The sequence below is a fragment of the Anguilla rostrata genome, chromosome 17 (assembly GCF_018555375.3).
Source record: "Anguilla rostrata isolate EN2019 chromosome 17, ASM1855537v3, whole genome shotgun sequence".
In the NCBI taxonomy this organism is placed as follows: Eukaryota; Metazoa; Chordata; class Actinopteri; order Anguilliformes; family Anguillidae; genus Anguilla; species Anguilla rostrata.
In genome coordinates, this window is record NC_057949.1 from 7,388,932 (window position 1) to 7,459,882 (window position 70,951).

At 45.7% G+C, this 70,951-nt stretch overlaps 3 protein-coding genes and 1 pseudogene across 6 annotated transcripts in view; all 4 read left to right on the plus strand.

Annotated features, from left to right (window-relative positions):
- The window catches only part of cpt1a2b (carnitine palmitoyltransferase 1A2b), a 26,636-nt gene extending 20,787 nt beyond the window's left edge, over positions 1–5,849 (plus strand). For all 3 annotated transcript variants that reach the window (XM_064314933.1, XM_064314932.1, XM_064314934.1), the window contains 4 exons: positions 491–646; positions 1,150–1,263; positions 3,055–3,147; positions 4,194–5,849. In XM_064314933.1, coding sequence (XP_064171003.1) covers positions 491–646; positions 1,150–1,263; positions 3,055–3,147; positions 4,194–4,319 — 489 coding nt within the window. In that variant the 3' untranslated portion in view covers positions 4,320–5,849. The remainder of the gene's footprint in view (positions 1–490; positions 647–1,149; positions 1,264–3,054; positions 3,148–4,193) is intronic.
- Positions 5,850–6,926: 1,077 nt separating this feature from the next.
- jmjd8 (jumonji domain containing 8) lies at positions 6,927–14,408 on the plus strand. The gene is made up of 10 exons (XM_064315508.1): positions 6,927–7,136; positions 8,373–8,420; positions 10,107–10,199; positions 10,299–10,347; positions 11,108–11,204; positions 11,892–11,960; positions 12,206–12,325; positions 12,637–12,704; positions 13,266–13,400; positions 13,986–14,408. Exons 1-10 carry the CDS (start codon positions 7,033–7,035, stop codon positions 14,064–14,066), a joined length of 864 nt encoding a protein of 287 aa, XP_064171578.1. The 5' UTR covers positions 6,927–7,032; the 3' UTR covers positions 14,067–14,408.
- A 1,282-nt stretch (positions 14,409–15,690) lies between these two features.
- LOC135243365 (DCN1-like protein 3) lies at positions 15,691–29,312 on the plus strand (annotated as a pseudogene).
- A 10,608-nt stretch (positions 29,313–39,920) lies between these two features.
- amdhd2 (amidohydrolase domain containing 2) lies at positions 39,921–51,855 on the plus strand. Of its 2 annotated transcripts, none has more exons than XM_064315001.1 (12): positions 39,921–40,048; positions 43,773–43,878; positions 44,597–44,733; positions 44,910–45,049; positions 46,028–46,082; positions 46,791–47,003; positions 47,099–47,187; positions 47,642–47,786; positions 47,886–47,993; positions 48,167–48,235; positions 48,874–48,975; positions 50,158–51,855. In XM_064315001.1, the coding sequence occupies exons 2-12, from the start codon at positions 43,796–43,798 to the stop codon at positions 50,229–50,231; spliced, it is 1,215 nt and encodes a 404-aa protein (XP_064171071.1). In that variant the 5' UTR covers positions 39,921–40,048; positions 43,773–43,795; the 3' UTR covers positions 50,232–51,855. The 2 variants fall into 2 exon arrangements, with proteins under 2 accessions (XP_064171071.1, XP_064171069.1); XM_064314999.1 differs by having other exon boundaries at positions 39,932–40,261.
- The last annotated feature ends 19,096 nt before the right edge of the window (positions 51,856–70,951 follow it).

A 70,951-nucleotide genomic window follows, 5' to 3' on the forward strand; every position in this document is an offset into this window, starting at 1 on the left:
GAAGGCTGGGCGGTACAAGACACTGCTCATGGCACCTGCACTAAAGATTGTACCGCAATAAAATTAATTTCTGCCTTATTCCAGGTTTTGTCCGTTTTTGCCGTGAATGTCGTAGGGAACAAATAAAGAGGGAACAAAAACAAAAACACGTGGCTAGCTGTACACTGAGATCTCATAAGCAGTTGTTGACAATTCCACAAACACACTTGGTACATTTTCCACCTTCCCCTCTCATGTTTATTGGTGTCTCTAAGGACATAATTCAGTAGAGATTATGCAATTCTGAAATAAGCAGCCGGTGGTGCCATGTGACCATTAAAAGCAAGAATGTGTCTAATGGGATTTCCACACCACGTCTTTCACACAATTCTAGATGGCTGTAGATGTGCTCCTCAGATACTTCAGGGTTTTTCCCCCCCTCTGTCTTTAATGACTCATAAGTATGCTTCGCCTTTAACTGCTCTTACATGCTCTGTCCTCTGTCTCCCAGGACACGGAAGTATGTAAGCGGCTACTCCGATTGGCCGCTGAGAAGCACCAGAACCTCTACCGATTGGCCATGACAGGATCTGGCGTTGACAGGCACCTCTTCTGCCTCTATGTGGTCTCCAAATACCTGGGAGTGGACTCTCCTTTCCTTAAAGAGGTGAGAAGGATTTTCTGAACCGCTTAACTTCACAAAGCGAATGCGTCTCTGTTCGTTTGCACAGTCCACAACATTGATATCGCAAAGCAGTTGAGGGAGGTCACAGTTTTGTCTTGTGATAAGAGTTGATAAGTGAGTGCACGTGCCTGCACGTGCATTGTCAAATAAAAAAAAATTAAAAAGTTGCCATTGTTTCCCAAGATAACCTTTTTACAGAGTTGAGCAATAAAGTAAGACTAATCGCAACAATAAGACTGTAGTCTGTAGGGTAAATATAAAAATAGATGAGGAAGATTTTAACGTACAGTCATAGTACACAGGCAGCTCAGAAAAACAATTCCATATTGCCTAAAACAGGCTTTGACAAAATCAAGTTGTGGGAGCAACATTTTTTATTTTCCTGAGGGAGCATTACAGTATTTATGTATGTATATGTTTATGGGTTTACTGTAATAGCCTGTAGAGATTGCTCCACATGTCTGACTCCTTGCTCTGATTGGCAGGTGCTGGCAGAACCGTGGAGGCTGTCCACCAGTCAGACCCCCGTCCAGCAGGTGGAGCTGTTTGACCTGGTCAACCATCCGGAGTACATCTCCTGCGGAGGAGGCTTCGGCCCCGTCAGTACCTGAGCCTCCCTTCCTCCGTCTCTCTTTCCCACTCTTCCTGTATTCTTTGGCTTGCGTTATGGCCGTTAAAAATGTTTTCAAACTGTACGTATCCAGGTAGTGTCTTTATTGGTTTCAGATTCTCATAACAACCAAAACACATTCCTTTAAAAGCCAAAAAGTCATCAAGGAAAATCACGTGTGAAAATTGTGAACAAAATTATAGACAAAATTTCAACATGATGGAAAACCCCATTCTTGATTTAGAACCAGTTCTCTATTACAGGGATGGGGAAATCTAAGTGGGGAAATCTAAGTGGGTCAGGAATGCAAGGGATTGTTCAGCCAATCAGATACAGGGAGGAATGATAAGGAGATGAAATGAAGAAAGAGATTTTATTTGCAGAATGTGGTCAGGACTCTGGAGTTAACACCTGTATTTTTTCAAGAAATACAAGGGCATCTTCTCTGATCTCAGGCCTCCTATCAAGATACTAACTAAGCGCACACCTACATAGCTTCAGCAGTTAGCCATGAGAAGGGTACAGGGTGGCATGGCTGCTTAGCTTCAGCAGTTAGCCATGAGAAGGGTACAGGGTGGCATGGCTGCTTAGCTTCAGCAGTTAGCCATGAGAAGGCTACAGGGTGGCATGGCTGCTTAGCTTCAGCAGTTAGACATGAGAAGGGTACAGGGTGCTATGGCTGCTTAGCTTCAGCAGTTAGACATGAGAAGGGTACAGGGTGCTATGGCTGCTTAGCTTCAGCAGTTAGCCATGAGAAGGGTACAGGGTGGTATGGCTGCTTAGCTTCAGCAGTTAGACATGAGAAGGGTACAGGGTGGCATGGCTGCTTAGCTTCAGCAGTTAGACATGAGAAGGGTACAGGGTGCTATGGCTGCTTAGCTTCAGCAGTTAGACATGAGAAGGGTACAGGGTGGCATGGCTGCTTAGCTTCAGCAGTTAGACATGAGAAGGGTACAGGGTGCTATGGCTGCTTAGCTTCAGCAGTTAGACATGAGAAGGGTACAGGGTGCTATGGCTGCTTAGCTTCAGCAGTTAGACATGAGAAGGGTACAGGGTGCTATGGCTGCTTAGCTTCAGCAGTTAGACATGAGAAGGGTACAGGGTGGCATGGCTGCTTAGCTTCAGCAGTTAGACATGAGAAGGGTACAGGGTGGCATGGCTGCTTAGCTTCAGCAGTTAGCCATGAGAAGGGTACAGGGTGGCATGGCTGCTTAGCTTCAGCAGTTAGACATGAGAAGGGTACAGGGTGGCATGGCTGCTTAGCTTCAGCAGTTAGACATGAGAAGGGTACAGGGTGGTATGGCTGCTTAGCTTCAGCAGTTAGACATGAGAAGGGTACAGGGAGGCATGGCTGCTTAGCTTCAGCAGTTACCCATGAGAAGCGTACAGGGAGGCATGGCTGCTTAGCTTCAGCAGTTAGCCATGAGAAGCGTACAGGGTGGTGTGGCTGCTTAGCTTCAGCAGTTAGCCATGAGAAGGGTACAGGGTGGCATGGCTGCTTAGCTTCAGCAGTTAGACATGAGAAGGGTACAGGGTGGTGTGGCTGCTTAGCTTCAGCAGTTAGCCATGAGAAGGGTACAGGGTGGCATGGCTGCTTAGCTTCAGCAGTTAGACATGAGAAGGGTACAGGGTGGTATGGCTGCTTAGCTTCAGCAGTTAGTCATTTTGGAAATCTCAGTATCGTCATTTTTAAGATTTCAACATCGCCTTAAATCGCGTCTTTAAACCATCGATGTCGTCTCTGAAGCGTCACTGTCGTCTGTCTGTGCGTCCGTCTCAGGTGGCGGACGATGGGTATGGAGTGTCCTACATCATCGTGGCAGAGGACATGCTCAACTTCCACGTCTCCTGCAAGCACTCCTGCGCGCAGACCGTGAGTGAGCCGCCGATCTCTCGCAGACACCGGAGCACTGACGCAGCGAAGAAGCACGCGATAGCACGATAGCACGCGCGCGCGCGCGCTGGCACGGGAAATCTCATTCAGTCTGAGATTAACAAAGTACACTGTATGACCAAAAGTAACTGGACACCCCTTGGTCTGGGGCTGCTGTTCATGGTTTGGGCTAGGCCCCTTAGTTTCCCCTAGTGAAGGCAAATCTTAATGCTACAGCATGCCGTCACATTCTAGACGATTCTGTGCTTCTCCAACGGTTTGGGGAAGGCCCTTTCCTGTTTCAGCATGACACTGCACCCGAGCACACAGCGAGGTCCATATAGAGATGGTTTTGTCAAGAACGGTGTGGAAGAACTTGACTGCAAGGAGCCCTGACCTAAAGCCCATCCTACACCTTTAGGATCAGTTGGAAAGCCAACTGCGAGCCAGGCCTAATCGTCCAATCAGTCCCCAAATTCACTAATGCTCATCTGGCTGAATGGAGGAAAACCCCCGTAGCAATGCTCCAACATCTAGTATAAAGCCTTCCCAGAAGAGTGGAGGCTGTTATAGCAGCAAAGGGTCGACCAACTCCATGTTAATGCCCATAATTTTGGATGAGATGTTGAATGTCAGGTGTCCACGTACTTTTGTCCGTGCAGTGCATGCGTATCTAGTTCAGAAAGTGTGCGGTATGCTTTCTTCCTCTTTGAAGTAGTACGATGAATATCTAGAGTAAAATTGTGTAAACATCCAATGTCTTTGCACTGGATTATCTAGTGCCGGTTCGCTCAGAACAGGCAAAACCAGGTGTTTTTAAGTAAAAATGCTCAGTTACTAACGCTTAACGATTTCTATATTTTTAAAACATCTGACGGTGCCCGATAAATAATTAGTCAAATGTCATTACAGAGGCGTCGTGTTTTTCTGTGGTTGAACTGGCCATGTAGCCGTATAGCTTTAGCCCCGGCTCGTAGGTTTCTTACACTAGGCCCGTGTGTGAGAGAGCCTGTACCCCGAGCCCTGACTCTGCCCTGTATCTTCAGGACGCTCGCCGCTTTGGAGCCCATATCAGACAAGCTCTGCAGGATCTCCTCTCTCTGCTGAACACCGACAGGAAGGAGCAGGTCGGAGCAGCCAAAGCCCCAGAGACCGACAAAAAGACACACTGAGCGACCTTTGGGAAACGGGGTGCCGAGTCATCGAGGCAGATATTATACTCAGATATTATTATATTAATGCCAGACCAATGCAATGACGTGACTTACTCTCATTATCACATTGTTAACTCTGCAAATTGTGAAGATTGCTATTTATTTGTCGGATTTGCATCCTATAATCGTTTTGTTTTTGATGTTCAGGAGCTTGTGCTTGCGGAGAATGTGGGTGGAATGACGTCAGAGGGTGAAGAGGTATTAACAAGACTGTAATATGGTACAGATGTGGTGAGCAGTGGCGTAGTGTTTGTGTTTAAGGGGGATTTGGGTTTTGAGTGTTTCTCCACCTTCGTCTGTGTCTCTGGCAGTAATGTTACACTGTTGAGTTGCACTTGCCAGAACTTCCCCCAGTGTAAAGATTGTTGTGGAGAAACAAAAGAAACGAACAAGATTTCTGAGTTTAAGTGCTGTCAGAACTGTAAATTGTAACTGAAATTGTTATTCTTAACTTTTTATGTTTAATTATTGATTCTTGTTTCATCTTGCACTGATAAAATACCGATCATGTACCAATCAAAATATATGGTATTGACGTAGTAATCTACTTGATTGTATGGCTGTGGAATTGTAGAATTTGGGGACCGCGTGGACAAAGGTGTGTAGTTGTTGCTGACAAATCACCTTTCGTTGTGCTTTCGTTTAAAAAAAAATGATATGCTGTTTACAAATACAAGGGCATTGCTCTGTTCTAGTATACACGCTACTTGTTGATTGAAAAGGCTTCTCTATTTTGGTCTTATTGGTTGAAAAATGGCACAGTAGCTCTTGGGTCCAGTCCGTGGAACCTCATACAAGCTCCCCGTACAGATGACCGGTCGTAATATTAGGCCACAGAGACGTTGTATTTAAGTGTGTCCTCATTCTGCATGGGTCATTAGAGCTACATCAGTGTGCGGCAGTGCAGTATACCAGCATTTTATAGCACACAGGCCAGCTAAGATGTGTCTTGACTGAGTTGGTTATCAAGTGCACTGGAATGGCATCTCTGTAGCTGGACATTGTTTCCATGACTCAGGACTTCTGTACCAATTTGAACAGGCCAAGTACCTGCACTGTGTCGTGTGAGCGTTCTTGTATAACCAGGAACAGTTATTTCAGGGAAAACTTGTCTTTTTTTTCCTATATCATGCAACTGAAACAAAACAATGCAAGATTTTTATTGGAAGGGTTTTTATTTTTAAGTTTGGGGTTTTAATCTGTTTATTTGTGCATACAGCCGTCTGGAGATAAGTATCACAAAAATAACTAATAACACGATGCCTGTAACTGATCACGTACATTCTTTTCATGTATTTCTGTTTGTCTCTCCTTTTCCCGATTCCAATTCAACCTTTGTACTGTTGATTTTTAGCGGGTGCTACAACACATTCTATTAAAAACCTCTAACTTTATAATGCTGCTTTTATTTATTTTTACAGTAATACCGGAATTGGAAAAACTATTAAATACGTATATATGTTTGTACAAATAAACTGGATCCACTGACTCCTGGCTTTCTGTGTATGTGCTTCTCACAGTCATATAAAAACTGCAAAAAACAGAACTAAATGGAATAATTATTGTCCAGCATTACACAACAAAGGACAAGTTATGAAGAAAAATAAATTTATATCACAGGCGTTTAGCAGACACTCTTATCCAGGGTGACTTACACAACTATTTACATTGTATCCAATTATACAGCTGGATATATACTGAAGCAACGCGGGTTAAATATCTTGCTCACGGGTACAACGGTAGTGTACCTTCCTACCCAGGAATCAAATCTATGACCTTAAGGTTACAAGACCCACTCCTTACCAATTATACTACATAACATCAAATGCATTAGAAAAGCAAACATTTCATATTTAAAACAGTACATGTGCCGGGTTAAATTTCACAAATGAAACGGGAGCCCTTTTGGACTAAAAGATCAGTTTTTTCCAGTGGTCTACCCCCCTTGTTGAAAAGGTGCAGGAATCGTAGGTTTACTAATCATGTGCTTCTAAAGTGGATATAGTCATATGTGAACACAATTCCACTGAAAGTTTCATCAAAGGTATTTGTATTTCCCCCGTGGCAAACGATTCGCACAGTGCCTTTTATGCCCCGCAGTGGTTAGGTATTTCTCAGTAAGAACTGCACGGATAAGATATGAAAATAATTTGAAATAATCAGCTTCCTTTGGCTGATAATTATTTGCAGAATTATCATTGTACAGCACACAACACAAAACTGTAAATAAACATTTTTATCAGCAACATTGGCTGGCCAATATTTAAAAGTCCCTTGAATAGTCAGGGAAACAATAAACTCATTCATATATTGCAGTTAATTTGTAGTTGACATTCAGCAATAGATGTCATGATGTGGGAAGCTATAGTACTTTTACACCAGGGCTGGCCAACCTTGTTCCTGGAGATCTACCACCCTGTAGGTTTTTACTCCAACCCTAACAAAGTGCACCCCATCAAACAGCTAAAGATCTTGTGGAGCTACTAATTAGTAGAATAAGGTGTGTCCAATTAGGCTTGAAATTAAACAGATAGTTTAAAAATCGAACAGAATTTGGCCGGGTCAGGAGCTTTGTGCTGGGTAAGGGAGCACACAGCCTTGGTGAGGTCCTTGGTGCTCAACTGAGGTTCCACATGCTGATTCCCCAGATGTTTGTCCCGGTAGCCCAGGAATGAGGGCCCTGTTTGTGGGGCTTATGTGGTACAGGCTCTCAAAAAACTCTTTGGCCACCTCTCGGACCTTAGCCTCTTCAGACACCACCACCCCTCTGCTGTGGTAAGAACAGATGTTATTATTTTTTGACCGTGCCCTGCAGAAGAAGTATCTAGTACATTTCTCATCCTGCTCGAGGCCCTGGGTTCACAGGATCTCACACTGTGATTACAAACATGTTTTTCAGCTTTGACACAAAACCACCAGCTAGAACTTGTGGATCGTTCGTAAAGAGGTAACAGAGTAACAGGTAACAGTCTTAATAGCATTTTAATTTAAGAGCAACATTTATTTGTCAGCATTTGTCACCATAAGCAATGGACACAAGAATGTTATGGCAGGTAACATTATTATTAATAATAGTAATAGTAATAATATCAAATTAACAATATGATCAAAACAATTATGACGGTGTATTGATTTAATCCTAGGTCAAGGTTTAATACTCGTATGCCTACTCTGATACCGGTTCTGTACCGTCCAGGCAACTCCCCCAGTTCAAGCTTTTTCGGTTTAGTCAACGGATGCGTCTATCACAGCCTATCACAGACGGATGCGTCTATCACAACCCGTTCATGCGCGGGTGTGCCCGTGTGAACAGGTGCGCGCTCTGTGACGTAAAACCATGAATCAGAATCAAAATTATTTATTCGCCAAGTACGATGTGGCAAGGAATTTGCCTTAGTGCAAGGTGTCAACATACAATCCCATACAATAACAATAACAATTCGGACCCATTTGGAATTAAATAAATCTCATATTTTCTTCTGTGGGGCTCAGAAAAAATCGGTGCCTGGATAGTAATTAATTCAGCGTGAAGACATTTTAGAATTTAAAAGTACTGTCCAAAATAATTTTATTTAACCAGGGTAAATTCGCAGTTTTGAATGGGGAAATGTGCTTTTTGGCACCCGGAGGCTTGTTAAACTGCAATTCCTCGAGTAACCACTGGACGTTTGCGAGTTTCTCGGAGAATGGCAATCCCTGGTCTTCTGATGTTTGCCCAATCCGTTGAATAAAAAAAGAAAAAAAAGATACAGGCACTAGAATACCACGCCCATTGTTCTGCGTGGCTGTCTCTGAGTGGCTGCCGATGGCAGGAAGAATTGGATCTAAAGGGAATTGAAAGAACTGTACAATCGCATACGGTTCGGATTACTGAAGTTGTGGGGAAAGTGAACCTATTGCACATTGAAACTGACCCGAAGAAGCTTGTATTTTTTTAAATTGAAAGCAGATGGAATGTAATCCCGCGATTCAAGCGATTTCTATCCTTTTGCTTTGGCTACCGGTTGCAAGGCTGTGTCCAGATGGTCAGGACGGCGTGCCCGGCAGCGATGGAGGGTGGTAAGAGCATCAAAGCCGGTAACGTTTTGAGCTGCCGACGTTGAGCGACTTTGAATAGTTTTATGTGATAATTAAGGGTAACTAGCGTTCGTCGAGCAATTGTCAGTGAGGCACATATAGTTGGCTTCACCTACATACTGTAGTAAGCTAAACAGTCCAAATGCGAATACGGTAGTCAGAAGCTGGTATGCTGATACCTGACTGCGGTCAAACTATCCGCTCGTCAAATTCGTGTGCGCAGCTGCCGTGTGTATAGCGGTAGTCAGGTAAACACAACGTCAGAAAATACGAAAAGAGCGATTTCTCGCTAAGGCGGCTGATAAAATATGCAGTGGTATCTTTTCACCTAGTATTTTAAAATAAAATAATCTACTGGGACAGGGAATTAATATATTGTTCTATTCTGCTGCAATCTATGAATGAAATTGCAGGATTTACTCCACAAATAGGCTATGCTAAATTAGTTTGAGTCTGGTTTAATACAATGTGCACATCCAACATGAAGCAGTTTTTACGCAGCAATTTGGAGATCTTGGGAATTAACCGATTGATGTCAATGCAATTGTTTATGGGATCTATGACAAAAACGAAGTTTGAGAGTATATTACATACGATTTAGCCATTAGTAAAAACTTACTTGATTTGTGATTAGCAAGACCCAGACTATATGTATACCAAACAGGAATAGGTTTTACTGTGGAAATTTGGAGATATGATTACTGGGTATGATCGTATGTGGCGAAAACCTCTTCCTAATTGGAATGCATATAGACTGAGCCTTGTCAAACACCAATCAGCTGAAACTGTGAACTAATTATGAAAAAAATCCTGTGCAGTGTACTCCTGATCTTAAATGAGCATATCTCAAAATTCTTACAGTCAATCAACTACATACTTGGCACGAATATGGTCTGCGCCTTGCTTATCACCAGTCAGGTGGAAGTGTGTATTAATTATGGAAAAAAAAATCAGGGTAATTGACTCCCAAAATACTATTGTTATATATTCATATAGTTATAATGAACTTTAGTCGCCATATCTCCAAAACGGTACTGTAAAACATATTGATTACGATATATACACTATGGACATTTGTCATCTGAAGTACAGAGAGATTTTGGACTAATTATGGCAAAATCTTATGTAATATGCTCCCAAACGTTTAGTCATTTAAATCCCATATATTATATTAATTGGTTATTTTCCCAGGTCTCCAAATTACCTGCGGTAAAACATTTTAATGTTGGGTGTGCACATAGTTTGAGAATGATTTCATTCAAATTGTGTGGAGTGATTGTGGTAACTATTGCAATCTCAATTGTAAGTTGTAAAAGTTCATTAAAATATAGTAATTGACTGTCCTATTAGATTATGTAATCTACGAAATGCTAGGTGAAACGAGAACACCGTACATTTTATAAGTCGTCTCTGCAAGAAATCGCTCTTTTTGCGCTGACCGGACTACCAGTGTACACAGTGTAGTTGCGAACACGAATTTGACGAGTGGATAGGTTGACCGCGGTCATATATGTCCATCTCTGCTATCCGTCTTCAGTTTAAGGTGGTAATTTGCTGCCATTACCATGGAATGGCCGAACTAAAGTTATTTTGTTAGGATTAATGCTGAATTGTCGTCTGTACTGCTGACATAAATGCTAATTTTGCCTGTTGATATTTCATAAATAGGAACGCAGATCAAGACCATAATTTGACTGATGAGGGACCGTGCGATGTTGACATCTGGGACAAGTCACTGACTTATTCACAGTTCATCCAACAGTGGGTTCCTTCTAATGTGTACAGTGTGACATTTTAAGTTTAAAAATGATAAGTTTTTTGTTTCCATTTGTTTTTATACCTTTATTTTTTTATTGTCAGATATGCCTACTCCAAGCCAGTTGTCCTGAGAGGGTTTTCTGATAACACGGTAAGAACTGGTTGTTTATCACAAATTGCCTTCAGTCAGAACAACAAAAAAACGTGCTGGCTTACTAAGCCTATGTTTCTAAAGCCCCTTTTTGTTCTTTTTTTTTTACCACTCCCAAAAACACTCATCAGACCTCAGTCACAAAAATGTTCTTCTATATATAGCCGCCTCTAGGAAATTATAGTGTATGATGTTCTCGTCTTAATAGAAAATATATCAACACAGCCTAGTGTGAATTACTACATAAATCAGGCAATGTCAAATTAATAGCCTGTCATATTTGTCAGTGTTGAGTAGGCCGAAGTAAACTCTTGGTTATAACTATGCTTTTATTTTACAAGTTTAGTTTGCAACGGTTGGCTAACTAGTTAGCTGCCGCGCCTTATATACACTACATGACCAATAGCATCTTGGCACCCCTTGGTCTAGGGCTGTTTTTCATGGGTTTGGGCTAGGCCCCTTCATTCCAGTGAAGGCAAATCTTAATGCAGTGAAATTCTAGACGATTCTGTGCTTCCAACTTTGTGGCAGCAGTTTGGGGAAGGCCCTTTCCTGTTTCAGCATGACGATGCTCCTGGGACAGTGCATAAAAAGTGCGCCAATTTCTACGTAGTAAAACCAAAATGTGTAAAAATACTCTTTGATTAAACCAGAGAATATGCACTTTAACCCCATGTGAATTGTTTGATTACAAATCATAAAGTTAGTACTTTGTGTTAACACTGTGTGAAGTTGCCGTCCTGTTCATGTGGCTTTTCAGAAGTTCCAGCTCCTGTGCTCCAGGGATAACCTGTTGCGGGATTATGGGGAGAAGCTGGTGAGGCTCAGCACCGCCAACACCTACTCTTACAGGAAAGGTCAGTTTCAAAATTCAGACTGTTCAGGATTAGCACTGTGTCTCGTACCCTCTGTTAGCATTCAGACTACTGTAGCCACTCACAGGCTCATACAGACTACTGTAGCCACTCACAGGTTCATACAGACTACTGTAGCCACTCACAGGCTCATACAGACTACTGTAGCCACTCACAGGCTCATACAGACTACTGTAGCCACTCACAGGTTCATACAGACTACTGTAGCACTCACAGTCCAGACACTGTAGCCTCAGGCTCATACAGACTACTGTAGCCACTCACAAGTTCATACAGACTACTGTAGCCACTCACAGGTTCATACAGACTACTGTAGCCACTCACAGGTTCATACAGACTACTGTAGCCACTCACAGGTTCATACAGACTACTGTAGCCACTCACAGGTTCATACAGACTACTGTAGCCACTCACAGGCTCATACAGACTACTGTAGCCACTCACAGGTTAAGTATCGTGCTCAAGGGTACAACGGCAGTGTCCCACCTGGGAATCGATCCTGTAACCTTTTGGTTACAAGACCTGCTCCTTTCCCATTATGCTACACTGCCGCCCGATTTCACCCCACATTCTCCTTCGACCCTCTGACCGAATCTGCAGACGTTTCCATCTGGTTCGGTCGGTGTGTTGCTTACTGTAATGGAACCCCGTCTGTGCCCCCCCCCACAGTGGACGTCCCATTCCAAGAGTTTGTGGAACATCTGCTGAGACCCCAGTCGCTGGACACCTTGGGCAGCGGTCAGTTTTGGCCATCGGTTGTTCCTCTTTTTAAAATTTTCGCCGCAACTTTGTTTTTTGTCATGAAGTCGAAAGGGGTTTTAGTGCTCCATCTCTTACGCTGTCACTGAGTGCTAACTGTGTGCAAACACAATTTTAAAATCAAAAGTAAGGGAGGCCGTATTAACTGCTTGCGTGGCTCTTAGCCCGGTAAAATACGAGGCGCGCCCAAGACTGAATTGCAGGTCTGGTTTCCTTCCTGGCAGACACCCTGTATTTCTTCGGAGACAACAACTTCACGGAATGGCGCTCGCTGTTTGACCACTACCAGCCTCCTCGCTACTCCCTCCCGAACACCAGTGGGGCGTACAGCTTTGGCGTTGCAGGTGAAGTCGCAGTAACTCTACTGGACAGCCCTTTGTTGCTTTTAAAGGGATTTAAAGAGTTATTTTAGATACTTCCTAATTAAGACTGTTTTGGGTCTAAAGCAAGTAAATACTCTTCAAGTAGCTCTACTGAGTAACTGGATACTACCTTCTGTGTAGGCTGTGGGGGCTGGGAGTGGAGAGAGGGATCCATTCTGATCACTCTCCCTCTCTCTCTCGCTCTATCTTTCATCTCTCTTTCTCTCTCTTTCTCTGTCTCTCTCTGTCTCCCTGTCTCTCTCCCTGTCTCTCTCTCCGTCTCTCCCTCTCAGGCGCTGGAACTGGGGTACCCTTTCATTGGCACGGACCCGGATATTCTGAAGTCATCTACGGCAGAAAGGTAATTTCCCCACGAGACAAGAAACAGCCCTGGGGGTTTGTGTCAGATCTGAAGGAAAATACATTTGCTTATTAGATTCAACAAAGCAAAAAAAAAAAAAAAAAAAAAACACATGAAGTCAGAGCAGGTGCCAGATTCACCCGAGGCACTATAACACAGGTAATGGAGGGACCCATTCACAAAGGTAAAATAATTATATTACGGAAAGATCTATATAATACACAGAGGCTGTTTGGATACCAAGCATTTCATCACTCCACTGAACCTCTGATTCTCTCTGATATAATCCCTAGAAAAGAAATTATATAAGACAGCACATACGGTGCCTTAGGAAAGTATTCAGACCCCTTAAATTTTTACACATTTTGTTACATTACAGCCTTATTCTAAAATTGATTGAATTCAATCAATCTACACACAATACGCCATAATGACGAAATGAAAACAGGTTTTTAGAAAAAATTTTCTCAAATGTATTAAAAATAAAAAACTGAATGTTTGTTTGGTTGTTTGTATTAAATCTGTGTTTTTGTACTGATCGAACACCTGTGCTCTTCCCAGCGCTGGTTTCTGTACCCTCCTGAGAAAGAGCCTCACTTTCACCCCAACCACACCACCCTGTCCTGGGTCAGAGACACCTACCCCACCCTCCCCCCGGAGGAGAGGCCCATCGAGGTCACCATTCGGCCCGGGGAGGTCAGTCAGTCAGTCAGTCAGTGAGAGAACCGCGCGTCTCTCTGACCAGAGTGGAACGTCTGTGATATTCAGCATCGTGGGCCCTCAGTCCACAAGGGCTGTTTATCCGTAAGACGCGAAGTTACCCAACGGCTCAGGCGCGTCAAAACCCACGACAAAAAAACATACCGCTTCGCCAGTGCGACGACTCGCGGCACGTCACGCGCTGTCTGGTAAATAGAGCCCTCAGTATGAGCCAAATCCGTGCAGCTTCCTTGGCAGTTCACTGGCTGAATGTTCCTTACTACTGAGGTCTGCAATATCATTGCGCTGCTAGTGCTAACTAGTTGGACATCTCACTGGTTTGCACATTAATGTCCTGTGAAAAGCCATTGGTCACTGGAAAGTGACGTGTGTGCCAAAATATTCTGCCCACCTGGTTAAAGTAGCCAAATATATAGCCCAGTATATATGAAAAATCATACAGGTATCCTGAAGATTACACGGAAAATATAACCTTGCTTTTAGAAGCAGCTTGTTTATCCCTGGTGAAATGTAAATACCCTCAAAGGGTCTTGGCCTGACCTCTGACCCCTTGTTTGGTAGGTGCTGTACTTCCCAGACCACTGGTGGCACGCCACCCTCAACCTGGACACCAGCGTCTTCATCTCCACCTTCCTGGGGTGACTACCTGGGAGGAAATGACCTCTCCCGTCCCCCCGGAAACCAGACGGGGAAGTCCCGAGGACGTACACTCCGAGTTCTGAAAGCACGTGTAGTATCGGCACTCCAAACAGTTACCTGCTACCAAGTGACTAAATCGCTACTCAATTGACAAGCACAAATATTTTGAGTGTTTATAAACTGCTTCTGGGAGTAAAAATGTTTATTTGCATCCAGCACAAACTGCCTACCCGTAAATTTTGCGATATCAACTCAAACGATGCAATCAATTTTATGGGCAGATCATGAACCATAACATGAACTTGTAAATTGCACTGCAAAGAAAATAAAATATTTATGAAGATAGGTCCTTTGCTGTTATTCCTAGATGACCAGTGCAACTGTCACATCAATCACAAATAAGACCAGACGCTTTCTCGTTCGTAACTAGTTGTCTTTATTGGTCACTATATTTAATACTGGATTCCAGAACAGCAGTGCACTCAAAGCTATCGGGGTTACAGCTCGCCGTATTCAAAGTAACCCCGAAGAGAACGCTTCCTGGAAGAACACACAAATCACCGAATGCAGGCTGGTCGCGGTTCGTCATTGAAGTCAATTTTGGAGAGGGAGAAGAAAGACATGGAGCTGGAACATCTACAAAACAGTTTGATCTGGAATTTTTTTCATGGTAGCCTTTTATCTTTTAAGTGAATTTGAGATCAAATGTAAATATGATAAGAAATATCCATAACAAAATTGGTTCTTTTTGAAAATAATTTAATGAAAAAATATGTCTTATTTGTGTCTGAAGCAACATACATATGCATAACAAATATAGCCTATTGAGAAATCCACTTTTGTGATAAAAAAAACAAAATTTTCTGAATAAGAAAGATCAATCACAGCTTATTTTAGAATGTATGGATGTGACTGATGCCTTATTTATGACTGAAGCAATGCATGCTTTAAATAATGTTGTTTTCTGGAGACCCCACTGGGGACTGCGAAGCAAACGATGCCACTGTACGGATGCTATGTTCTGCATCCACAGTGGTGCTGGTGCAGCTTTGCACTTCAAAAAAAAGTTAATGTTAAAAAAATGATTAACACCAACTGCTACGATCGTTGTTTTATTCAGGCCAGAGCAGTGTGGTCATGACATCTTGTCTTCTGCATCATGTGTTAACCAGTTCTAAATGTTTTTTTGTTCCTATGTTAAGTGGTTCTTCTCTGAAAATCTTTTTTTTATGATGAGAGAAGAACCACTTAACACAGAAAATGAATTTGAATTTAATCAATTGTGAATTTTAACATCAATACAAGCACTTGATAAAATGTAAATTTTATTGTTAATAGAATTTAACTTAATTTTAGGTTATTTATTATTATTATTATTTAAATTATATTAATAATCACAACAACAACAATAATAATCATTTAAAACAATAGTAATAATAATCATCATCATCATCATCATCATCATCATCATCATAAATAGGCTTGGCCATGTTATTGCACATTGTCCTTTCTAAGATTTATGTTTGCTACCTTATACCAAACTACCTGATATGTTTTAAATATATACTGACAAGCTATTTAGATTTTAACTTGTCGCTTTGTTAATGACGACGCTGCTGATGACGTTACGCGCAGGTAGCTGGTCGAAGCGCTACCGGAAATGACGCAGGGCAAATTCCCAGTAATGTCCACTCAATGGAAAGGTACAGAAAGAGAGAGAAAGCATAAAGAAACTCATTATTGACGTCCAGTTTAGTCCAACTTATTATCCTGACAACACGCATCAAGGTAAGGTTTAGGCCCTATAATCGAAGTGGTACGCGACTGACATTTAAGAAAGACAGGTCTAGTTCGTAGCTTAAGCTAGCAATTTGCGACAGCTAGCTGGCTAGGTATTTTCTGTCTGTTGTGGCTGTTTTTGTTTCCCAACCTGCCTGCCTTGGCTTTACGCTTAGGACGCAATGACCGTCTATTCTGCAACAATATCTCCATCCATTTAAAAGGTAAGGATGTTGGAACATAATGTCGATGGCTTTGTTTCACATTTGTCTACTTTTTTAGGTCCCACGACTATTCTCCAGTATTTACCAGCAGGAGAAGCTGACTGGCTTTTTAACGAGTTTGTTTATGCCAGCGATATGCTTTGAAACAGTGTTATTGATTTTTCTCGTGGGGATTTTATTTTCTATATAAAGTGTCTCGCCAGTTGACTGATATATAAGCGATCTTCTGCCCTGCTATTCTTACTGGGTAGGTAGGCTAGCTTTCTAAGAAGCTGTTTGTCAGCTTCAAACATAAAATCTACTAGCTGTCTGTGCTGTTTGTTCTGTATTTTCGGCGCTTACATCAGTGAAAAGGCAGTTGGTTATTACTCGAAACAAACTAAATTAATCATATGCGGAAATCGAGATTGTCACATTGATGAATAGAATTGAGATGTCATGGTTCAAAGTTATACTTAAACATTGTTGGAACATCTGTGTATGCCAAATGTTTATTCTAATCAATTTTCACACCATCCCACGGTGACATTTTAACAAGTGAACGTTATTCTCCGTTGAAGTGAAAAGATCATTGCTGTGGAAAGCTTATGCGAAATGCCTTGTCGCATAGCTAACTGACTGTGTCGGTGAGCCAACTCCTAAAACTTTATAAGGCCTTTAGTGAGCAGATTCTTTATCTAGTTTATGTGGGTGATTGTGTCGTGCTGGTGCTGTTGGTATACAAGAAGAAGTTATGGGTTAAACATTGTTTCCGTCATATCAAATTAAGTTTAAATAAACAACTCTCTGGTGCCTGTTCATTCAATGTCCTACCGAAACCAGATTCCCAGATTAAATCAATCGGTAGATGGGACAATCGTGGTCTAAGAACGTAGCTAACTTGGATAAAGTAAAGCCACTCGCCAACATCACGGTAAGTCAACATGACAATGCTACATACATTCACTGTTGTGAGATGTTTTATTGTAATATTTTTTGGTTGAACAACGTTAAAGATTTCATTCGAAGATGGATTTGGGATGACTGGCTGGCCCCCTGTGGTGTTGCCGCTTAGCTACCCTCCCTAGCGAATCTTGCCCTAACATGTTCCCGGGGAACTACAACGGCACTGTCGCGCTGTTGAAGTGTGCCTGCCTAATTAATTGCCACCCCACGTTTTTTGTTTAACTTCCACTATAATGGGTTCAGGAGAATTAAATCCTAATCACAGTTTTATCGCAGTAATATTGACACTGCATACTGTCCCGCAAGTGAACACGCAGAAGAACCTAAAGTTTTTAATTTTTTTATTTAAGGGGGCTTTCAGCTTAACTGTTAATACCGTTTTCTTTTCATTCCTTCCATTTCAAAATGTTAGAAACATTTTTGTTTTTTTTAAATGAATGATATGAGTACTGAAAATGATATAAAAATGTTGTGAAAAAATGTAAGACTTAAGAACTAAGAGAAACCATCCTAGTAATAGTCTAATTGAATGCCTCCATTTAAACCTATACCCTTCCCGTACTGGCAGGCATGTTGAGTGGTCGTTGTTAGTGTGCTGCTGCTGGGCTTCTGAGACATGAATCCCATGTGAGATTCCCCCCCTCAGGCTCACGACCACAGAACTTCACCATCGTTTTGCCTGGAGAGCTCAGTAGAATATTGCCTTTTGGGTGAGCCCTGTTCCCTGCTGATCCCTGTCCCCCGCTGAGCCCTGCCCCCCACTGATCCCTGTCCCCGCTGATCCCTGTCCCCCTGGCCCTGATCCCTGTCCCTGCTGATCCCTGTCCCCTGCTGATCCCTTCCCCGCTGCGTCCCCACCCCCCGCTGATCCTGTCCCCCTGATCCCAGCCCCCGCTGATCTCTGTCCCCCGCTGATCCCTGTCCCCCGCTGGGCCCTGTCCCCTGCTGATCCCTGTCCCTGTACTTTTTGGTAGCCATTGGCTTGCGGTGCTTTAAACCGTCTGGGTCCCGTAGCCACGGCGCTTTAGGAAACCTGCCCAGAGCACTAACCATGCACAGCACCCTGGCTGTTGGAAAGGGAGGGGCCTGGGCCATCGTCTGTGCTTTCGCCTGGTTTACCCAGCCGTGGAGGGAGAGTTCCCACAGAGGGACGGGGGCCAGGGAGAGAGCGAGGGATTGGGCGGAGCTCTCTGTCCCAGGATTATCAGGTTAAGGCCTTGGCCTCGTCGGGCGCCCCCTCGTCCCTGGGTCCCACCCCAGGGGCCCACCTCAGGGGCCCATGCCTCTATGACAGCCCTGTCAGCAGAGAGAGCGGAGCCATGCCAGTACCCCCATTTCCTCTCCTGTGGCTGATTTTCTTTACCCCATTTGAAAGCATTTGTGTTTCGGTTTTTACATAGCCATGTACTTCACACACAAGCCATTTCCGCACATGTGGCTGTCCTTTTCTTGTTTTTGTTTAATTTTGCATGGATATGATTCTGGGTACTAAGCCCAATCCAGTTCCTGAGAGCGGACTGGGGGAGGGGGGGGCACTCTGGAGGGTTTCCACGTGCAGCCTGTGGATAATGAGTGAGGGGGTGGGGGGTAGGTGATACAGGTAGAATCGAGTCGTGTTCTCTCGGCTATTTAGCCCAGCAGTGCAACTGGCTGGAGCATTTGCTTGCCATTCATTTCTTGTGGTCTTGTGCCAGAGATGGTCCCCCCCCAGTGGAACATACCATTGAGACTTTGGAGGGGGGGGGAGGGGGGCTTCATGTATGGAGCTCTGTGTGGGACATCTGGACACTTTATGCTTGTCTCAGTGACAGTATCATTCAGTGGCCTACATTGCTCAATATATTCAATTATATCATTTGAGCGACTTTGCTGTGTATCATTGATTTTACGTGCATTCTAATCAAGCAGCGGACTGCGTCGGTGCTTTGGAAAGCACTATATTGTGTGGAACTGTGTTAAGCAGAAATGAGGTGAAATTTAAGCCGTTTCGTCTGTTTTCCAGTGTCGTGGACGTCCAGCTCGTCGGTTTTGGAGATGACTCCTCCTGGCCTCTGGACCCTCCTATTCTGACACTCCTCTGTAAGTACCTTCAGCCGGAGTCGCACCTGTTCCCAGTTCCTGTCTGAGATGAACAGAATTTGTAACCGCTATGAAGTAGCGAACAGTCTGAAACGTATCTCTTATGTTGTTACATTGAAGTTGTACTAGTAAGATGTGAGAGACATTATTAGGAATTGCGTAGTTATTTGTTGTACTTGCGGGTCTTTTCACGCTTACGAACTCCGTTGATTTGGATGCACCTCGGAGAGGGGGGCTGAGTCCTCTTCCCGTACCATGTGGTCTTCGTTCCAGCTTCAGCCCGTTGCCGTGACTGCGCGTAGTCAGAGTCGCGGCGTTGACGAACGCGTGTTTTCAGACGACGGTGACGCGCTGTTGTTTTTCTGCTCCGAGTCGGTAGGAAGAGGAAGGAGAGAGCCTCAGGGGGGGGGGGGTTGCCTGTGGTCCCCGTGAGTCGTTGGCGGTTTTGGGAAGCGGGCCTTGAATCACACGGCTTGAACTTCCTCTTCCATAAACAGCCGTCCGACGCACTTGAGCTCAGACGAGCGTTCCTTCCTGTTCTCTTAACTGCAGTTTTAAATCTGATAACTGATTGTAGCGCCACCACATCATTTGCTTTATAGCAGTATGCATATATATATATGTGTGTGTGTGTGTGTGTGTGTAAACGCAAATGGTCCTCACTACGCTAGTGAGTAAACTGACGGGAATGTGTGAGGGGGAGAGGAGAGTGAGTCGTGCTGTGATTATAATGGTGTGGGTGGATTTTGGGCCCAGGGAGTCACACTCGAAGTGAAGCAATCTTTGTTAGTCACCGCGATGTCGAAACGGAGCCTTCCTGGCTAGCCGGGCTCAGTGTGACAAGGCACACATCACTCACAGCGAATTTGCCTCAAGCTGCAAGAGCAGACGCTAACTTTATATTAGCATTTGACGGAGTGTAGCACAGTGGGTAAGGAGCTGGGCTTGTAACCGAAAGGTCGCAGGTTCGATTCCCGGGTAAGGACACTGCCGTTGTACCCTTGAGCAAGGTACTTAACCGGAATTGCTTCAGTATATATCCAGCTGTATAAATGGATACAATGTAAAATGCTATGTAAAAGTTGTGTAAGTCGCTCTGGATAAGAGCGTCTGCTAAATGCCTATAATGTAATGTAATGTCATGTAATTTGAAAGTAACTGAAAAGTCTGCTGTCTGGCAGTGAATGTTTGAGAACGTGGTGTAATTCTTCCAGTGCGGCGGCGACCGTGGGCCTTTCTCTGATAGGCCGACATTTGAATAGCTCCATCTTGTTGAGGGTTGCCAGTTTGAGTGTAAAATATCCCCATCCTGCTCAGGGTTGCCAGTTTGAGCATGGAATAGCACCTTCCTCCTGGGGGTTGCCAGTTTGAGTGTAAAATATCCCCATCCTGCTCAGAGTTGTCAGTTTGAGTGTAAAATATCCCCATCCTGCTCAGGGTTGCCAGTTTGAGTGTAGCAGAGTGGTACTCAGACGCGGTCCTGAGGGTCCACTGTGTATGCTGGTTTTTGTTCCATCCAAAATTGCAATTCCAGAATTTTAACAAGCTGTTAATTTTTCTTAATTAGGTGCTTTCATGTTTTAGAGCAGGGGTCCCCAATCTTGTCCAGAAAGGGCTAGTGTGGGTGTCGGCTTTTGTTTCAACCAAGCAGTAACACACCTGATTCTAGGTGCTTAGCAAGACTCTAGTGGTTGATTAGTAGAATCAGGTGTGTTACTGCTTGGTTGAAACAAAAGCCGACTCCCACACTGGAAAATAATACATCATGGTCAAGTGAAAAGCATTGTGGGAGCTTTAATGACCACAATAAGTCAGGACATCAGTCTCATCTGAAGGACACCATCTACAGCAGTCCCCCCCATCACTGTGCTGGGTCATTGGAGCTCTCTTTAGTTTGGGGTGTAGTGCCCCCTACTGGACAACAAACACCTCCTCCAGCTGCAACTTAAGTTTGTGCAGGAGATCTCCCATGCAAGCACCTGCTTAGCTTCACTTGTTTGGCCTGAGAAGGGTGCAGGGTACAGTTGCGTGTCCAACCCTCTTAGGTCTTGGATATTGGTGCCTTGTCCCTAGTGTTGAATACTGGCCTCTCTGTTAACGTAGGTGAAATCTGAAGTTCAATGCAAGGGAATTTATTTATTGTTCCCCAATGCAGAGGAAAGTACTGTGTTCTGTAAATGGTGATTAGACCTCAGAAAATGAGGAACGGACTTGGTTGATCCCAGGTGGAGCTTGTGGACGAGGACAGAAATCGGTAAGACCTTCAGCGTAATGTAGAATCGTGATGAGCTGCGTGTCTGGTGAATGGATAATGGATGGATGATGTTGAATGATTGACCAGGTGTGTGTGCTGGTGTGGCGGGTGTGTGGAAGACGATGGAGCTCTTCCCAGCCAATCGTACCCTTCTTCCCCCTGTTGCCACGGCGCTCCGTGCTGACTGTTCTCCCCCGTCTCCCGGCAGCACCCGATGGAATGTTGAGGCGCGCGGCGGGAGCGGGGCAGCAGCGTCGGCAGCGGGGCGGGGCCGGCTGGACCTGAGGCTCGCGGGTTTGGCGGGGAGGAGGAGGAGGAGGAGGCGGAGGGCGAGGTGGCGACAGAGAGAGACTGAGAGAGACATGGGCCAGTGCGTCACCAAGTGCAAGAACCCGTCATCCTCGCTGGGCAGCAAGAGCGGAGACAAGGACCCCGCCGGCAAGGCCCACTGCAAGAAGGGCGGAGTGATAGGAGGAGGAGGAGGGGCCGGGGGCGGAGTCTACAAGGAGGAGGCGGGGCCGGTGTGCGCCCGGTCGGCCGCGGACCTGCTGGCCAACGGCACCAAGAAGATGGAGGCGGAGGGGAGGACTGGCCCGGCGCCTTCGGGGGAGCCGCCCGGGGGGGAGGAGCGGCGGCGGCGGGCGGGGAGGAGTTCTCCGTGCCGCGCATCGAGGAGCTCTTCGGCTGCTACAAGGACGAGGTGGACGACGCCATCCTGGAGGAGGGCATGGAGCGCTTCTGCAGCGACCTCTGCGTGGACCCCGCCGAGTTCCGCGTGCTCGTCCTGGCCTGGAAGTTCCAGGCGGCCACCATGTGCAAGTTTACGAGGTGAGTGAGCTGCGGGGCTGCGGGGGTGGGGGGGTGGGGGTGGTCGGCGAATCTGCGGAAATGACTCTTCCGCGCAAGAGACTGCCGTCGATTCCTTTCTGAGACGTGACTAGAGTTGTCGAGAGCTCCCGTTGCACCTGAGAGGACCTGAACGTTCTGAAGGAACGTTTTGGGGCGAGGCGAGTCCGTAAGCGGTCTGCCGCAAATCAGAGCAGCCGTCGCACGTCGCCGGGTTGCTGAATTGGCCGGATCGCGTCATGTGATCTGCACGCGAAGCTCCGAGTTTGATGTGCGGTTTCGCAGTGTTGCCACGGCGGCGGCCTGTGTGCCAATGCCAGCAGGAATGCCAGTGCCTTGACCGGGCACAGAGCAGGGTTCCCTGGCTGCTCCGCAAGTCTGCTCTGGTGGAAACAGCCAAGAGGGAAATAGTTATTTGTCTTTGTTATGTTTTTTGGGGCGACCATTTTGACCTTTCTTTTGGGCGAGGGCAAAGTTGGGGGGGGGGTCGGGTCGGGTCGGGGGAGGTTTGAGGGTTAGGGGGAGGGGGTCTGGTTCGGGAGAGGTTTGAGGGTTAGTGGGAGGTCTTGGTTCTATAAAACTAGACAGCCAAGCATCAGTCAGGTTATGAGACACTACAGAGCAGAAACTTGAGGGGCAATTGGATTTCCATTTTGGAATTGGAAGCTGTGAAGTAAAAAAAACGAAGGATAAACTTTAGTTGATTTACTTCCGGGATACGTTTGAAAACGTCAAATTAGAGAGAGAGCAAACACACTGAAGTAGCAATGTTGCAAGGTTTTTTACGAAAAAAAAAAATTAGCAGCAAGTTTAGGGGCTCTAGGCTTCTGTTGCTGACAGCTTCAGAGCGTGCTAGCTAAGCGTGCCCTGGTTGTGCAGGACATATAGAGAAAGCACGTAGCGCTGCCCAACAGGTTGGTTTTAATCAGCCATCATCTCAGATGTGAGTTAAGTTAGAGGCGGCTGTCGCTTAAAGGAATCGTGTTTCTTCTCACGCTTCTTTCATATCCATGTTACTGCAGGTGAGTGTGACACCTGATCAGGTTTACCCTATGGGGGGAGGGGAAGAAAATATTCTAAAGAAGTTGTATTCTGGGCCCGGTTGCACCAGCTGGACGTTTAAAAAAAAAAAAAAAAAGGTTGGTGGTAGCTGTCGGTTGTCGCTACATCCGACGTTGTGCTCGGTGTTTACACCCTGTTGCACCATCTAAAAATATGGCTAGGCGCAGCCGAGTCCAGCGTAGACGACGCGCGCTCATGTTGATGCGCTCTACCGCGCGAGCGTTGCTAGGCGGTGCGCGTTGCTAGGCTACAGTGCTGCTTCTGCTTGAATAATTCATCGCGTCCCCTGAAGTGTTTTGAAGGACGCCGCTGGCGTAACACCTTGGCGCCGTTAGCAACTGCGGCGCTAGAGGCAACGCGCCGTCCCGGTAAGAGACGTCCCCTTAACCCTGGCGAGGGTTCGTCGATTAATTCGAAGGACTCGTCTCTGCGGAAACCGAGAATAGTCCAAAAGTTTCGCTTACGCCCCACCCCGCAGCAGGTGTACAATTTAGGCCCAGATGTAGCGCTACGCCCAGTTGGTGCAGGAGCTGTATTTTTTACGTTTGACCTCTACGTCAGGTCTGACCATGTGACCGGGCGTACGTCCAGCTGGTGCGACCGGCCCCTGGGGGGGTCATTTGAGGGCCCGAGGAATTGGCCCCAGAAAATCAAGGAACGGGGTCCCTTCTGTGGTAGAGCATGAAATGCAGACAGGAAATGTGAAATGTAATGTTACTCTCCAACTTGTCTTTCCCACAAGTTATTCACGAGGATTCTACTGTCATTTCTGATTATTTTACATTCTCTATTTTAAACTAAATTGGTTAGAAACCAGAAGCCTGATCTGTTGAAACAGTGAAATATGCTATTTTCCCCTGTATGTTCAATTAATACACCCCCCATTGATTTTTAAAAAATTCTTTTTTGCTCTCTTGCCTGAGGCATTTTGCTTTGTGTCTCAGTTCCATAAGCAGAGTTGATGAAGGTAGTGCCTCCAGAACTGTCGTTTTCCCCCAAGCATGGATATTAGAATGTGTTCCATCCGTGTGTTCTTCTGTCTCAGTGCTTTTAAAGTTCACAAGCTCATTGGTGAGCAGTGTCAGTGGATCCCAAGCTGAGTTACTAAATATATTTTATCTTTCTAAGCGAGTGCATGCTATTGAATGTGTGCAATATGTGAAGGCTGATTCATTTAACGTTCTGAATACAGTGTTTCATAGCGTGATACTTGAATGCAGCTGTAAAAAAAAGGCTTAAAAACAACTGAGTAAAACAAGACTTTAAAAAGACTGATAATTTATTTTAAAAACACCAGCAGTACAAATGATCAAAGTGGCTCACCTTCTCTCTCCCTGTCCCTACTGACAGACACTTTAAATCGGTGGAGCCAATCTGTTGCATCTGGTTTCAATGACCTCAAATTAACACATTAAAATCAATTAAACAATTAAATCATCAATTAAACAGTAAATGAGGAAGTGAAGGGCCACTCCTTCACAGCAGCGATCTCTCTAGTGAAGTGAAGTGTGAGGGTAAGGTTTAGGGTAAGGGGCTATTTTAACTCACAGATGCAGAACAGAAGCGCGTGGAAGATGTTGTGAAAGAGACTGATAGTTGTCAAACAACACAAGGGCCTTAATGGAAGCGAGCAAAGGGGGGGGGGTCTCCAAAAATAGCCCAACTGTCACCGTGCTGGAGAAGAAAATGTGAGAAAAACAGAGAGGAGGAAGAGAAATGAGGATCCACTAAATAATGACCTTTTATTTAAAAAAAAACGTTGGTCTTGCAAGTAGCTTCATGACGAAATGTACACGCGATAAGCAATATCGACAACAGAATTTGTAATTATTTCAGAATTTTTGTACAGAAATAATGTGTTGCTCCTGTCTGAAGGAAATACGTCTGTATAGCAAATGTAGCCTTTTTGAGAACCCACTGGAGAAAGTTTTAAGAGGTACGACCAGACAATTGGGCTACCAGGTGATACACTGGTAGCCCTAGTAATGATTTATGGCTTGATTGAGTGTATCGATCGTATTGAGCAGGACTGAATCCTGATTGATTGTATCGATCGTATTGAGCAGGACTGAATCCCGATTGATTGTATGCATCGTATTGAGCAGGGCTGAATCCCGATTGATTGTATGGATCGTATTGAGCAGGGCTGAATCCCGATTGATTGTATGGATCGTATTGAGCAGGACTGAATCCTGATCGATTGTATGGATCGTATTGAGCAGGACTGAATCCCGATTGATTGTATGGATCGTATTGAGCAGGACTGAATCCCGATTGATTGTATGGATCGTATTGAGCAGGACTGAATCCCGATTGATTGTATGGATCGTATTGAGCAGGGCTGAATCCCGATTGATTGTATGGATCGTATTGAGCAGGGCTGAATCCCGATTGATTGTATGGATCGTATTGAGCAGGGCTGAATCCCGATTGATTGTATGGATCGTATTGAGCAGGGCTGAATCCTGATTGATTGTATGGATCGTATTGAGCAGGTCTGAATCCTGATCGATTGTATGGATCGTATTGAGCAGGACTGAATCCCGATTGATTGTATGGATCGTATTGAGCAGGGCTGAATCCCGATTGATTGTATGGATCGTATTGAGCAGGGCTGAATCCTGATTGATTGTATGGATCGTATTGAGCAGGACTGAATCCCGATTGATTGTATGGATCGTATTGAGCAGGGCTGAATCCTGATTGATTGTATGGATCGTGTTGAGCAGGACTGAATCCTGATTGATTGTATGGATCGTATTGAGCAGGGCTGAATCCTGATTGATTGTATGGATCGTATTGAGCAGGACTGAATCCCGATTGATTGTATGGATCGTATTGAGCAGGACTGAATCCCGATTGATTGTATGGATCGTATTGAGCAGGACTGAATCCTGATTGATTGTATGGATCGTATTGAGCAGGGCTGAATCCTGATTGATTGTATGGATCGTATTGAGCAGGACTGAATCCCGATTGATTGTATGGATCGTATTGAGCAGGACTGAATCCCGATTGATTGTATGGATCGTATTGAGCAGGACTGAATCCCGATTGATTGTATGGATCGTATTGAGCAGGACTGAATCCTGATTGATTGTATGGATCGTATTGAGCAGGGCTGAATCCTGATTGATTGTATGGATCGTATTGAGCAGGGCTGAATCCTGATTGATTGTATGGATCGTATTGTGCAGGACTGAATCCTGATTGATTGTATGGATCGTATTGAGCAGGGCTGAATCCTGATTGATTGTATGGATCGTATTGTGCAGGGCTGAATCCTGATTGATTGTATGGATCGTATTGTGCAGGGCTGAATCCCGATTGATTGTATGGATCGTATTGAGCAGGACTGAATCTTGATTGATTGTATGGATCGTATTGAGCAGGGCTGAATCCTGATTGATTGTATGGATCGTATTGTGCAGGACTGAATCATGATTGATTGTATGGATCGTATTGAGCAGGGCTGAATCCTGATTGATTGTATGGATCGTATTGAGCAGGGCTGAATTCTGATTGATTGTATGGATCGTAAACGAAGCTCAGATGTTTTCTGTTCCTCCTGTGCAGAGCGTGTGACCCCGCCAGCTCCGACGCGGCTTTCCCACAAGCCTTTGCGTGCTTTCTGTCCGCAGTGCGGCGCGGCAGGAAAACCCCTCTTACTCGGAAAGTCCCAATAATTCTCACACCCCCCCCCCCCTCCCCCGCTTCTGCCCACCCCCCCCCCTTTTGTCTCTTACATCAACCACATTCTGTCTCGCTCTCTTCCCCTGTCTCTGTCCCCCGTTCGCTCTGGCTCTCTCTCCCCATTCGCTCTCCCTCTCTCTCCCCCCATTCGCTCTCACTCTCTCTCCCCCCATTTGTTCTTGCTCTCTCTTTCCCCATTCGCTCTCCCTCTCTCTCCGCCCCTCTCCCCCATTCGCTCTCTCTCCCTCCCCGCAGGCGGGAGTTTGTGGAGGGCTGCAAGGCGCTGCGGGCGGACAGCCTGGAGGGGATCCACGCCCGCTTCCCGCGCCTGCTGCTGGAGGCGCGGGCGGAGGACGGCTTCCGCGACCTGTACCGCTTCACCTTCCAGTTCGGCCTGGACGCGGAGGAGGGCCAGCGCTCGCTCCAGCGCGACATGGCCGTGGCCCTCTGGCGCCTGGTCTTCACGCAGGACTCGCCGCCCATCCTGGAGCGCTGGCTGGACTTCCTGGCCGAGAACCCGTCGGGCGTGCGCGGCGTCTCGCGCGACACCTGGAACATGTTCCTCAACTTCACGCAGGCCGTGGGGCCCGACCTGAGCAACTACAGCGAGGACGAGGCCTGGCCCAGCCTCTTCGACTCCTTCGTGGAGTGGGAGGTGGAGCGCCGCAAGCGGGAGGAGGAGGAGGAGGAGAGGACGAGGCGCGCCGAGGCGGAGGAGGAGGAGGACCGGGACAGGGACAGGGACAGGGACAGGGACCGGGAGGGGGCGTCGCCGTGAGGACCGCTACGGTGCGCCGGGAGGGACAAACTCGACGAACTGCGTCTGTGAATCATCCGGATGAAGATTAACGTTATTGTTGCTACTGCTACTATGATTATTGCTGTTGTTATTATTATTTTTCTTTTTTTAAAGAAGGGGTGGGGTGGGGGTGTGTAGACTGGGGTGGGGGGAGGGTGTGTCCCCAGCACCCTATTTGCCTTGCGTTTTTTACGAAAGGGCTCCAAAATATGGTATTGTTTTTTTTTTTGTAGGCACTTTTATTTAAATTATTATTATTATTATTATTATTATTATTATTATTATAGGGCGTGTAGTCCCTTTTTAAATCTAGCCAGCCATTTTAGATGATTTCTTTTCCCACCCCCGGCACTCGTCTGTATGCTGGGTTTTGTTCCATTCGAATTGTTAATTGACCGGCTTTTGCTCCCTATAGAGCTTTAGGGAGGAAGGTTCCAGAAAGCGTCGTGTCATTCGCTGAGTCGGCCCGAACGACCGCTTCCTGGAGCCTCGCCCGTGCGAGGCGATTGGCTGGATTTGGAGCGTGTCGCTGTGAGGTCCCGGGCGGAGGAGGGAAGTTAACTGCGCAGCGGGGGGGGGCGTGCTGGGGCAGAAGCTAGCGTACAGCGTAGACCCCCCCCCCCCCCACCCGGGGGTCCGCTCTGAGAGGGGCGGGCTCAATGCCACAGAGCGAGATGCTACGTGCTCTCTATCGAGCGTTAGCCGAACGTGGGCTCAATGCCACAGAGCCGCTACGTGCTCTCTATCGAGCGTTAGCCGAACGTGGGCTCAATGCCACAGAGCCGCTACGTGCTCTCTATCGAGCGTTAGCCGAACGTGGGCTCAATGCCACAGAGCGAGATGCTACGTGCTCTCTATCGAGCGTTAGCCGAACGTGGGCTCAATGCCACAGAGCGAGGCCCTACGTGCTCTCTGTCGAGCGTTAGCCGAACGTGGGCTCGATGCCACAGAGCCGCTACGTGCTCTCTATCGAGCGTTAGCCGAACGTGGGCTCAATGCCACAGAGCGAGGCCCTACGTGCTCTCTGTCGAGCGTTAGCCGAACGTGGGCTCGATGCCACAGAGCCGCTACGTGCTCTCTGTCAAGCGTTAGCCGAACGTGGGCTCAATGCCACAGAGCGAGGCGCTACGTGCTCGCTATAGAGCGTTAGCCGAACGTGGGCTCAATGCCACAGAGCCGCTACGTGCTCGCTATAGAGCGTTAGCCGAACGTGGGCTCAATGCCACAGAGCCAGGCGCTACGTGCTCTCTGTCGAGCGTTAGCCGAACGGTTCCAGAAGTTTCCCTCTGCTCGCCGGCCTGACCCTCGGGTCTTTTCCTCTCTTTCACTCGTGTGAGTCCATCATGAGCTGCAATACCGAAAAGACTAATGTGTGTGTGTGTGTGTGTGTGTGTGTTTTTATTTTTCTTTGAACAGAGGGGACCCTGTAACCAGAAAGTGCAGTTTACATTCACAGCGGTTGTTTTATTTTGTTTTATTTTCGGTTTTCCCTTTTTAATAAAAAAACAAAAAACAAAACAAAATGCAGTGGTTTATAATAAAAAAATAAACTGTGTTAATCTTTGAAATCTATTGCTGGAGTGTTCGAAATTCAGCTATAAAAAACAAATTACTTTTTTTTTTGTCGTACTGTGTGCATTATAACAGGTTCGGTCTGTTGTGTATTGTGGCGTCCTGCCTGTGAAATTGCATCACAGGGTATACAGTTTGGACAAGCTCAGTAAGCATGCTTATCTAAAGTGTAGCTTGCAGAACATCCATTTTACATCTTTTCTGTATGTACCAAAATGATTTGGATAAAGGATGCTGAGAGGTCCTGTCATCTGCTGAGAGATCCTGTTATCTGCTGAGAGATCCTGTCACCTGAGAGATCCTGTCTCCTGCTGAGAGATCCTGTCACCTGAGAGATCCTGTTATCTGCTGAGAGATCCTGTCACCTGAGAGATCCTGTCTCCTGTGAGATCCTGTCTCCTGCTGAGAGATCTTGTCTCCTGCTGAGAGATCCTGTATTGCTGAAGATCCTGCCTGAGAGTCCTGTCTCCGGATCTGTCTCTGCTAGAGATCTGTCTCCTGCTGAGAGATCCTGTGTCGTACAGCTGCTCCACTGCCTGCTGGATTCAGAGGCCATGTCCTCACATCCTGCTGAAAAGCATCCCAACGGATCAAAAAGAGGCTGTAGGGGGAGAAAGGTTTAGAGTCCCTGAGCACTGGCTCCACCCACTCTTCTTCCAGACATTACATTGCATTACTGGCATTTTGCATTTTGCACAACATTTACATTACAGCTGGATATATACTGAAGTAATGCAGGTTAAGTACCTTGCTTATGGGCACAACGGCAGTGTCCTACCTGGGAATCAAACTTATGACCTTAGGATTACAAGACTAGCTCCTTACCCATTACACTACGTTAACAGAGTCCTCCCCCCACACAATTAGACAGAAATCTCATGCTAAAGAATAAAGCTGTACCCATGCAGTAGTCCTGGATCTGTTCCTCTCCCACAGGATCTGTTCCTCTCCCACAGGGCCTCGATACAGCACAGCTGGATGGCTGCCCTGTATTCTTTTTATCAATCGATCAATCAATTTTATTTGTATAGCGCTTTTAACAAAGGAGCTTTGTCACAAAGCAGCTTTACAGAGAACCGGCCCCCAAAAAGTAAGCCTAGGGCAACAGTGGCAAGAAATCCTGATGATACAGAAGAAACGAGCAGAACACTCAAGGGGGACCTCTGCCGCGGCGACAATATAACACATCCAATTATGAGTCAAGCAGGACTCGTCACGTTTTAATCTTTCCTCCACCTTCTGCATAACATTCTGACTTTTAGAACCACTTGCACAGACTACATTTTTTTTTTTTTTACAAACAATCCTTTTATACAGCTGTTTTTTTTTTTTGTTTTTTTTGCTGAGGCCATTCAGGCTAAGTACCTTTCTCAAGAGTGCAGCAACAGGGCCACAACTAGGAATCGAACCCGCTGCGTTTGAGTTCAAGCACATATCTGATTAGGCCAGTCTGGGGGGTGGTTGGTAGGTGGGGCGGGCTTGTTCTCATATTCTGGAGAGAAGACTTTGTTCTCTTGTGTCCACTTTACTTTGGTTAATGTTCAAGCTACTCATATCATTCAACTATCACTGGGCAATCTGAGAAAATGCAAAGAACTTTCATTGCTTAACTCTTGGGACTACCAACTTTACTTTTTAATGTTCTAAGCTGACTCATAGGCACATTAAGACTTCTCAGGGTCAAGATCTTAGAAAGAACCACCTTTTAAGAAACATGTCAAATCTTGTAACTTTAAAATTACTTTTAAGTCTGCGCTCAGCGCTAGAATTCGTAGCAGTGGTCATAGATCAGAATATACTCCAATGCTTTTAAAAAGAAAAAGAAAAACAAATCTTGTATTAATTTAGACTTGTTGAAACCGCATTTCTAGGGCTTACTACAGTGAACGAAGATCATCATCTACAGGAAGGCGTCTGCGAACCATGTCAGAATCGGCTGTTCAGTAGCCTTTCGGTACGGCCTGACTGTGTGTTGGATTAATGAGGGTTTTGGCGCGTCCGCTGAAACGGACAGCAGGGGTCTCGTGATGTCTGCTCGTGCGGGTCCTTAAGCAAACTCTTCTGAGCTTCCGATTTTAAACTGTGCTGAAATGACCGCTGGTAACAAAACACCAGGAATTGAGATTCACCAGAATGTTTGAGATTTAAAACAATTGTTTTATTGTTTTAAAACATAAAAACATTTAAAACAATGTTTGAGGTAAAATACACAATTCATGTAATTTACCGAATGCGCTCTTGCTTAATTGTTTTCCGAGCAATAATGCAGGTTTGTTCTTGTGTTTAAACTGCTGCTGTTGCTTCAGGCTAAGCTATTTATTAGTTTGTGTCTGCCTGTGTTTTCTGTCTCAACACATCCACTGGTGTCTGAGAGTAGTTGGCAGTAAATATTTATCAAATAAAATAATATTTCTTTTTTCACATGGAACAACGGCTTCATAAATACACTGTATGACCAAAGGTATCTGGACACCCCTTGGTCTAGGGCTGTTTTTCATGGTTTGGGCCAGGCCCCTTAGTTCCAGTGAAGGCACATCTTTATGCTACAGCATAGAATCACGTTCTAGATGATTCTGTGCTTCCCCAGCAGTTTGGGGAAGGTCGTTTCCTGTTTCAGCATGACAAATGCCCCCGTGCACACAGCGAGGGCCATATAGAGATGGTTTTGTCAAGAACAGTGTGGAAGAACTTGACTGGCCTGCACAGAGCCCTGACCTCAACCCCATCCAAAACCTTTGGGATGAATTGGAAGGCCAACTGAGAGCCAGGTCTAATCGCCCAATCAGTTCCCGACCTCACTAAATGCTCATCTGGCTGAATGGAAGACAATCCCTGCAGCAATGCTCCAACATCTAGTATAAAGCCTTCCCAGAAGAGTGGAGGTTGTTATATGTTATAGCAGCAAAGGGTGGACCAACTCCAAATTAATGCCCATAATTTTGGATGAGATGTCGGATGTCAGTTACATAGTATGTCCACATACTTTTGGCCATGTAGTATATCATATTCATTTATCTTGGCCATTTCAGTTCTACAATTAGGGCCCTCTTTGTTCTCAAGTCCATATTATAGTCCATGATTAACTTTTTGTGTGGTAATAACACTTCCTGAAGCCACATTTTATTTACAATCACCTACAAGCACCATGTCACTTCGACAGAATCCTCTTAATCAAATTCAGTTCTGCGTTCAATACCCTTCGGCGCTTCCAGGTGATCCGGAAACTTCACCAGCTCAGGGTCTCTCACCCTTCCTCATCCACCGCATCCTCAGTGACGGATCACGATCCGTAAGAGCGGGGCACGGTAACATCCTGAACTATCATCACCAACACGAAAAAGCCCCACGAGGTCACAGAGCCCCTTCCTGTATCCCCTCTAACCCCGATGACTGTGTCAGCCTCGCACCCGTCACTGCGTACAGTATTTCAGATATTCAGATGACACCGCCCCCGTCCCCCCCCCCGCCATCTGCGCCCCTGCCGTAGCCAGTTTTAAATCTAAACTTAAAACTCATCTTTTTAACAGTTAGGGGGGGAGTGACTCTTGTTTTAATTTATTATTATTATTATTATTATTATTATTTTTAATTCTTTTTTTATCTCTATCTCTCTTTTACTTAATGATTTAAACCACAATAAATTGTTTTTTCTTTTACTGTACTCATATGTGCACATGGGTATTTCTCTACCTGTGTGTACATGTCAATGTCTGTTAAGCACTTTGTGCTGACTCGGTCAGAAAAAGTGCTATATAAATTTGAATGACTTGACTTGACTTGACAATAACTCAGTTTTAGCCAATCAGCACTCCATTTCCTGTTTCACACGCCAGTGCACAATCAGTTGCCAACAGCTAAATGTCACAAAGACCAAGGGACTGTTTATCAGTACACCCGGCACACACTGAATAACCCATAAACCCACCTGCATCAATAACATATTGGTTGTGATGGCAGAGCACTTAAAATGTCTCAGACTTACCCTGGACCATAAGCTCAGTTTTGAACAACGCACCACTTACATCCATAAACGACAACAAAGACTCATTGTAATTAAAAGCACTTTCTGTTACCCCATCTTCTATTGTTGCTCTACAAAATTATAATCCAACCAATTCTACTTTACTGCTTCACCATGCTTTACCATGCTAACTGGCTCCAACAAGAACAAATTCATCCGTATAATACACTCTTCCTCCAAAATCATTGGCCTCCCCACCCTCAACCTCTCAGACCTCAACAGATGGTCTTCTGACAAGGCATATTATCATTAGGATTACAAGGCTGGGTGCTTTGTTATGAAGTGAACAGAACTGAGTGAAAATGGGTCTGTGGGACATTTATCTGCCACCAGAGTGGTCAATTCCCACAGTACCCAAAATGTACATATGCATGCATGAGCAGGGGCATAGCTAGGAAAGAGTATTGCTCTGGGCCCCCTTTTAAAAAAAAAATGAATTGAGATTTTTTTGGCGGTGGGCCCCCCAAGCTGTGGGCCCCTAGAATTATCACCACCGTTCTCCCCACTAGCAACAGTACTGCGCATGGGTCATGGCTTGCGTAAATCTGCGCATGTTTTTGCAGCAAGTTTTTTGTTTTTATTTTTATAAATCCCAAGTCTGCTGGGGAAAGTGGTGAACGCATCTTTGTGTGCATAAGCACCACTTATAAATGAGGCCCCAGATACTTTTCTTGGCAACGTTACAACACGTTCCAGTTTGCTGCTCTTATGTCGGTAATTTACAGCCACTTCAGGAGGCTCTACTCATGATGTAAAGAAGGCAATGAACAATGATGAGGAAGGACATCAGCTGTTTCTGTGAGGACATTTATCAATTTAAATAAATGCTGATATCATTGCCTTTTAGCTCAACTGACTTCTGCCCACTACTGTCTGGTGTAGGATGTAAAAAAAAAAACACCCAGAACAGCTGGGATTTACTGCGTTATTAAATGGAACTGAGATTTGTTAATCGACCGTTAGAAGCTTCAGTGGGGTCCCATAGCGACCGGTAATCCAATAGCAAGAAATTCTTCTTCTTTTTTCTAAAAGCTTGTTCTAGGGCTGAGGTTCTCAACCTGAGTCCTGGGCACCCCCTCTGCATGCTAGCTTTCGCTCCCATCACAACTGGAATCCCAGCATTTTTACAAGCTGTTCATTTTCCTAAACACTTTTTGTGTTCAGAGGGACTACTTAACCTCTTAAGATACATAATGCTAAACATAGCAAGCCATACCATGCAGAATGAAAGGCCCATGTTCACATTGTGCTTATTATCATTGTGCTTTGTTGCAAGCAGCTACAGTACATGGTTTTTTTCTGATCAAATTAAAGACAGAGGTGAATCAATAGGTTCCTAATTCATGAATTTGTGAACATATGGGCACCATATGATGGACTAGCAGAAAATTCCTATAAACATTTCTGGGAATCATTAAGAGAACTATTATTTGCAGCCCTTAAAGAATCTATGGATAACTACTCACAACCAACTATGAACTATACCAAAACCAGGATTTCTAGACACATTACTTCACCCATAACGTTATTTAAGAGCGATTATAAATTGTTAGCTCATATCTATGGTAATCGTCTCAAAAAAGGGTTTAGCTCAAATTATAAGTGATACTCAGTCTAGGTTGATGAGGAAGACATCCATCCATAGCATACATAAAATCCTTGACTATAAAGACGTTATTGGGGAAGGTTTCTTACTTTTCCTTGATTTCTACAAAGCTTTTTTTTTTTTAAACATCTTTTTATTGAATTTTCAAAATGTTCTGGTATACATAATACAAGGTCATCATATAATATACAAAACATAAAATATAAAACCGCCCTCCCTTTCCCCAACCCCCGATTTCGACAAAGCTTTTGACGTGATTGAGCATGATTTTATCTTGCAAACATTGACAGTGTTTGGGTTTGGAGAAAGACTTCAAAGCACAGGATCCTCACACTACAAAGATATTAACAGGTCCATTGCTTCGTCCCATGGGACCTTATCCCGGTTTAGCATAACATGTGGGGTTTGGCAAGGCTTTCTCGCCTCCCCACTTCTCTTAATCATGGCAGCAGAAATTCTGTCCGTTTCCGTTAAGCATAAGAGCAATATTTTATCTTTAAACGCATTCGGCCATCCTCTCAGCATTAGTCTGTTGATGGATTATACTGCCATATTTCTTTAAGAATCTTAGTCAAATTCCAGCTGTTATTGATGCAATTATTAAGGTCTCTAAAGCACCAGGTTTGATATTTCATCTCAGAAATGTGACATGATGGCAAAACAAGAATGCCACCTACAGGAAGTTTATGGCATAACAATTAAGCACAACATGAAATATCTTGGTATCATGATAAATAAGGAGGAATCAAATAGACAGACTTCATATTAATTAACAAAATCAACGAATGTATAACTAGTCTGGCAGTTTATTTGATAAAAATGGAAAGTCTTTCGAGATCCAGCGTTCTCTTTAGGTGTTTCAAAAAGTTCAAGTAAAGCTATCAATCAACTTAACTTCAACTGACATTATGTTAGAAAAGTGCACACGATCAAAAATTATAAAGAAGGACATAAAAGATCTTAAAATAAATTGGCTGAGATGCTTTATGGTAAATAACAACTGTGTCTGGTACTGTATCCTACAGGAGTCTTTTAGAAAGAAGGAGGACTACATTTCGCATTACCCTGTGGTCTCACTATACCTAAATTATTAATAAAACTGTCACTCTTTGACCAACAAGTATTTCGATATTATCATGCAGTGGGAGCTGAAGATGGCTGAAGTACAGGCTGAGCAGAGCATCACCAGAGAACATATGCAGCACCTGGTGATGTCTTTGGGTCACAATTTTCAAGCAGTCATTGCATGAAAAGGATGTGCGACAAAATAATAAACATGGCTGCTTCCATTTACATAACATCAATATACCACAAATATTATGGTGCCCTGAAATGGGGAATGCTGTGTATAGAAAGTGCTGTAATTTCTCCATGGTGAAACCAAAATATATTAAAAAACGCCCTTTAAAAAAAGCAGAGAATGTGTACTTTAGAAAATTAATTTTACTCTGCAAACAAATGGAAATAGTTCTCAGTACATCAAATCCAAATAAGCCTGTGAAATTAGTTTATAACCAATTGTTCGATGTTCACTGAATTCAACCGAACTCAGATTAACAAACGGAAACAAATTTCATTTTATGTAATCCAAATAAACTGAATTGAAATGTATCAATTTAATTAGCTCAAGATCCACATGTTAATTAAAACTAAGAAAATGCTTTGCTTTGTGTTCATTTCATTTAATGGAAATGTGTGTCCTAATTTTAATTAAGTTCATCCAATGATTTATTTATTTATTTTGAGTGTACAAAACTAGGGAGATTTGCCTATAAATTTGTTCTTGGTAGTATCTGTCTCGTGGAGAGATGAGACTGAGACAAGACTGTGTAAGGGTGTTCTTTAAAGATGATCGAGCATGATGTCACTGCCACTTCTTTTCACACTGAAATCAGGCTTGCACAGATTTCATGTGCAGCTCAACTATAAACTTTTGAGTGGCAGAGGGGGTGGCACCATCATCCTGACCAGCTGACATACCCCCCCCCCCCACGCCACCTCTGCCCGTTCCCTCCCTGTGCATCACCCCACCTACCTGATCTTATATGAGAACGTGGGGCCCATCCATGCATGAAAACAGTGCATTAACAGGATGAGCCACCCAGCAGCCCATATTTAAGGCACGTGCAATGTGTCAAACCGAGAGCCGAAATGCCTGCTGGTTTTCCTAGTGACTCCCAGCCATTCTTTCATCCCCTGTCTGTGCTCTAGTCAGCCGGTCGTGGTAATGAGCATCAACGGAATTCTATTCATTTGACGCTCATGACAGTAACTGCATTTTCTCAGAGGGGAGAACTCAAGGCCTGCATTGCCAATTTCCCCATCTGTGTCAGCAACAATGTCTGCAACAGCCAAGTTGGCAAAAGAAATGTGATTTACATCAAACAAACTCGGAGGACATAGTTGTTCCCAGCAAAAGGTTAATTAAATCATTGTGGCTAGCCAAGTCAAATTCTTTCATTTTTTTTGCATCTGGTGGTCTGAAATGCAAGTAAATGTAATTATGGTTACTCGGTGACAGTGCTGTGTTTTCCCTATTAAAGTTTAGCGTGATGGCGTGAAAGAAAAGGAGGAAGAAAGAGAGGGATGGAGCTGACGGAGGGAGCGTTCTGTTAAGAAAATGTATCTGATCAGGGTGATACCGTGTCAGACAGACGAGCTTTGGGCCTTCATCAACCTGTTTTATACGTTTCATCTATTCTTATGAAGCGTCTTTGTTCTCAGTAAAACGTGTGAAACTGACAAAATTAAATTTAGTTCAATAAATAACTCCTCTGACATTTGTTATGTATTCTATGAATAAAAGAAGGTATAAACAAGCTCTATTCCAATGCAATGCTACCCAATGTTCCCTAAATTATTTAACGCAACTGGGCCCTGTGTTTTTTCATCCTACCATCTGAAGACAATGTGGTCGTTCAAACTTTATGTGTCACATCAAAGTGTCTTTTTGAAAGAAGGATTCAGCTACTGACACATACAACATGGCCAGTCTTCTTGAATCAATTGATGGTAGACTTGCAGCTGTTCAGTTGTTGCCACAAGAAATACGAGGACTGCGTTCGAGCGTTGAGTTCTCTCAAAGTCAGACTGACACACTCAGAAGCGAGAATAACACCCCTACGCACGGTCTCTGCTCTCAACTGACTATAATCATAAAAAGCTAACTTAGAACTGGAAAAAAAAAAACTCTTGGCTCAACAACTCCGAAAGTATAATCAGAGACTTTACGGTCGCTCCTGTGTGAGTCTGTTACGTTCACAGCCTCTGCTTGCCTGGGTAGTGCAGGTGGAGGTAATACCTAATTGCTTAATTGCTTGATTGCCTCCATCTGCCTGTGGCCTCATATTTTCTCTCTTTCCCTCTTTTTCTCTCTGACATGGGTCTGGGGGGGGGGGAAGGACAGACTCTCTCAAACGCTGACAGATACACATTCAGACACAGCGAGCAGATCCGACTGCAGCGTTCATTCCAGCGATGACCCATCTCAGCAGCACACTGCTACTGCCCAGGAAAGAGACCACTCTCTGCGAACACTATACGGAAGTGTGAATATGTGCGTACGTGCGTGTGTGTGTGTGTGTGAGTGTATATGTGCATGGGTGTGTGTGTGTGCGGGGGGGGGGGGGGGTTGGGGGATTTGGGGGTCTGTGTTTCTGTTTGTATCTATGTACTTGTATTTCTTTGTCGCTGGCTGCTGTTGTAAAGCTCAAGATATATACCCCAGCTCTCAAAACCCACAACTACAACCAGGGGGAAGATGGTAATCCGGTAAGTATTAACTGATAGTATGAATAAGGCTGTGGAAGGGGTCTGCAGTGGATACTTCTCCATTCCTATGATTAATGTCTTCCACGTAACCACAGTAATAAGGTCTGCTATATAAAGTGCACCCACTATGATAGCCTGTCCCCCAGGTTCCATCCTCCATCCGCCGGGCAGAATGAGCCCATCGATCCGGACCTGGACACCATTCTGAGGTGGCCCGTCTGCCAGTACCTGTACCTTCAGTACCTTTGATGGGCGGGATGCACTCAGAACACACACCAGTGCTCCTCCACCGGTACTGTATGTCTCCGTGTGAGCGCCGGCATGGTTTATCCAGCCTCCCCTGCTTCCCAATTTAGAGAGGGAGGCGAGGGTCCCTCCTGCCTGGGTACTCATGCTCCGCTGCCCCCGGACCTGGAGGAGGGTTTATGCTACGCTACAGCAGACCTCGGTCAGACGCCAGCAACAGGCTAACCGTCGATTTAGTTCTCCTGTTTCAGGCCGAAAGTTTGGTCACCTGCCCATGATCTCCCTCTCTAGAGGGAGCCCCAGAAAGTGCCCCCCCCACCCCAGTTCATCAGCCCCTTCAAAGTCAGGCAGCGTATCAACCCAGTGGCCCATCGCCCCCTGGTGCCACATTCCATGCGGGTTCACCCTGCGTTCCATGCGTCCCGGCTCGAGCTGGTAGTCGCCATCCCCCCTGGCTCCCCCCTCGCAACCACCATCACCAAATCACCACCGTGAACCTTGAATACCTTGATTGAGGGACAGACTGTGCTGGGCGGTGGCCCAAGGCATGTTGGAACCCCAAACTCTGGGAATTCCACCATCATCATACATTATAATTGGAAGTTTTCATATTCATACATTTTTTTGGTCTAATGGGAAGCCAGAATGTAACATTTTCAAAGTAGAACTTAACCACTATCTCAATACTATTAATGGCTGTAAAAATCTCAAAGCCACCAGAACTCTCAAGATTTAGTTCATTTAATTTTACTGTTAATTCCTGAAATGTTGTTGTTTGTATTCTTAGATTTGTCCCACCCCTTGTTGACTTGTAAAACGTATGTGCCTTCGTATGTAAATATTGTACAATACTTGAGTTCTTAATAAAAATAAAAGTTGCAATGCTGGCCAAAACCGCGGTCCTACCCCTGGGTACTACATAAGAACGGCGCAAGGCAGTGTTAACGGCACCGTATCCTGCGCATGCGTGTTGTATATGCCGACGGGCTTGTCAGCTCTGTTCCGGCTTCCTGTTCCAATCCAGGGGTAGATTTTTATCCCTGTTCAATTTTTTTTTTTACTGTTGTGCAGTATTATTATAGCAGACGGTAAGTCAGACGCACTGTGGTACAGTGGCACACACGAGTGCATTGCACGTCATTTTGTGGTGTGCAGCTGTTAGCGGGGTTTACGGTCAGCTGACTGAAAAAGTTGTTTTCTCACATGACTTGGTCAGTCCTTTTCGTTGCTCTGTTGAGATCTGCTGAGTTAGAAAAAGCCTGGCAAAGCTCTGGCAGTTGGAACCACTGCTTTTTTTGAAGGTAAGTAGGCTATATGTTCGTTTTCTTTTTGCCTTTGTCGTGCATTTTTCTTAACTGTTTTAATGTATTTGTTTTAATGATTCCAGGTCCGAATTTCCTGCAATTGTTGACTTAATGATTAAGTGAGCAACCAGTCATCGAGTGAACGGTAGCTAATATTCAAAGCAGTTTTACTTCAGTAATGCATCGATTTCCATATAAAACGTATGTAAATAGGATGTAAATACCTTGAAACCAGTCAGACTATACGTAATGCTGGTCTGTTACAAACGTGTATTGTAACGGTGCAAGTACGTTATTCTTCAGCTATACCCTGTCCCTGGCTAAATGAGTTAATTGGCTGTATGCTAGTTCATTCGTATATTAAATGAGCGTAAATCGTTTCATATTGGGACAGAAAACAGTATTCGGCTGTCATTCATGCGCTTATCAAGAAACGTAGCTAAAATCAGATGGTTTGAATGTTCGGGTTAGTGAAGTAAGGCCAGAAGTTGGCATGAAAAGTAGAAACAGATTCGACAGTCGTCCCCCTCTTCTGCTGTACAGTATTATAATATTCCATGCGGGTTCTGTGATGTCTTTACAGTAACGATGCAGTACAAATAAGTAATGTTTATATATATATATATATATATATATGTAGAAACGGCTTTGTCTGTTAAGTAATCAGCACTTTACATACGTGTGCAGTGTTGGTACTGGATGTCAAGAGCTTCACGTCAGAGGAGAATTGAACAGAATGTAAAATGGTGATTCCATGTTATACCACAAAGGTTAAAGTCAAACACATTTGACATTGGATTTTGTTATCTGATGCATTTTATCTCTCTGTTGTTGTTGGCAGGATTGTATTGGCTGTTGTAAGCCATTAAGAGGCTAACACTGGCCACACCCTGCAGTTTATATAGGGCCATTTTCCTGCATAAACTCCAAGGCACACAGCGGTTGAAAAGGTGGCAGTCCTCCTCTATTAAACAACACAGTCTTGAAGTATGGGTCCTTATGAGTTGGTCCTTATCCACAGAGTCACACTGTACATAGAGTAGTATGCATTTAATAGCTTTTGCAGCTGGTCTGAATATAAAATTAGTAACCAGTGAGGAGAAAGGAATTCCGGCATTACATGCCTTTACTGTTGGAATACAGGTCAGCAGAAGTGAGGATAGACCTCATTTATGCATTCAAATCTGTCACCCTGAATCTTTCACTGGAAGTGTGGGAAATAAAAAAATGTCTATGTGCATGAGTAGCATGGAGTGGATTTTCGGTGTGTCTGTGTCATAGATCATTTAAAATCAAGTGTCACTCTGGTGGCATTTGAGAGAGAAGTTAATACTGCACTGACACCAAAAGCTATACTAGCAGTCAATCATGTGATGAGATCTTACATCTGACTTGGGACAGCAATGCAGTACAATGAATGTGTCCACAATTGCATTCATAAGATCTTTAAATGCTAAGGTAATGTTTGCTCGCCATCTGTGATGTTTGGTCGGTCTCAGTGGAATATTCCCAAGTATGTGGGCCGACTATTAGGTAGCAATATTCAGTTGCAAACACCTTATTTTTAATCCACCACCTCCCTGGAAATCAACATAAAATCTGTGGGCCTATATTTTACTTTTCATTGAAGCTTGAGTGATTCACTCCTGTAAATGTTCTAGGTTGTTCTCTGCCAGTTAAATTAAACGAGGAAAGCTGGGTCAGGCTGACGAGGCACTTTCAGGAAGGGTCTATGAAGAGAGACATTCTCAGAGTGACTGAAGGTATCTCATGTTGAACCTAACGTTTGCAGTTGTGCTTTGTTGTATCTGTAGAGAGAGGAGAGACCTCACACGGGCCCTTTTGGTGATGCAGGTTTCGCTGCCGAGCACATACGTGATGCCATGACAGGTGTTTCCGTGTTCTGAAAGACCGTCGCTGTTGGTGTAGACCAGGGCTGGTCAAATCTGTCCCTCATAGTCAGTAGCGCCGCTTGCTGGGTTTCTTTTCTACCCGGTGGTGAATCGAGTGATCAGTGTCATCGATTGGTCAAAGAGCGCACTCGCCTGGTGTCCGGGTCAGTTCCTGATCGGAGGAGGTAATGAAAGGCGTTAGTTCTGCTGGCGGTGAGGGCTGTGTTCTGGTCCGCTGCCTGCTGCTATCCAATCGGCTGCCCGGCTGGTATCCAATCGGCTGCCGGCTGGTATCCAGGTTGCATTCGGTGTCGCTGAGCCGTTCAGACCAGACCACAGCGAGGCCCAGTTTCCTGCATCACAGGGTTGGTCACAAGTCTGCTCAGCAGTTTGTTCGTGCTTAGTCGGCAATTTTTATCCGAAACGGGCAGCTTGAGGTTGGCATTGTCCTGCTTGTTTTGTAAGACCGTCAGACATGCAGGCATTTTGTAGCGGACTGATATCCAGATGTTTACATCATCAATTAACTAACTGGCTCGCATTGAATCATGAAGCATTGCAAACTGAGGGAAAATGAGTGAGGCTGGAGATTAGTAATGTAGCTGTTAGTCTGTTCAGCAGGTTAGGGGGTATCTGCAAACGGGCAGTGAGATTGGAGATTAGTAATGTAGCTGTTAGTCTGTTCAGCAGGTTAGGGGGTATCTGCAAACGGGCAGTGAGATTGGAGATTAGTAATGTAGCTGTTAGTCTGTTCAGCAGGTTAGGGGGTATCTGCAAACGGGCAGTGAGGTTGGAGATTAGTAATGTAGCTGTTAGTCTGTTCAGCAGGTTTAGGGGGTATCTGCAAGCAGGAGCTCTGACTGCTATGATGCAGTAACTATGGGATCCGAGGTATGGTGACGGCTTGGACTCTAGGCTTGTCATGGTGTTACTGCTTTGACCCTGGTGTTACTTCCCTCTAAATCAACGGCGATACCGGTATTACTGACCTTGCCATTTCGTGTGTGTAACGTCCTGGTGGACTGCACTCGAAAAGCAAGTCGTGAGAAGAATTTGCAGGCAAACATAAAAAAAGTTTGGAAACTTGCTACAGTCTTTCTGTTGATACAGTCGCGCACGTTATTTAAATCATTCCTCACAGCTGTGTATGAGACCTATCGGTTAATTAAATGTTTTTTTTTTTTTTTTAAATACACCATAAATTCTGGCTCTTTTCACAGTTTTCTGGATTTTTTGCCATGGCTGCCCCATGACTTGAGCAAATGTTTTCTGTCACAGTCACAGACAAGCCTTACTCCTGAAACAAGGCTGAAGTTTAACATTTTAATAATTCGCAATTCGTGACAAGCCTGTTGGACTCAACTGTGTCTTAAGTCAAGTGGGACCTTCAGCAATGGGTGATACTCTACAGCTTTAAGGGAGTATACTGGGAGTATTAGCTTGAGTTTTTTTTTAAATTCAGTGTTTAATTCACTTTAAAGTACTAAAACATTAGGTATAAAATAAGAATCGTGGCTGTAGCTATAGAAGGGGTTGACAGATTTAAAAAAACAATTTTTTGTTCTCGACTGCGTGTGAGTAAGTGTTTCGTTCTTAATGTTCGGTTTGTTGGACAGGGTGGGCCGCAGTCTCTGGAAAGATGCCTTCCAACAAGTCTGTGTCGGACGCGGCCATAACACAGTTCATCAACTGTCGGATCCTGAAGGACCACCGGCTGCAGAGGTGAGTGAGTGAGTGAGTGAGTGAGTGAGTGAGTGAGTGAGTGAGTGAGTGAGTGAGTGAGTGAGTGAGTGAGTGAGTGAGTGAGTGAGTGAGAGTGAGTGAGTGAGTGAGTGAGTGAGTGAGTGAGTGAGTGAGTGAGTGAGTGAGTGAGTGAGTGAGTGAGTGAGTGAGTGAGTGAGTGAGTGAGTGAGTGAGTGAGTGAGTGAGTGAGTGAGTGAGTGAGTTAGTGAGAGTGTGTGAGTGTGTGAGTGTGTGAGTGTGAGAGTGTGAGAGTGTGAGAGTGTGAGAGTGTGAGAGTGTGAGAGTGTGAGAGTGTGAGAGTGTGAGAGTGTGAGAGTGTGAGAGTGTGTGAGTGAGTGAGTGAGTGAGTGAGTGTTCACGTGCGTGCACCAGGGTTACTGTGGTAACTGTCTGTCTGCGTACCAGTGATTTGGTTAGGGTTGTGCTTTTTGGTCCACCGCGTAAGTGTGCACATGCGCTCCGTTGCCTAATCTGTTCCTTTTGGAATGGCTTTCTATTTCTCGATAAGCCTGGAAAGGTGTTTTAAAGGCGGATAGCGCTTGTTTAACTTGGCCCCGTACGTTGCTTATTTTCTGTTGGCGTTGCCGTCTCAGCTGGCTCCCTCGGTCCTGTTCGGCAGCGTCCGTCAGCCGAGGAGAGTAAACGGAAACTTAACGTTTTTTTATTTTATTTAAATTTTTTACCACCGCCGTTACAGAGAGGACCTGTGGGTCCGCGAGGGGAAGATTCTGGACCCTGAGAAGCTCTTTTTCGACGAGGAGGGATACGCGGACGTCTGCGTGGACTGCGAGGGCGGCATCGTTGCCCCCGGTTTCATCGACGTCCAGATCAATGGTGAATTTTCTTAAAAATGCATTCGGTTTCGCTCCACGGGAGAAGACGGATCTGTGGACCATAAAAAATGTTGACTCAATCATTGATAGCACATGGAAAGTCATTGTAGGGTTTAGTGAACCAGACTTTTCTTTCAGTTTTAGTGCACTAATGTCTGTGCCTCATCATTCCCACAGGGGGCTTTGGGATCGACTTCTCCCAGGCAACCGATGATGTCAACGGGGGCGTGACCCTGGTGGCGAAGAAACTTCTGGAACATGGCGTCACCTCCTTCTGCCCCACACTGGTCACCTCCCCACCTCACATCTACCACAAGGTTCTTACCACAGAGATGAGGATGAGGTTTCTAATGATACTGACTGTAGTGGCAAACAGTGTTGAAAGGCAGGAGTTTTTTTGCAGTGATGCAGGTCGAAATCCAAATGTGCTGCAGAGATCCAAGATAAGCCATTGTACATTAAGAAGTGAAGTAAAGCAAAAAAATAACCCATAGTGTAGGCTAAAACAGACAAAGGTTATTATCGTAAACAAAACCTGAAACTAAAATGAAAACTAGCCAATATTATTGTGAGTGAGTCACAACCCTGTCCAAGAAACTAAAGATAAACTGTTGCTTGAATATTTGCCTCTAAAACTACAGACATTAAACTTTGTAGTTTTGATAAAACAGCAATTGAACAATGTGGGCTATCGTGGTGAAGTCACTGAAGATGTGTTGGACAAAGAGACAGAGCTCAGCATGGGGTTATGTTGTATTGTAGATTATGTCACCAAAATTGTTTTGTTAGGTACATGGTAGCATTACTTGATTGCTAGATGCTTTTTAAAGCTTATTGCGGCTAAAAAGGTTGGTCTTTGGCTACTTAATCATACCCCTGTTTTGAATTCAGGTTGTCGTTCATTTTAATCTTTGAACTGTACCATTCATTTAAAAAATGTTATTCATTTGAGCACATGAAAACACTGAAAATACAGTTGCTGTTGATGTTTCCACTCTTTCTGGAACTAGAACTCAAACTTAAGTTATGTAACAAGGGCGTGGATCTCCAGAATAACACAGAGGACATGAAGCTAATCAGAAACAAAACTGATTGAAATTAGAAATTGAGAATATTATAGAAATAAAACTAATGAAAAAAGACATATCTATAATGACACTGTAGCGTATTGATGTTAATTTCATTACACTGGTGTTGTATTGTGTATGATGTTTTGCAAGTGCTTTCAGTGCACTTGGAGTCTATCCAGTGTCCAGTCCTACCGCAGAGTGGTGTTTATATTATTTTTCTTCCAGGTCCTCCCGCAGATCAAAGTTCACGACGGAGGGGCGGACGGTGCGGGGGTGCTAGGTAAGGGTGCGCGTGGCGATCGGTTTCCCCGCGAAACGCCGGAGCGAAGAGAACGTTACCCTCCCCCCCCTCGTTTAACGCACGTGCCCCGCCCGTGGCCGGAAAAAACATGGAGTTCGAAGTCAAGGCGAAGGGCGGGCGAGTGCTCAAGTCGGAAGTGACGGCCCGTGGTTCCGTTTCCGTGCCGACGGCCTGCTGTGGCTTATCGCGCGTAAATCGCGGTATAATCGTTTCTCGCTCTCTGAGCTGATATCTTCGTGCGCAAGGAGGACTTTGTCTCCTTGTTCTGCTGGTATCCAGGCAATATACTCCAGTGTTTCCCGGTCAGTAATACAAGGCGGGGGGGGCGGGAGGGTATTGTGGGTCAGTTTTACAGACTGCCAGTCTTTGACTGGTTACAACACTCCCACACTCAAAGACATGCATGTTAGGTGCGCTCCTGCAGTTGCCCTTGACCAAGGCACTGGCCTCAGTACTGGAGTTGGTCCCCGGGCGCTGCACTGTGGCTGCCCACTGCTCCTAGGTAACAAGGATGGGTCAAATGCAGAGGACAAATTACCCCACGTGGTTCAATAAAAAATATATTATATATCTTATATCTTAAAAGCCGGAGACCGCGAAAGCAGTTTTCGGTACGGCGCGTGTGTGTTTTTGATCAGCCAATGAGACGCGCGGCTCTGTCTGCTCTGTCTGCCCCTGTCTGCGCAGGGGTTCACCTGGAGGGCCCCTTCATCAGCCTGGAGAAGAAGGGCGCTCACCCCGAGGCGTACCTCCGCGCCTTCCCCACAGGGGGCGCCGGCGACCTGCTGGAGACGTACGGGCGCCTGGACAACGTGAGCGTGGTGACGCTGGCGCCCGAGCTGCCCAACAGCCTGGCGGTGGTCCGGGAGCTGGCGCTGGGGGGCGTGACCGTCTCGCTGGGTGGGTTGGGCGCTGCGTCGCCGTGGGAAACGGGGGGGGGGAGGCGGGGCATAGCGGGGCCATTTTTTTAACGGCCGTGCCCCTTGTGTTTCCAGGCCACTCGGTGGCCAGCCTGTCCCAGGCGGAGGCGGCAGTGAAGGAAGGCGCCAGCTTCATCACCCACCTCTTCAACGCCATGCTGCCCGTGAGTTCGGCCCGGCGCTAACTGCGCCGCTAACCGCGCCTGCCCCACACAGCCTCTATCACAGCCTCTAGCGCAGCTTCTAGTCCAGCCTCTAGCGCAGCCTGTAGCACAGCCTCTAGTGTAGCCTCTAGCACAGCCTTTAAGACAGCCTCTAGCACAGCCTTTAAGACAGCCTCTAAAACAGCCTCTAGCATGCTACCTCTAGAGCAGCCTCTGCTGTAGTCTGATGCACTTTCTGCTGGTTCACTCCTGAATCTGGGGAACGGACCAGCACAGACGCACACGAAACATGCACAGAGCACGCACGGAACACACCCGACCCGTCGCACACGTGCGTGAAACGCTCACAGGACGCACACGCGCAGGGGCGCTCTCTGCGGCACGGCCGGCGCGGTGCGGTGCGGTGCCGCCGGGCTAGCCCGTCAGCGTCTGACTCTGCCCCCCCCCCCCTCAGTTCCACCACCGGGACCCGGGCATCGTGGGGCTCCTGACCAGCGACCAGGTGCCGGCCGGCCGCACCGTGTACTACGGCATGATCGCCGACGGCATCCACACCAACCCCGCGGCGCTGCGCATCGCCCACCGCGCCCACCCGTCAGGTGAGAGGCCCGGCTCGCTAGCCCCCGCCCCCCCCCCGTTACCCCTCGTGTGCCCGCGGTGGCGTGACCGCCTGCCCCTTCCTCTCTCTGCGCCCGCAGGCCTGGTGCTGGTGACCGACGCCATCACGGCCATGGGTCTGCCGCCGGGGCGCCACACGCTGGGGCAGCAGGTCATCGAGATCGAGGGCCTCCACGCCTACGTGGCAGGTTTGGGACTTTTTTTAGGATTATGTTTTTAACCTTATGCAACCATTTTGTGTATTCTTTCTTTTGCACGGTGTCAATTTTTGTCTTGATTTGAATGTCTTTATGTTGTACTTGTATATTGTAAAGCCCTTTGTGTGCCGTGTAAGAAAAGCGCTCCGCTGATTTCCGTGCAGGTACCAAGACTCTGTGCGGCAGCATCGCCACCATGGACATGTGCATCAGACACTTTAAACAGGCCTCAGGTGAGCCTGTCTGCATGCACTCTCCCTTAACCAGGGTGTGCGTGTGCGTGTGTGCGTGTGTGTGTGTGCGTGCATGCGTGTGTGTGTGCGTGCGTGCATGTGTATGTGCGTGTGTGTGTGTGTGTGTGTGCGCGTGCGTGTGCGTGTGTGCGTGCGTGAGTGCGCGTGTGTGAGAGAGAGTGTGCGTGTGCGTGTGTGTGTGTGTGTGTGAGAGAGAGAGTGTGTTTGCGTGTGTGTGTGTGCACGCGCATGTGTGTGTGTGTGTGTGTGTGCGAGAGAGAGAGTGTGTGTGTGCGTGTGTGTGTGCGCGTGCGTGTGTGTGTGTGCGTGTTTAGTCTCAGTACTCTGTCTCTCTCAGGCTGCAGTGTGTGCGTGCGTGCGTGCGTGCGTGTGTGTGTGTGTGTGTGTGTGTGTTTAGTCTCAGTACTCTGTCTCTCTCAGGCTGCAGTGTGAGTGTGTGTGTGTGTGTGTGTGTGTGTGTGTGTGTGTTTAGTCTCAGTACTCTGTCTCTCTCAGGCTCCAGTGTGAGTGTGTGTGTGTGTGTGTTTAGTCTCAGTACTCTGTCTCTCTCAGGCTCCAGTGTGTGTGTGTGTGTGTGTGTGTGTGTGTGTTTAGTCTCAGTACTCTGTCTCTCTCAGGCTGCAGTGTAGAAGCTGCTCTAGAGGCCGCCTCCCTGCACCCAGCTCAGCTGCTGGGCCTCACTCACCTCAAGGGCTCCCTGGACTACGGCACAGATGCAGGTCAGTCTCCAGACAGCAGGGGGCACCCTCCCTCTTTCCTTCTACACTGCTGTGTATGTGTGCATGTGCCTGGTTCAGAAGCTATAACACTTGTCATGCGGTTCATTAGCATTCTTACTGCTGACATTATTAGTGCAGATGGGGTGAGGGAGATGACAGGATTTTTGTGGAAGTGTGAATCGGTGGGAGTCAGTGAAGGGCTTTGCAGAACTGAGCTGTAATCCCAGTAATGCTTGAAGAGTAGGAATGGGCGATATATTGCGACTACAAATTATCGAATGGAATTACAGTCGTAGCCACCGTGTGGCGTACTGCCTTTCTTTTAGTCTTTTTCTCTTTAATTATACCTGATGCGGTAGCAAACGACCACTCTTCAGAGGCTGTCTGAAATGCTTCCGGAAGAAACCGTCACCACTGTTATCTATTGGGTGGCCATAAAACAGCCAATCAGCAGCAAGTTCTCGCAACTCCATGTGAACGACAAAACCACATCACATGATCCTATGGAAGCTGTACAACTCTGGTGCTGATTGGCTGTGTGATCAACACCCAATAGATTAATGGAAACATTTTTTTTCCTCCGGAAGCATTTCGTACAGCCTCTTTTGTTCAGTTGTTTACGAGACGCTTCAGGTATAATTTAAAAGAAAAATACGAAAGCAAAGGTAAGCTACGATATTGTGGCTACGACCGCTAATGCGTTAATGCATAATGGAGTGTTACAGTGATGACGTCTCTTCTTAGGCCAACCCGGACGTTTCTTCCGCCATGGTTTCCCTCGTCAGATTGTTCCAATGCTTTTTTCCCCCAAAGGGATTTTGTTTTTTTGCCTAAAATAAGGTCTGTGGCTAACATAAGCCTAAGATAGTTTCATGTTTTGTTCTACGAGATAAATTACATCCATTGATATCTCAACCGTGGATTTTGAAGCGGTTATGTGCTTTAATAAAGTAACTTGCTATATTCCTATGGAAAAAAGCATAGGAAATCTGACGAGGGAACCCATGGCTCCAAAATGTGAACTTACTTCCGGGTTTTAGGACTACAGACTGTAACACTCTATTATATCGCCCACCGCTATTGGACAGTGGCTTGCCTGCGCTGACAGGCCATTGGGGGGGGATAATGGCGGCGTGGAAGCGGGTCATCGTTCAGTCCTCCCTTCCCCCCTCTCCGAAACAGACTTTGTGATGCTGGACGACGAGCTCAACGTCAGAGCGACCTACATCGCCGGCCAGCAGGTGTGGAAGAAGTGATGTCATCGCTGCTTAACCTCGATCTCCGTTAACAACCAGTGGTGGACAGCCGGCTCTCTAGGGGGCGCCACCTATCACAGGAACCACCACCAAGCACAAGATGTGATTCCTCATGGGTCACACCAAAGCATGCTGTTAACCTGAGAGACGGACCTGGTCCATTATGTGGCAAAATTGCTGAAGAGTCACACTTTGTAAACATGGTTATGAGTTTGTATTTCTGATTTGTGTGAGTGAGCCGTACACGTTGTGTGTGTGGGCACGGGAACAAGGACAACGAAAGATCCCTGTATTATTGCGAAACGTGTTTTTGGATGTCAGAACTTCAGGATTTGTAGAACACATCAGGGGCTGCAGGAACTGAAAGGGGAACTGAAAAGCACCCTTTCAGTTTCTGTCGCAGTATCAGAAGCCATTAAAATCTTTACTTGTGCTGTGCAGTAGAACCTTAGAGATACAAGCCTCACTGTCAGACCAACCCGTCAATCAAATGATGGGCATGAATCTCTACGTATGTACGTCTGCATTATGCTTCATCTAGTACTTAGTCATCACTGGACACAAAAAGATGAGTACCAAACAAAAAACAAGTTTTACTTTCTATTGATTTGAAAACTCATTAGATAAAAAACATCTGCCTTGGCATTATTGCAACACAACCTAATTTGGGAAGGTTAACTTTATGTATCACATGATTGATACGGAAGGCACAGAACAAAATCCAATAATTTGCAAAAGAGACCAAAGATAAGGAGATGTATCATTTCAAAGCCAATGTCAAAATAAATTACTATTAATGAATGGTCTAATAGGAACTTGTTTGCCATTTCTTATTATTGGCTATGACCTTTCAGTTAGTAAAGGATTTACAATTAATGCTGGTGTGTTTTTGGGGTCACTTTAAAGCTATGAAAAGGCTCTGTGGCTAGTACGTTTGTATCTCCTTGGTTCTATTGCTCTCAAACTCCTTCTTTCTGTCATATTGTTTTAATGGGGATGAATAGGAAAAAAGTGGGAAATGTATGCTTTTCACCTGACTACAAAGGGTACAGTCAAAAGGGAATGGACGTGATGTCATGTATTAGCGCTTAATTAAATTCCGTTTGTACAGCGCTTTTTTACAAATGCCGTTGTCACACAGTAGCTTTACAGAGACCTGAGCCTGAACCCCCCAAGAGCACACTTAGGGTGACAGTGGTGGGGAAACCCCCCCCACTGGCTGGTAACAGGAAGATACCATGAGCAGAACCTGACTCAGAGGGGGGGGGCATCTACTCCTGGCTGACAGTGGTTAAATGGAAAAAGGCCGATAAGTAATTCATGTTTAATAAACAGGAAAATCACAGTACATAGATGTCACTGAAAATGTGTAATTGAAGCTGGGCAAGGATGGCTATTTATCCTGTACTTTCTACTTATGAGGCGAAAGCAGCATCCCACTGTTTCACAATGGTATTGCAGCGCAGTGCAGAGTTTGTCTTTTGAGACCTTGGTCTTGACAGAGAAATTGGTTCATGATTTCAGTTTATTTGCAACACTGACATTTCACCAGGTCTCTTCTGAGCTGTTACAGCCAAGCCTTACAAATGTTATTTTTCTACTTTGTATAAATCTTCTATCCAACTGTGGTGCTCTTGTCTTATTATTAGCTTGATTCTTTGTCTCGTGTGATTGATATTTTTCACAAGTCTGGTTCTAATCAGCAAACAAACCAACACAACATATTTTTAACAGGTTTTCTCCCTTTTTAGCTGCGACCGCAGCTCTATAGTCTGTTGGTCGGTCGGTCGGTCGGTTGGTCGGTTGGTCCACAAAAGTGTCCCACCCCATAGCGGCCACAGTTTTCACCCCAGGAGGCTGAAATTTGGCATGGAGGTTGGTCATGACCGAAAGTACAGCTGAGTAACTTTCAGGCCGATTGACCAAGAGGGGGCGTGGCGATGGGCGTGGCCTATCACAAAAAGGTGCATAACTCCCGAATGGATTCACAGATTTGCACAAGATTTTGTGGAAAGGTTGGTCATGAGCCAAAGAAGAGGTCATGTGTTTGTGTGAGGGTGTGTGTGTGGATGCATGCACACGGATGCATGCGTGTGTGCGGTCGCAGCTATTGCGGATTCGCGCTTGTTTCTTGTTTTCTTAATTTGGACTTGCCACCTGTGCCTGTCGAGGTGTGCCGCCTGTTCTCGTGTAAGGAGGGATAACTGGCTAAATCGTGTGCACCTCTCTGGCTACACAAGCCATTTACTGTCGACCACACAGTACTACAGGAGAGATGGCGCCGGCCAGAAGAGGAGAACATCGTCAGGGGGTGTCCATGCAGCTATAGACCCCCCTGGCTAAAATTAACCCCTTCCGTTCTGGATGGGTCAAAGCTAATTGGGTCCCCGGCTCTCAGCTGGGACTCCTGGTCATAGCTAGAGTAGTTAATCACAAAGGCTTGGTTCAAAGCCTAAGCCTGTGTCTGTGGTGAGCGGCTAATGTATGATTTTGAATGTAAATGCGGCTTGTAAGAAATTGTGTGAAAGTTATTGAGTAGACAAGAAATAAAATGAAAACTTAATGTGGAATACATTTAAAGATGTATCTGCCTTGAATATATAGTGTACAAGGGGATGTTTCATGTGGACATTTTGTGTCGACTCATTTTGTTATTCTGGAAAGATGCAGTATTTTTTTATTTGTATTCTAACTTCTGAAGAATGGAAGAGGCAAAAGAACATTTCAAACCTCACCCCAATTTTTTGGGACTCCATTATTAGTACATTTATTCCAACAAGTAGTTTCTGCTATTGCTTTGAGGAGTCAATCCAAATTTACACAAGTTGATTACCCGTCTGCAATCATCTGATATATCAACCAGGTGGGAATTTTGTTTGGTGCTCCATAATGTTCTTTTTATACGAACTACTGTTCTCAGCATGCGTTGCCATATGCAGTGTGCCCCTTCAGATTACATTGTATAAGTTGTAAGTGTATTAGGACGGAGTGTGGCACAGTGGGTAAGGAACTGCGCTTATAACCGAAAGGTCGCAGGTTCGATTCCCGGGTAAGGACACTGCCGTTGTACCCTTGAGCAAGGTACTTAACCTGCATTGCTTCAGTATATATCCAGCTGTATAAATGGATACAATGTAAAGTGCTATGTAAAAAGTTGTGTAAGTCGCTCTGGATAAGAGCGTCTGCTAAATGCCTGTAATGTAATGTAATGTATTATCTGATAGATGCAACTGACCTTGTGAAATAATTTTATTATAAGTGACCCACCAAACAAAAGCAAACGGAGCAAATGTTGCCAAGAGCTTATTTTATGCATGCGTACCTTGCCTTGTGTGTTCGGGATAATAAAGTACTGCTGGGTCATGTTTACAAGCCCATATAAGGACTGCTTTCTACTGAAGTTGTAAATCCACTAGCTCTGGAGAGAATCAAAAGCCTAAGGTTTTAAAGGTTTTACATCAGTTAACACAAACAAGATGCACAATCAATTATTGATTGTATATGAAGATGCCCTTAGCAAGTGTCCAAGGGACAATACTGTTTCTAGGAAAACCAAATTAAATGTTGATTGACAGCTTTTTCCATTTGTTGCCAGTTGGACATCACTAACTTTCACTATTCTGTACTCATACCTTGGATGCCCTGGAATAGGAATGTGTTGGGAAAGCTGGTGGGTATTTAAGTACGTTTAAGCAGCTTATGAACAACATAAATGAGAACACTGAGGATTATGAATAGTCCGCAAAATGGAGATGGGTGTTGTTAATTGGCCCTGTTGGATTTGAAAATCCTGCACAGTTAACTGTTTATTAGCAGCTGTGTTCCAACATACCTTTTGTTAAGAAAGCTGCATTTCCTGGTGTCAGTTTGAAACATGAAAATTGATTGTATACGAAGATGCCCTTAGCAAGTGTCCAAGGGACAATACTGGAAAATGGGGGAAAAATAACTTCTGTAACGTGTGAAAGAGTGGTTTGTTGGTATAGAGTAGATTGCTATATTCACACTAGCATCAAAGCACTCCTTCTCCCTGTGGCAAGTTGTACATCACAGATTCACACTGTTTGAATACTGTAGACGTCTGTCACTATGGTGATTTGGTAAGGTGACTGAACTGCCACAGGCCCTTCCCTTGGTCCCTACCTCTTTGGTATTAGCAAAAATCAAGTAAGCAGACTCGTCACCTCCTCAGACCCCAGTGTAGGGACATTGGTGACAGCAGCAGAATGATCCCAAGCAAGACAGGGAGACAGGAGCTCACCCAGAAAGCGGGGAAAGAGGAGTACCGATCGTGGCTGCCAGGCGTGACATCACTAGGAAGGAAGATGATGTCACAGCAGGACATTCCCACGCAGCCAAAGAAGCCTGACGGTTTGATGATGTAACATTTCTGTTGAGTGAAGTGGGAAACCAATTGCCACATTTGGCAAGTAAGCACTTTATATCTAAATCTATGGGCGTGTTGTATGAATAATAGAATAATAGAAGTTGAATGATGAGAATGATTTTTTTTTCTTCACACCAATTGCAGCATCGTTAAATTTCAGGAGAACCATTAATAGTGTGTGCTCGTTAATTTGTGTTCTGCCCCTAAGAACTGGGTATCTCTCAGGGCCACAGCGTGGCAGTATTCAACCTCAAAATCAAAGGGCCTAATGTCAAGACATGCTATTGCATGGGTAGCAGGGTTGAGTAACCCTTAGTCTATACGGTTTGTTTACGCAAGTGAACAACATGAAAAGTACTGAGCTACAATATTTGTCCACAATTTGCACGCTGCTTCTTGGCTGAGCAGGCACTGGCAGAAGTACCTTTTTTGTAGTGATCTGGATATGCACCGGTTAGACATATCTGTATTGAATAGAGGATCTGTGCAGCGAGGTCTGTGGGAGATTTTCCGGATATTTGTCCCGTATCCTTTCGCCTAATGCACAACGGGAAGTGTAGTTCTTAATGTTTATTCTCGAACACATTGTGCGCAATCAACGCAAGATAAGTCCCAAAGAAACCTGCCGATATTGTGGTTGGCTGCGTTGGTTTCGTAAATTGATTCATCTTTCTGTTCGCTGTAATTCCCCTTCCTGGACGTGCTTAAGGTGAAGTAGTTTCAACGTATTTCAAAAACGAAAGTCGGAGGGATTTCAAAGGATATTTGTTTGCAACCCAGTGCAGTTTCAGTTACGATACCACAACCTCAATCCATGAAATACAGTCGGTTAGACCAGTCAATCTGCGCACCGAGCCAAATGTTTCATTACTTAGCCAGCTTGCTAGCGAGCTAAATGGGATCTTTGGAAGAATACACGTTTGGATAAGGAAAAGTTAATACCCCTGCGGTAACCGTACCCAAACCGTGACAACGGCTGTCAGGCAGCCTGCTGTGCGCCTCCAAACATCGGCAAGCTCTGTAGCTACTAGTTGGCTCCATCGGCTTGTCTTTTCTTCACAGGTAAGCGTGATATTTCATTCAACAGCTGACTGCTGTAGAGCTATTGTCTTCACTGTAGTGGACCAGTCAGCGTTACCTCACCTTGCCAACAAGCTGTAGTGTTGGCTGGAAGAGTTGTCTATAGACTCTATGTCCGTGTCGTTTTTTCATTTGCTCTTATTGTGTGTTTGCTGGAGGAGTTGTCTATCTATGTGTCGTTTATAAATTTGTTCTTATTGTTTGACTAATGGCATTGCCAATTTAGTTAGCCTGTTCATTGTTTAGAGCACACTATTTGGAAGTGACAACGTTAGTACCCCTGTCAAACAGAATCGACTAGCTAAACCCCCATCATATTTCGACATAAATTAATGCCATGGCGCGAACGTGAACTAGTTCGCTAGCTAACGCAACTAGTTAGCTTGCTGGCTAACGATCAACGTTGTTTACGTGGAATGTCTTCCACTGTTATTTGGCCTATGTGTTGCTAGTTATTTTTCTATGCAATCTGGACACAAAACTTTTCGACGGATAGCTAAATTCAAGCAGGAAACATGAGGTGAGTTCTTAACAATAAAGACCGACTTTGCCGAAGACTTGATCACAAAGACAATCAAGCAAGCTGTCTAGCACGCAAACATTAGCTCTAGCTGGATATGCAACACGTAAAAAAACTGGTTTGTAAGCATTTTACCGTGTTAACGTTAAAAATGGAGACTCGTTAAGGTACTGTGACGGGGAAATTATTTGCACAGGATCGGTAATTCCAATAGCATGCTTACAATAAGGAAGTTACTGGAGTGACTGTATAACTTGTATATTATTATAACTTCAGGTTACGTGCATGTTAGTGGTACATTATCATAACGATAACCTATGACGAGTCAATTTGGTTTAGCAACGTGGAAGCTGTACGCGACCATAATGTGATTCGCTCTTGTAAAACAGTTTATATCGTGTCCGGAGTGGGACAGTGCCTGTTTGGATGACTTCAAAGAGTTGCTAACGGGACTCGCCGGCGACAACATTAAATTGTGTATTTTAGGATGCGTTTTCCTCTGTAGTGTACAGCCCAGCTCCAGGTGGATTCTGTCACATGATGTCATGTGACGTGTTATGGAAAAGCATTAACGGTGTATATTCTTCTAGTTACACCGTCATAGCTTTCTTGTTGATACAGTAGTTTACTTTTATTTTTTGGGAATGTAACTTGGCTGTTTCAGTAGATGTGGTGGACATCGCAGCAATTTTGGCGTAAATAATTTATATTCGTAATGTAAAACGCTTTAAGCAGTCTGGAATTTTTTGAGTCTTATTTACAATCGTGGTGACAACCGCGCGATCTTTAGCTTGATTGTGAAATGTAACTCTACAGAAGTGTCACATTCTGAATCCATCCAGGGAAACTGTGTAACTGATCTTAGACACTGTATGCCTGTAGGTGTGCCAGTGCATTGCCTTAGCGCTTTCGCACGAGTCATGACTCATGACAGACGATGGCCAGGGTGAAGGGGTGGGGCGGACAGACGTTAATTCAGGTCAAGTCGTCTCATCATTTCCACCGAAACGTATCGCTGTCGGTCCGCGTTCTTCCCCTGTTCTGATCCGCCAGCACCCCCCCCCCCCACACACACAATAGTCTTTGTGAAGAGCAGGTTGGTCGACCAATTCCAAATTCTCGAACGAGTTACGTCGATTACGAGAAAAAGCAAGGTGTGGAATGCGTTTAGCGCTCACAACATTTCCAAGCCTTCATACTAATCTGGGGCATGCACTTCTCTGCCCCGCCCCCTTCCGCTGGATAGACCTGGGCCGCCGACAGAGAAGTCCAGGATCGTGTTCGAATCAGTTTACTTGCCTACTATTGAGTATAGAACGTATATGCAACTTATGTACTCAGTATTAGGCAAGTAAGCTGATTCGGACACGGTTACGAAATCCAGGCTGTACATGTACATCTGTGTGCGCTGAGGTCACAGCCTGATATTGACGATTGCACGCGGGGTGCAGCGACTTTCAAGATGGGGCCAGAAGTATTTGGCTTTACTGCTGCGCGTTCTGTCCCGCTGTCAGCTGTTGAAGTGTGTATAATCTGTTTATTTGTGCACCTGTGATACATACCCAGGATTCTGATCGAGAATTTCACGGTCTGAAAATAAGCTTTGCCCGGTTAATCTGGTAAATCTAGAACGGGCACATTCCTGAAATAGAGATCGTGGTCAAAGCTGTTCTTTTGTGATTGCCACGGGTCCTCGCGTCCCGGTTAGGGTGCTTGTGTCAGCGTTTGTACGCAGGTGTTTGACTGGCTTTGTGCCTGGAGTCGCTCCACTAAACCTGGCAAGACCGGACCAGCTAGGGTTCCCAAACTCAGCTGTCAGGCAGCTGTGCAGAAACCGACTGGTAAACATGAATAATCAGTTGTTGGCTTGGGTACTGTTTAAGCATTTTTAATACTGATAATGATACCTTGACTTCGATACCAGTACCTGAATGACACTTTTTCCAGTACCTTCTTAAAAAATAAATAAAATAATAATAAAGTATTGAGTTAAAGGTCATATATTGCTTTAAAATAAAATAAAAATATCTTCCTAGCTTTTAAATAAAAAATCTCTATTTACAAAAAGAAAATTACATGGCTCAATTACTCTGTGCAAATGCTTACTGAAATTACTCTGTTATTTCAGTATGTGAATATGCATGAATGAATTAATTCAATCAGCCTTTTCCAAAGGATGTATTTATTACGAACAAATTTGATTTCAGATGTTACAGAGGGAAATAATTGTTCTTCAATGTGAGCACCGAACTTGGGGAAACAATAACTCTGATAATATGTAGGGAACAGTTCACTGATCCCTTTCACTATTCTACGGAAAAGTTTCTGACTTAGCCTACGTGAGATGCAACGAACTGGCAATAGAATGTAGGCTGTCCCAGTACAGGTGCAGTAGGCCTACGAGGTGAATTAGTGCTGTCTGTATGTTCAGACATCACACACATCAGGATTCTGGAATTACATTGAATTGTCATGTTCGTGTACTTTGAGATGTTTACATTGATCTAATGTAAATTACTTGTACTTGAAACTTACAAGCTATTTTGTACCTTTACATTGTGTGTAAAGCAGTGTAGTATAATGGGCGGCAGTGTAGTATAATAGCTGAGGAGTTGGTCTTGTAACCTAAAGGTCGCAGGTTCGATTCCCTGGTGGGACGGACACTGCCGTTGTACTTAACCTGCATTGCTTCTGTATATATCCAGCTGTATAATTGGATACAATGCAAGTCACTTTGGATAAGAGTGCCTGCTAAATGCCTGTAATGTAATCTGTGATTGGCTATGGGACTGTTTGTGGGCTTGGCATAAGAAAATGACGCTTACGATAGGGCTATTTCATCAATAGTCGGCATCAAATTTGGTGATGGAGAAGCAGATAATCACATTTTTCTTAGCGCCACCTCCGCTCGTCTCCTCCACCTCTTTTCGTCCGCACGCTTCCGGGTTGGAGATGAGTGGTAGTGGGGGAAACGGAGGAAAGGAGGAGAGGAGTGAAAAGAAAGTGGGACGCACCCCAGGGCTTCTTTCTGCTGGGAGAGTTCTCGCAGGCGAACCGTTTATTTTTCCGCACGACGCCATAGCCGCGCTTTGCTTCAAAGCCGGATTGCTGCTCATTTGGCCTTTCGGTGGTACTGCCTGCGCCCCCAGCCCTGTGTTATATGAACGGTGTTCTTTAACGGGGGTGGTATCTCCAGGCTTCTGTTTTCTGTTCTGTTTTTGTTAGCATGTAGCTCATGTAGCTAGCGAGGCGTCCGTGGTTGACGGAGGGCCGGTCTGGCTGCTTGTTTAAACGCCGATTTCTTTACCAAAGAATTAATTCTGAAAGAAACATGAGTCATACGTACGCTTAGGGTTACTGGCGGCAGCACCGGGGGCGAGAGGCGCGCGGGGGCAGGGGGGGCGGCGCGTGCGAGAAGACTGCGGGGGAGGGCGGGAAAACAACGGACGGACGTGTAGCAGCACGTCGTCAGCCGCGACCGACGAAGCTCGCCGGTCGCGGGGGGCGAGGCTCTCGCGTTTACTTTCGGCGGAGATTCCCTTCGGAGTCCAGCGATGGGCCTTCGGAGGCTTTGAGCAGAGCTGCGGTTCAGGTCTTTACGTAAACGAGCGCGGTCCTCGCCCCTGAAGTTGAAGTGAGTTTCTCTTTTTTTTTTTTTTTTTTTCCTGAAAGGAGTTTGAAAGCAGAGAAACGGGTGGTTTGAGCGGGCACGCGGGGCTCCTGCGCTGGCTCCTTCCCTGGGGAACGGAGTGCTTTCACCTGTCTCACTCTGATTCAGATACTCTCAGAGTTCACACTGACCTCAGTTTCCCTTTATCTCTCAGTTATAATGAGCTGTATATATACCCATAATCCCAGTCATTTGGCGCATTTGTGCACATGTGCATGTGTGTGTGTGTGTGTGTGTGTGTGAGAGAGAGAGTGTGTGTGTGTGTGCATGTCCTCAGAACTGCCTGCACTATACAGTAACAGGCATGTATACATGCAAGCATACACACACACACACACACACACTCTCCAACACACACACACACTCACTCTCCAACACATACACACACACACACACACACTCTCCAACACACACACACACACACTCTCCAACACACGCACACACACACACACACACTCTCACACATGCACACACACACACTCTCTCTCTTCCTCCTTCCCCCTCTCTCTCTCTCACGCACTCTTTCTCTCTTTCTCACACACACACACGCACACACACACTCTCTCTCTCTTCCTCCTTCCCTCTCTCTCTCTAACGCACTCTTTCTCTCTTTCTCACACACACACACACACACACAGGCACAGACACACACACACACAGAGGTGTGCCAGTGACGCAGACAGCGCTCTTCGCACTGACGCTCCTCCTCTCCTCCTCCTCCTGCTGCTCCTGTCCTCCTGTCTTTCAGTAATGGAGGTGTGAAAGGAAGGCAGAGGGGTGTGCGTTATTAGAGGGGACAGGGGGGTTCTGCTGTGTCCCGTCTGGACCGGTAGCTGGGCGAAGCAGGACGTCCCACGGAGAGATGCAGTTTGCCAGCATAATTTCACATCCGCCATGATGAGTCTGTGTGTGGTCTTCCTAGTCAAAAGGAGTGCAAATCCCACAGCCATTACCTTAAATTACAGCCATTTAGCAGATGCTTTTATCCTTAGACCTGCCTGAACCTTAGGCCTACCTGCATCTTAGGCCTACCTGCATCTTAAGCCTCCCAGAACCTTAGGCCTACCTGCATCTTAGGCCTACCTGCATCTTAAGCCTCCCAGAACCTTAGGCCTACCTGCATCTTAAGCCTCCCAGAACCTTAGGCCTACCTGCATCTTAAGCCTCCCAGAACCTTAGGCCTACCTGCATCTTAGGCCTCCCAGAACCTTAGGCCTACCTGCATCTTAAGCCTCCCTGAACCTTAGGCCTGCCTGCATCTTAGACCTGCCAGAACCTTAGGCCTGCTTAAGCCTTAAGCCTGCCTGAACGTCAATCCTGCCTTGGCTAAGCCTGTGTGATTGGCGTGAAAATGTCCGTTTCTTGCATCCAAAAAAGCGGGCGGGCCATTGCTTTGAACTTTCCCAGAGTTTTAAGCCTGCCGTCATCTGGCTGGCTGTCCCTCGGGATATTTTGGTCTTTCAGAATTTTAGTGCTAAAGAGCCTCTTCCCCCGGGGAAGTGTAAGTGTCCTTTATGAGCAGGGACTCTGCCATACTGCAATACACCAGAGCCCTCAGTCGGGGTGGGGGGTGGGGGGGGGGGGGGGGGAGGTTTCAGGGAGAACTACTACCAGCTAAAACGCTGAACTGAGGAAATTGTAATTATTGGTGAAACGTATATTGGCTCAGAAGCAAAGATTAGCATACGGCGTGATAAGCAGAACTTGTTTTTAGAGTCGGCGGCGTGCGCTTGCTTCCCTGTATGTGTCGACTCAAATTGTCTCAGACGCAAAATTTATGGAATATGAATCCTGTTTAGTGCGCAGCTGTGCTACAGCTTGAGTAATATTCTGTCATCATCGAGAGCCGAGAAGTTTAAATACGCATTCCTGATTTACCTCGTACCGTGCTGTCCTTGGTTACCATGTTGTCCCTGGTTACCATGCCATTTTTATCGGACTGCACAGCTGGGTTTTCGCCTGTCTCACTCTGAATCAGATACTCTGTGTTCACACTGACTTCAGTTTCCCTTTCACTCTCAGTTATAATGAGCTGCATAAATCCCAGTAATTTAGCGCATTTGTGCACAGGTGCATGTGTGTATTTGTGTGTGCTTGCATATATACCTGCCTGTTACTGTATAGTGCAGGGAGTTTTGAGGTCATGCACACACACATGCTCTCTCTCTCTCTCACACACACACACACACACACACAGGCTTGTAATAATAAAAACAATAATGACAACAACAACGAGAGGAATAATAATAATCAATGGTTGTTGCCATGTCCTATGAAGTGTGAAAATCATTTTATGTGTTTATTCATCTGATGATCCTTTGAGTAATCCAGGGGGACATCTTGAACTTTGATCGTGAACTCATTTCCACCGCAGGATTTGCTACGGATCCATTCGGCCGAATGGCTTCGTCCTGTACGTCCCTCGTCAGTTTGTCTGCGCGTTTAACCCCTCCCACATTATGCGGGTCAGGTGATCCAATTTGCTTTTGCTATTGTTCCCCGCGACACTGCAGTTTCCTGCTCGCTCTCTGTTAAGCAGCTGTTTGCGCGACTTTCAGCGTGGCAGCTCAAACTCGGCTAAAGTTTAAAGTCGCTAATTGATCGTAAATGTCGTAAGCCCGGATAAACGGACCGGGAAGCTGTGCCTTCAGGGGAGCACAGAGAGCAAGAGAGAGAAAGAGATGCATTTACTTTTTCTTCTCTGATTTCAAATGGCACCCTTGGGTCAGAGGAGTCAGAGATGGCCCAGCCTGATTGATGTGTCCTATCTTAGAACGGAGGCCTGCTCACTGATTTATAGATCGGCCATCTTGATGTCAGGACGCAGGCCTCTCTGTCACGCCTGTCAGATAGATTCCCATCACTTCGCCCCGCCCTCCTGGCCGTAATCTCAGTGACATTGGACCTGGACTTTCACAACGCAGTATAGCCATTGAGCTGCCCTTAGACATTTTTGTTTGCATTTTATATTGCCAAACGATAACATCTTGTATATGTACGTGTAAGGGTCGTTGATTTTTTTGTAGGCCTATTTTTTGTTGTATGGAAATATCGTTAGTTTTGATTTATGACATTCGTAGTGTCGGTATGTTATTTTTTCCATTTGAATTCTGTTTTGGTTCTTTAGGTATGTAAATATTCCGTTATAAAAATACAGCAAACATGTCGACTGCCCAAATAAATAAATATATAAATAAATAAATTGTCAGAGTCGGGAGCGGGGAGCTTTTTGTGTATGAATATATAAACCGTTAATGGGTTTTTTTAACCTTGAAATTGCGATTCAACACTTGCCAGAGCGAGCCCGCTTGAAGTCAGTTTGGGGATTAGAAAGCCTCGCGCGACCTTCGTCTAACCGCGAGGCATCCTACTCACAGCGGAGTTTATTGTTCCTCAGAAGTGTTCAGGGGCCAAATTTCCCACTTTGGAGTAACTTTGGATTGAACCACGTTCCCTGTGTCATGTTCCTGTTGTCAGTTGGCCCATGTCTGCGCGAGTCCTTGTCTCTCCTCCTGAGCTAGGCCTACCGTAGGGCTCTTTTGTGACAGTTATAAACGAAAGACTTCCATGTATAGAGTATGTCTTCTCAAATCTCTCATTACGGTTTTCGTACTCTCATTACGCCTTTCGTCATGGTGGAAACTTACTGAGAAATTACGTTCGACAACTGTCAGAATGCGTCATGTAGCCTACCTGCTGGCTGTTGCCAGGCGTTATTATCAGTGATGCATGTATTATATATTAACTAGAATGTACGGTCATTCGTGTTCTTCTTTCCAATGAAGCATGTTATATTAGAAGGCAACACAAAGTTCAGCTGTGTAATGTGATTTGATATTTTTGTCTCGTCTCCGATTGGACACTCGGGGAGTGGGTCATTATCAGAGTTGCTGCTGGAACCGCCACTGCGTGTACACGTGTAATTCAATTTCACAGCATGCTAAACCCATTTGTCAGGCAAAACGTCGTGGGCCCTCTACATCGACCTCTATACACACTGACAATTGCGTTGTGAGATTGTGTTTTTAATAAACATTTTTTGGAAAAACCGGCTTACGAAAACTGGTTCTACATCAAGGCCATGGATTATTAATATTGACTGGGTCTTAATCCGTTTTAAAAAAAAATCTTTTCATGTCTGCGCAGGGATGGTTGCGTAAACGAGGAGCGCAGTCAGATGCGTGGGTTTTAAAAATGTAATTTATGAATAAAATTAATTTTGCTTTGACCTTGTAGCGTCATTTCCACGCTGTCGAGTTGTGTTATATTAATAAGTATTACTGCATGGAGAATGGGGAGATACTACGTGAGCGGTTGTCTCCCTCCCAACCCCGTTTTGCCTTTCTAAAAATCTATTTTAGCGCATGCGTGCCGGACTCGGCAGCAATCCGCTGGAAGGAACAGATTGGATGAGCGCTTACTGCACTTACCGGAGAGGAGAAAAACTAAACCCATGAACAAAAAATAGAACCATAACGCCATGAAAACGGCTTCCCGTCCACACAGACATAAAGTGTTGGGATGGACCGGCGTTCTCTGAGGGACAACGTGTTTCTGGAGCGGCGACAGGGCAGAAGTGGGGATCTTCCAAAATCCATACTGCACAGCATCCCGGCAGCGGGAAGGAGCTGCGCGAGGAAAGTGCAGGACCGTGGCAGGGAGACAAACGCAACATTTTCGGAATGACGGCGATTACGAACAGCTGATCAACTGCTTTAAATTACATTTACGCAAGGACTGTTTGAATTGCCTTTTATAAAACTGTGAAGTGTTCGTCCTTTACATTTTTCTCAACTCACGAGTTACTGGAAAGTGTCAACCGATGAAGTGGACGGATTATATATAAAACGCACCACCGGAGTATGTCGTATTAAGGTGCACGACGAAACAATCGTGTTTATTTAGTAGGTTATATTAATATTTTTACTTTTGCAGAATCTTGTAAAATGTGCCGATGCAGCACTGTCACCGTGGTCAGGAAACACTGATAAGCTACAGTGTTAGCCCGAGTATTGCAGGGACCGCATTGAACGGATTTATCTAATGAAGGTGCTTTAAAGTTCATTATGGAACGTACGAATGACAGACTATATTATTTATGAAAGTGATGAAGGTTCATGTGACGTATATATGGGTTTCCCGTGGTAGACTGTAAAAAAAGTGTTGAGTACTCATTTCGCATTAACGCGTCGGTGCGGCAGCAGTTGGCACGTACACTGTTCAATCGTGCATCCTGTGCGGTTCTTGGGAGAGTCTACAAACACCCACACAAACAGCGGCTGCCCCAGTGAGCGTGGGCAGGTTGGCGTGAAGTCGCGCTCTGGCAGATTGATGACAGTATTTGCAAGTTGTGCTCCTGGTATACCGGCAAAACAGACATTTACACGTTTGACGAAGGTTACCTGGACACGCGATGCGGTCTTTATTTGTGCAGAGGGCAGTGCTGATTTTATTCGGGCTGTTTCAAGTTCCCTTTGCGGATTGCGCCGGAGCCTTAATCAAGGAGTTTAATTAAGGAGCAACATTTCATTTACGTTTTTAATTATTCTTATTTTTGTGACATTACTTTAGAGGATTCTCACCGAGGTTTATTCTTGGTGCTTCGCAAACGTTTAACTTTCGGCAAGATACAGAAATACAAACGCTTCAATTAAATGTTTGGGGAATTTTCAATGGCAGCTGTTTATTGCGCTAAAATCGTGGGTTCATGGGCGTTATTATAGTGTATTCGCCATGAAGAAACTTCAGTGTTACCATAGTAACATATGTGTCGGTATTTTTAATATGGTTTCCGTGTGTAATAAAAACATTCTATTGTAAAATATCGAAAAACGGAAAAACCAACAAATCGTATGCAAGTGTTTCTCTAATATACTCCGCTGTGTATACTTAGTTTGAAAAGTGGGCAAAACACTGTTTGATTTTTGTGAGATTTGAAGAAATTCTCTCATCCCGTAACTTATGTCGGTGCTTTTTGAACGGTATAGTGTCTGATATACATTCGAAAGTCCTTAACGTTAGTTAATTTAATTTTGGGACGCCCTGGAAAAAATATTTCACTAGGATTGCATAATTCGGCTGTTTTGCGTTATTGCGACATATTAGATTTAGGTGTTGAAACTTTCCCAGCGCTTTTACCGCTTGTTTGCCTCAGTTTCCGGGGCGCGGTAGAGTGGGAGTCTGTTCCCCGGCCCGGGCGGTTCTTATCTTTCCCTCCGTTTAGCTTGTAAGAGAGGAAGAGGACCGGACGCAGGAGGAAGATAAACTGGACTTTTTTCTTATAAATCTTGTTCATCCACGTAATACTCGCAGTAGGATTTCTAAAGCTCTTATAACGCGATACCCGGTATGGTATGGTTCCATAGGATGGAAAGGGGATGAAAGGGAATTGTATTCCTGAAGCTTTCATTCCCGAATGAGTGTTTGCAACCCTGCCTGTCCTAAAATGAAGATTGTCTTCTTGCCAGCGTTTCACCACACGGTGGTCATTTCTGTTCTACCCATCGCTGTTATAATAGGAGAGGCTTTAGCAAGGAAGGACAGCAATGAAAATGTTTGTACAACATTCTAATCTTCTTTGATGTATACCTTATACTATTGCATACTATTGCTAGCCTCCCAGCATTAATGCAGATCCAGGAACCTGCCAGTGATGGACATTAGCCTGATATTAGTGCTGCCAACACGGACTGTCTCTGCTCTTCCCTTTTTTGGACTTCTGCTCTCAGTGTGACGTGTTAAAGGACCTTTTTTTTCTTAAAATCCTCCGTTGGGAATGCGGTCTCTGTGGACTCTGAAGAACCCGGGCCTCTGTTTGGCCTGGAGGTCCTGAGCCGGATAGCGCCCCTCCCCCCCTTCCCCCGACGAGGGCCAATGGGGAGCTCGGCCTCTTCCCTCAGCGCGGAAGCCGAGTCGGACCATGGGTTCCGCAGCGCCTCCTACCCGTCGTCGCCCCCTATGGGCTGGCTGCGGAACAGCCACAGCAGCCCGGTGTGGGGCTCGTCCTTCGTCTCCAGGCAACAACCGCGCCCGCACAGACCACGCAGGTAAGCGGTGGCCCTGCGCCGTACGGCACGCTCGTCCCCGCGAACGCCGGGAACGGGTTCAAGCCTTACCGTAGGGCCGGGCGATGTACCGCTGTGATAATTACCGAATGCAGTACCGGATGTGCACTTCTATTCCTCTTTTTCTCTTTAGTTATACCTAATGGGGTAGTAAACAACCAGACTTCAGAGGCTATGTGAAAAGCTTCTGTAGAAAAAAACTTAACTGCTGTTGTCTATTGGGTGTTGATTGGACAGCCAATCACCAGCAAGGCCGTACAGCTTCCATGTGATCACGTGATGCGTTTTTGTCAGTCACGTGGAAGCTGTGAGTCTTTGCTGCCGATTGGCTGTCTTATGGCCAACCAACTGATAACGGTGATGACGGTTTTTTCCAGAAGCCTTTCGCACAGCCTCAGAAGCGTGGTTGTTTGCTATCGCATCAGGTATATTTAAAAAGAAAAGAAAGGCAGTACGCCAAACGGTGGCGATGATCGGTATTGCATTCGATAATTATCGTCGCGGTATATCCCCCAGCCCTGTTTCCCTTCAAAATGCTTGGGCCCATTTCCAGTCTTCTGATTGGCCAGTCGGTCCATTCATTCTCTGGCTGATTGGGTCTGATGTACTTTGCCTTTTGGGTGCGTGAGGTGGAGAATGCGTGCGCTGGGAGGGATGGAAGCCTGCGAGGCACATTTACCTTCCAGCGGTAATATTGGGCTGTGTTGTGTTACATGGGTCCAGCAGTGTCACTGTAGCCATCTGGGGAAGAAAGGGTTAATTACATTTGCATTACAGTCCCTTAGCAATGCTTCAGTGTAAAGCTGCTTACGTTCTCTGGGTACAGCTCAGCTTATACAGCTGGATATTTACTAGTTCAGGTTAAGCACCGTCGCTCAAGGGTACACACAACGACAGTGCCCTGCCCGGGGAGTCGAACCTATGACCTCTTGCGTCGCGAGTGCAGTTCTGTGACCGTTAGCCCTGCGCAACCGCAGCTCATGCTGAGTTCTTGGCTCTATGTGATGTGTATTCTAACGGTCTCAATGTCACCTCACATACTGTAAATAAAGCAAATGTGGGATTAGCTTGTTGGTGCAATAGGTGCACAATGCATGATGTTCTCACGCGTCAGCGAACTGGTTAGCGGGGCTGATTTTAAAAGTGAACCGTTCATGGTTTGGTCTGAGAACGATGCTTCCATGTTGCATGTTATTAAATGGCTGACATTTCCTTACAGCGCCAAGCATTATTATTCCATTAGGCTGTAAAGCGGCTGCCTTTTGTTTTCGTTCGCTAACGACCCCAGCGAGTTGTTTAATTTTGTTTTGTTTGCATAAATCCAAACTGTTTGTGGCTTCGCACGGACGAAAGGTGAGAACTCGCTCCGTTCTGGGCGATTTAAGAGAGAAGAAATGAGCGGTGTAGTGGACTGTTTAATTTGTGACTTGAGACCGTGGGTTAGTGATGCGGGAAGCGGATGGACTTTGGCCTTGGCGGGGGGGACCGTGCGGGACAGCCTCTGCTTATGTCTGCGTGTTTGTTTCCCAGTTAATTTGCTGTTAGCTCAGTTTGTTTGCTCACTTTTTTTGCTGTTAAAAAGTTGAACAAAGGAAATTATGAGCTTGTCTGCTTCTTTATTGCGTTGCATTATTGCATATAATGGATGTGTATTTCAATCTATTTCATGTTTACATAACATATTCCATTTTCGTTGTGCATATCGCTGTCTTATAGTGATGTATTTGCATGCTAAATTTTAGTAGTGCTTTTGCTTGAAATGTAGGCTAACTAAAGTAAATGAATATGGACTTAAATGAACCATTTTCTACAAACAGGAGGGGAGAGTCGTATTGCAAGTTTGGGGGGGGGGGGACTGTGCGATGATATGATTGATGAGCTTTCTGGTCAGGTCGGGACAGGTTGGGTGTGAGATGACTTGGTAAAGAGGTGCAGCTGGCTGTGAATGAGGAGGTGCAGCTGGCTGTGAATGAGGAGGTGCAGCTGGCTGTGAATGAGGAGGTGCAGCTGGCTGTGAATGAGGAGGTGCAGCTGGCTGTGAATGAGGAGGTGCAGCTGGCTGTGAATGAGGAGGTGCAGCTGGCTGTGAATGAGGAGGTGCAGCTGGCTGTGAATGAAGAGGTGCAGCTGGCTGTGAATGAGGAGGTGCAGCTGACTGTGAATGAGGAGGTGCAGCTGGCTGTGAATGAGGAGGTGCAGCTGACTGTGAATGAGGAGGTGCAGCTGGCTGTGAATGAAAAGGTGCAGCTGGCTGTGAATGAGGAGGCACATCTGACTGTGAGGGAGAAGGTGCGGATGACTGTAGAGGAGGAGGTGCAGCTGACTGTGAGGGAGGAGGTGCAGGTGACTGTAGAGGAGGAGGTGCTGGTGACTAGAGGAGGAGGTGCAGCTGACTGTGAGGGAGGAGGTGCAGGTGACTGTGAGGGAGGAGGTGCAGGTGACTGTAGAGGAGGAGGTGCAGCTGATTGTGAGGGAGAAGGTGCGGATGACTGTAGAGGAGAAGGTGCAGGTGACTATGAGGGAGGAGGTGCAGGTGACTGTAGAGGAGGAGGTGCAGGTGACTGTGAGGGAGGAGGTGCAGGTGACTGTGAGGGAGGAGGTGCAGGTGACTGTAGAGGAGGAGGTGCAGCTGACTGTGAGGGAGAAGGTGCGGATGACTGTAGAGGAGAAGGTGCAGGAGACTGTGAGGGAGGTGACTGTAGAGGAGGAGGTGCAGGTGACTGTGAGCGCTGTAGTTCACATGTCTTTGCTGGGCTCGTGAGGAAGCCGGTTTTACTTATTGCTGAGTCACAGTTTGAATGGCGGCCATTTGTTGGTTATTGGGCCCTCGTGCAGTTTCGGTCATGTACAGTAAGGGCCATTATTTATCCATCTTTCACTATTCTGGATATTTCGTTCCTTACGGTGGGTCCGGTTCGGGCGCGAGGTCCCGGGGTCCCGGGCCGGGCGCGAGCGTAGAATTTTAAAGCTCGGTCAGAACCTCTCTCTCGGCGGGGGGAACGGGACGCTCTTCTCCAGAAGGAGCTCAGGCGCCGAGCGTCAGATGGAAGCGTTTTGCAGCGCCGCGCGGCCCGGATGACTCAGCCGTTAGTCAGTTTGGAAAACACGCGCTAGCGGCGCCAGATGACCCTCGTTGCGAAACCGCGGCAACAGGATCGGTCGTCACGGCGGCCAAAAAAACGAAAGAGAGCGCGAAAAAATCGGAGGGATGAAGAAGCGCCTGGAGGAGTGTGGTCTCCTCTGCCTGGAGGACCCCTCGGCCGTGACCTCACGTCGTTTTGTAACGAAAATGGAGAGCGGGGAGAGTCCGCCGTTTTTAGGGAGGAGGTGCAGGTGACTGTAGAGGAGGAGGTGCAGGTGACTGTGAGGGATGTATTTCACATGTCTTTACTGGGCGTCTGTGTTCTCTTAAGGGGAGCCAGTAGAGGAAGCTGGTTTTACTTATTGCTGAGTCACAGTTTGAATGGCGGCCATTTGTTGGTTATTGGGCCCTCGTGCGGTATGATAATGGTCATTATTTATTCATCCTTGACTTCCCGGATATTTCGTTCCTTATCAACATCTCCACCATTATCAGGGCTTCTAGGACCTGTGTGATTGCACAGTGTGTGGCTGATTAAGTGGCTGCTGGTCAGACCGTATTGGTTCATGTATAACTGATGTGTGGAAGCTAGCGATTAGCCGCCATTGCCGAGCGCCGGCCTGGCCGCTCCCAAACAAGCTTTGCTTGCATTGATAATAAACGATGCCAAATCCACTCGCGGGATATGTTTAATTCACGGAAGGTCTCAGGGCGGTGTGGGGCAGGGCGGAAGGGGAGTCACGAAGTAACCTGAAACAAAAACGCAGGAATTCGAAAGATGCCGTTTTTTTTTTTTTTTTTTTGGAACTCCAGGATTGTTGCGTAAAAGCCTGTTCTGCTGGGAGCATCCCCATAGCAACAAGCCTCCGGCTCGGCAACCAGTCGGACGCCGGCCGCGCCGTTCCGCTGGTACCGCA

Coding starts and splice junctions, on each gene's coding strand:
- amdhd2 (XM_064315001.1), top strand. CDS start 43,796: ATGCCTTCCAACAAGTCTGTGTCGGACGCGGCCATAACACAGTTCATC. Junction 47,004..47,098: donor GGGCGTGACCGTCTCGCTGG/GTGGGTTGGGCG, acceptor TTGTGTTTCCAG/GCCACTCGGTGGCCAGCCTG. Junction 47,994..48,166: donor CCTCCACGCCTACGTGGCAG/GTTTGGGACTTT, acceptor ATTTCCGTGCAG/GTACCAAGACTCTGTGCGGC.
- jmjd8 (XM_064315508.1), top strand. CDS start 7,033: ATGAGGGCCCTGTTTGTGGGGCTTATGTGGTACAGGCTCTCAAAAAAC. Junction 8,421..10,106: donor CCCGGCAGCGATGGAGGGTG/GTAAGAGCATCA, acceptor TTTCATAAATAG/GAACGCAGATCAAGACCATA. Junction 11,205..11,891: donor CACCTACTCTTACAGGAAAG/GTCAGTTTCAAA, acceptor CCCCCCCCACAG/TGGACGTCCCATTCCAAGAG.